General features: G+C 41.7%; 1 protein-coding gene across 1 annotated transcript; it reads left to right on the top strand.

Moving 5' to 3' along the window:
- The first annotated feature begins 39,829 nt into the window (after positions 1–39,829).
- BDNF (brain derived neurotrophic factor) lies at positions 39,830–52,843 on the top strand. Its single transcript, XM_032358760.1, is given in 4 exon segments — positions 39,830–39,847; positions 39,849–39,993; positions 39,996–40,039; positions 51,722–52,843. Coding segments are annotated over 4 exon segments (972 nt in total). The 3' UTR covers positions 52,487–52,843.
- The last annotated feature ends 19,246 nt before the right edge of the window (positions 52,844–72,089 follow it).

Raw genomic sequence — 72,089 nt, 5'->3', positions numbered from 1 at the left:
ACTCTGCTCAGGTGGAAGGGACGGATTCATAGGCAACGCGAGGATATTGTGGAGATTTAGAAGGGGAAAAAAAAAAAAAAAAAAAAAAAAAAAAACCAGGCACTAGGATCAGATGACGGTGATAGGCTGCTCCGCACACAAAGGGAGCGTAGGGCAGGGTTTACGGAGCAAGTCTGCAGCAGCGAATGGGGCACAGATTGTTCCGAGATCCAGTCGTTTTCTCAGTCAGATCTACGCGAAAGGAGGAGAGGGGAGGGGCAGGGAGGGGAGCTAGGCGGGAGGGGCTGGTCTTGGGGGCGGGGGGATTTCTGATCAGTCTGATGCAATTCCAAGCGTGCTGCAAAGGAACTCCAAGGAGTCCGCATCACCATCGCCACCCACCCTTCCCAGATGGTGCTGTTTTAAATACGGATCTGCAGGGCTGAACGCAGAACTGGGAGATTTATTGCAAAATCCCGAGAAGGGAGGGGGGGGCACAGGGAATGGTAGGGCAGAATTTAAAGGTGCAACGCTTGCTTTTCCCCAGTCAAGCGGCAACGGGTCGGATTTTTTTTTTTTTTTCTCCCCTGTCTGCCTGTCTGGATTCTAATTCACCAAGGAAGAGGTGTAAATATTGTGACATTTCGAGGCGGCTTGATGGATGAGAAAAAAATCATCTGTCACTCTAAATTGCAGAGTTCCCTCTCCTCGAGATGTCTTTCTAGCGAATACTCACTGCTGCCTAATACAGTTGCTAGGGCTTCAGATGAATGCATCGTTAAGGGAATATTATCCTTTTAGTCAACTTGCCAATTTATCTGACAGTCGAACCGAGAAAATTGTAGATTTCGCGGCTCTGGGAGGCAAGGAGGGAAAATGCTTAACAGTCTAATTCTTGTAACCTCGACATCATTAACCACTTAAACCTGCAAAGTATCGCGTCATCTTCTCTTACATACACACACACACATCCTCGATTTATGAGATAAAATGGTTTCGCCTAAAGTACCGTGGAAATGAATGTCACTTTAAGAATGTGCGCCTGATATTCACTGTTTATGTGTATTTACATAGAACTGCTCAGCACGGAGGCAAGAAATTTCAATTCTCCTGTTTGAAATCAGACGGAAGATTAGAAGGTGATAGGGGAAGAAAGGGAGGGGGGGTGTTTTTACCCTAAAAATTAACCGTATTCTAGCCTACTTCTATACCCCTGGTCTTGCATATTAATATTTCCGTGTGTGAGATTTTAGCTTGGTCTAGCTCCCCCAATGGAATATATCAGTATTGATTCAGATGAAAATATATTCATCCTGCCTGTAGCTTTTTCAGTGTCATTGATAGTAAGACCTACAACACAGCAATTTTTGAGGATTGAAAAAAACAAAGTCTGAAAGGGTTTTGCAAACTGGGAAGCAGACACTCTATAAATGGGAGGTATCACTATGACATTCTTTTTACATGACACATTTTCATTTAATGGAACCAGGGTACTAATTATTTTTAGATAACCATTTGATTTGTATGGTTAAGGTAAAAAAGTGGGGATTTTAAAAGCAAGTTTTTTCCTGGCTTACAAAATATTATTTGTTAATTGCCTATCAGTGTAAATTGGAAAGAAGGCCTTTGAAAGATCTAAAATCAACCTACATAAACTTCATTTATTTGCCAGACTCTTTTTCTAACAAGTCTCTCATCTAAATTCTTAATAAGAGGAGAAGCTAGTGAATTTAGTTTTTCTTTTCTTTTCCTGGCCTGTCCTCTAGGGGAAACATTAGTAAGAAACAACATCCCTAAATCAGGCAATGTGAGAGGCAAGGCCTAGATGACACAAAACAGATAATCAGCCACAAAAACCAACAAAGAGAAATAAAGAAAAATCAGCACTGAGGCATGACTGAAAAGGGATTTTTGTTTTTAATTCTATGATTTGGGGACCAGGCTCCAACTTGCTGAAATAACATTCACAGGATCAAATTGCTTACAATCTGTCAGTTAAAATGATGTCTAACTGAACATATTTTTTATTAAATATTCTTCTACCAAGGGCCAGTAAAGTTATTCTTTGCTTTTAATTAGGACAAGCTAACCATTTAAATGATTCTAATGAATATGAACTGATACCTGGTTTTAAAATTCTGCTTAAAACTAATTTTTTTTTCTGAAAAGCACTGACTTGCCAGGAAAATATCTATTTTTGTAGCTTTCTTTTCACTCTATGGATAATTTAATGAGTTGCCTATTTTAATTTTACAACTGCTACCTCAGAAGTAACTCAAATTATCTTTCTTTGGCTCGTGTCTTTCTCTGCTGATCTACTACTGCTGTGTGTGTGTATGTGTGTGTATGGGCATGTTTGTCTCTCTATGTTTTCTGGTGAATTTCACAAGCAGAGATCTCTTAAGTTTACATGCCATAATCCATGTAAAGAACAGAGTGTGGTACTTAATGAAAATAAATATTAACACTTAGAGCTTACTTACCATTATTAAACCCAGTGGAAATAGGGGGAATGCCTTTAAGGGGAGAAAGATTAAATTCTTAACCAATAAAAAGAAAATTTCCTCCCCCCTTTGACTTAAGAGTGATCATACTTTCAAAAATAGGAACTCTTCCTTTTTTTACTTAGGAAATTAAAGCTACTGCTTTAGTAAGTGTGTCTTGAGGAAGATATACATGTTGCATGAAAACTAATACCCCAAAATAGCATGCTGAAAAGATCAGAATGTTAAATTCTTTATCCCTGCCTCCATTTTCATTTGGCTATTTTTGAGAGCATTCATTCTGAGTTTTGTTTTTTTTTTAATTTAGGCAGACTTTTAAATGCTTTTTCTTTTTTCTTAACATTCTAAAGGAGTCCTACAAATAATTCTGCGATTATGCAGACTTTATTTGTATTTCCTAATAATGGTGTTTTGTAGGCATGTAGTGCTGTGATAGCTTTTAATAAGTTTCCTTGTTTGTTCTCTTCAGCAATTGTGTGAGGTAGGAATTAGCAGTCACCTTTTTACAGATGAGGCAATTCAAATTCAGAGTTGTCCAAGACCATGTTGCTGGTAAGCAGTGAAGACTGACAGAGTCTGTTTCTTCAAATTTCAAGGATTGTGCTTGTTCCTCTCCAGACTATGTTGCCTCAAATCCCACTTAGGCATCTGACGGGACTTTATATGTTATTTCTCCTATTTTGATTTCTTTGATTAAAAAAAAAAATTATCTACAAATAGTTCCCAGAATTCTGCTATGACCTTCCCTTCCTAAACCATTTCAATCTCCAACAATTGGAGGCTCAAAGAAGGCAAGAGCCTTCCTGTAGCTGACATACCTTCTGGAAACGGGCAGCGCGCCCGTTTCACTAAGTCCCCCAAAACCAACACAGAAAATAGGAAGAGCCAAAGCCGAGAATCATTTTGCTTTTACTTGTGAGTCATAGAATCTGAGGGCTGGGAAGGTCCTCAGAGGTCACTTAGCCCAGCCCATATCTGATGCATGAATTCAGGCTGGCTTGTTTCCTTCTAAGCCTCTGGAATTTCACCCCAGTTTTAGATTCCTGGAATCTTGCTTGTCTTGGTAGATATTCTGATACTTATGGGGATTGTGAGCTTGACTGGCCATTTCCTACTTCAGGCCCAAAAGGTATATTTTCTATGGACCCACTAAAATTCATAATTTTATACGGTAAGCGTTACCTGACAACCTGGAGATTCAGCAATAAGGAAGACTCAATGGTTCTTATCTTGGTGGAGCTTATAATTTAGAAACTTGACTAGTTCTTTAATTTGCTCTAATCCCTAGAAGGGGACAAACTGCTAGAATCTTTCAAGAGAACACAGTGAACAGCCTGAGTTAAAGCTTTACTCCCAACTAGTCAGTACCTGAGAAAAAATCAGTTGTCTCCCTCGATCTCTATTTCTTCACACATACGACAAGAAGATGTTCTCAGGATAAACTCTCAATTCCACTTTAGCTCCAAGTTTGAGTGATAGAATGGATAACTCTTTCTTGGTAGAAGGTAAGTACTAAGTCACCCTAACATTTGATGATTTATAATTTGGGGTGCTGCTGGGTCTTTAACTTGTTAAGAAGCACATTATGAGAAGTGAAGGCAACTTATTTAAACCCAGCATAGAAGAAGTCTAGATATTGAGCCTATCGTTTTCTGAGAAATGATGACTTGGAGAGTTTTAATTTGAACAATGATCCTGAACTCCTACAGATTATTTTTTAAAGGTATGGGATGATGAGATTGACTCACTATCAAATTAATTGCTTATTTTCTTTGGGCAAGCATAAATTTTAATATTTCAGGTCATTTCTTATTAAAATCAGAGATATTATATCTTGAAATTGTCTGGGCCTCATGAATAATGCATCATATACATATGATAATAGATAATTAGATGGACCAACCAGGAAAAAACATGAAAGGGATCTGGTAGCTCAAGGATTGCAGAAGGTGTGTGGGCATTTTGACATCCAGGAAATGCTATAGATCTGTCCTTAGCTAACTCAGCCTGGTAGAGATAATTAAGAAAAAATGTGGGTGTAGGAAGGCTGCAAGCCATTCCCTGGGATTGGCTAGCTTGCTGCAGTAGTTCAAAAACAATTGGCACAGCCACCCACACTGGACATGATTGCCCTTTGATGAGGCAGCTATTGACTTTTATAAAGATGCCATATTTAAAATAACTTCTGATGCACTAGGGATGACAGATATCATTCTTGAATTCTATTTTAGACAAATGGCAAAATATATTCCAAAGTATTAATTTTAAAAATTAAAAAAAAAAACTTTAAAATCTATTTTCTAAAAACCAGAAGTTGAGCAACATGTCACCTGACTTTAAGAGTTCAGTCTGAAGCTGGGAGAAATGTGCTCTACATTAGACATTTTGTCACATTGCAAGCATTTTCTGGACCACCACAGGAGTTTGAAAGTACTCTGCTGATGCTTTTAACCCCTGAGTAAACATTAAATGCACTAAAAAAACTGACGCTGGGAAAGAGAAATCCAATCAATTGCCCCAAAAAGCAAAAAAAAAAAAAAAAAAAAAAAAAAATACTCAGATCTTTGTGCTCAGAGTGCATGTTATAATGTATGGAATTCTAGAAATTCCTTCAGAATATGCTAGGTCCCATACTTATCAGGACTAGAAGGAATTGGAATTGACTTATCCCGAGCTTCAGGGAACTGGAATTGACTTATCTCCAGCTTCAACGAAAATACCAACTACCTACTACCCTACCCCCAGAGGACTGTAGGAGGAAATACCCAACCTGGGTGATTATGCAAAGGTTCCACACGTATCTAAAGCCTTTGGGATAGGACTTTATAGGGTGAGTGAATAGAAAAGAGAAACATGACAGTGAAGAAAATTAAGCAGAGAAAATAAAAAGCCAAAATGGGATCAGTATTAAACAGGAATTCTGTAAGTATCCCCTCTGAGTTTTCCTTGAGGCCATTCGTCCATTGAGACAGATCTGCACAATCCGTGCTCCTTATTCTGGTTACTTTGGCAGGAAATTGTTCTGCTTTTACCATCCTCCTCCACTAAGGGCTACTTTTTCCCCTAACAACTTCCATAATGAATATTTTTAAATGAGCTTGTTAATGTTTCTCCTTGAAATCTGTTAGATTAGCATGAGCTTTGTAACCACTCTGTGCCATGGACTCCACTCTTGGCAGTCTGGTCAAGCCTATGTAAACCCTTCTCAAAATAATGTTTCTAAATAAGTAAAATAAAAAATTATAAGGCTACAAAGGAAGCCAGTTATATTTAATACAGTCATAAAAATATTTTAAAATAGTATATTATGTGATGCAGGAATATGCTTTTTTAATGCATGAAATAAGGTCTAACAATATGTAAATACTAAAATTTTGAACTAGTGATAAGCATCAACATATTTTGAGATGTCTGTAACAACGGGCAAGTGATATGAAGGTGTGTGTGATTACTACAAATACTATGATGCAGCATTTCACAAGCATTTAACAGCATACCTGTTGGGGGGTGCTTATGAACATGGTATAGATTCAGAAATTCTTATCTCTTGATGTCTTCCAGAATTAGCCATTGAGTTTTTCTCTCTGGCAGAAGGAAACTGGCATTTCGGGAAAACTTTTAAAATATACTTTTACCATTAGACAATTTGTTAAGTGGAGAAAGAACCAACTGATAATGTGGTTAGGGTATAGTGAGTGACATGTTTCTACTGGCTGACCTTGCTGTAACTCTGAGGTTTATCCTTAGTACCACCCACACTAACCCACTGCCCTAGAAATCCACTACTGTATTGAAAAAGGGAAAAAGTTGGGCCACTGGGTGGCTCAGTGGGTTAAGCTTCTGCCTTTGGCTCAGGTCATGATCTCAGGGTCCTGGGATCGAGTCCTTCATCATCTCTGTTGATCAGAGAGCCTGCTTCCCCTTCTCTCTGCCTGCCTCTCTGCCTACTTGTGATTTCTCTCTCTGTGTGTCAAATAAATAAATAAAATCTTTAAAAAAAAAAAGGGAGAGAGAGAGAGAAAGTTCAGATTCAGCATTGTCTGGGACACCTTGTGTGACTTCACCAACCTCAATAAACTACAGAGACTTCGTAGTGATACATAGTATCATAGATAGTGATACATAGTATCACTACAATACTATGGGAAACTATATGCAAATTTCATGGGAAGGGATAACATGTATTTTGTACTTCTCAGTGCTAAATTCTTTGCTTTGCATTTGAATATACTGTTTAACCCTCAAAGCAACTCCCTGAGACCTGAGATAGATTATATTCTAATGGTACCAATAAGGAGAGTGGTGCTCAGAGAGTTTAAGTGATGTACCCAAAATTACACAGCAAATCTTAAGTGGAAAAGCTAAAATTCAAACCTAAAGTTCTCTGGTTCTAAAGCCCATTATAAAATCATGACTCCCTATGTAGTAGCTACCACCCAGATTGGATTTGCATCTCCCATTTTCAGGTTTGCACATATATTTTGTTAAGAGATCTTTAACCTGCCCTTTGAGATGGCTGGGAATCTCAAAATTGGTAGCCACAAGTGCTAGTCCAGAATTATAATGAATCTCTCTGCTAACTAATGAAAGACATTCAAACCACTCATTGTCATCTATCTTTTCTGGAGCCCCATTTTCACAATCACCAAAAGGAGACAGTGATAATACTTAGAGTTTTGTGGGGATGAAATAAATTAATAATAAAATCAAATGTTACTGAGTTCACTGTGGTGAGCATTCTATACTTCCAGTTAATTGAATCCTCACAACAATCTTTCTAGGCAGAGATGATTATTATTCCCATTTTAAAGATAAGGAAACTGAGGCATCAGTTAATTAATTAACTGTCCTAAATTAGCAGAGCCAATAAGTGATAAAGCTTGACTCAAACTCAGGTCAGTCTCATCCCAAAGCCCTTTCTTTTACTCAGTAAACTAATCTGTAAATCCCTTAGCTGTTTATTACAATTGATGTCGTGTTTGAAACACTAGCAAGAAAGAGAATTTCCAGAAATAAGTATATCACCACCGAAGAGCAAGATGAGTATCTGAAACTCTTCACCTGCCTGTTTTTCCTTCCACTTACTTTAACACATGATGTCTAATTCCTTTCTCAACTTGTTCAGGGCAGTTCAAGTTAGCTGATTCTGAGAGTTATTGAGTTACTGAGTAAGAAACGTTATAAATTGTTTAGATTAGGACTTAGTGTGTTTTGAAGCCATTTCATAAGTTTGCCTTTTCAAACTGTTAGTGGCTGTAGCACGGCAGATGCTGAAATGAGGCACACCCTTTCCAAAAACACAGTGGATGACAAACCTCCAAATCTAACATATTGTTTACAGATATGGAGAAGAGAAGGATGGACAAGCCCAATCCTGAATGTAATTATAGGGCTTTACAGCCCATGTAAGCAACTAAAATGTTTATTGGCTTTCCTTGTGCAATTCACTGTTCTTCTTCCAAAGGCTCCACTCCAAACTTGGGATTTCTCTGGAAGTCACATTTCATTTGGGAGGATGCAGAACTTGGTGTCTGGGTCCTTGGGGTCTTTGCACCAACTCAGAATTCAGAACACCAGCTCTAGAAATAAGCTGGGAGGTAGTCCAGGTAAGAGAGTGATACTTGTACATGAGCATCTTCCTGATAAAATGCATCCATCGTCCTCCTGAAAAGCAACTCCGAGAAAGATGTAGCTTTAAATGAGGAACTGGAGGCATACTAGTAAGTCTTAGCATGAGTCAATGGTGTTTGCAGAGCTGCCAAAGTTACGTAAGGAATCAAAGATGGGGAGACATCATCCTGCCTCCCCTCTGATTTATGCAAGAAAGGATGGTCTGAACTTATAATATATTTGTTACATCCTGGAGCTCAGAAACCATTTCCACCAGGAAAGGATGATATTACAGGACATTTTAATGTATGAAAAAGACCACCAAAATCCTTGTCAGAACTGCATTCTCTAAAAGACAGAAGAGTACGAATTCTTACCTTGGCTCAGGGCTCTAACTTCAGGAGAAAGAGTTACATGAGTTTCAAGTTTAGTTTACCAAGTGATAGACAATTCCTGAAAGGAGTCTGAATGTAGATGGGCAACAGTATCTTAAAGATGATTTAGTTCACAGGTACCTCTAGTGCATTGAAATCACGTGAATCATTTGTTCTTTCTGAGCTAAGGTCTGAATGTGCTGCCTGTTTAAAGCCCACTGCCCTCCTTCTATTGATCAGGCACCTGGGGTACACACCAGTGAAGATCTCTCAACCTATTCAACAAACATTTCTAGGAAACTTCTAGTATCCATGAGGGCTAGTGGAGTGACTTACCCAGGTCATATGGCCAGAAAGTGATGAAGTTTAACCTAGGACCTAAACTCCCTTGACTACTATATGGGCCTTAAAATCACATCATGTGACAATGGTAGTTCTTCTATTTTCCAATAATAAGAAGATAAAACAACGAATGCCTAAATTTATATATAATTTATATTAATTACTAAAATAGAAACATAATTAACAAGATAATGATAGTATTCTTTTTTTTTAAATCCACGTGTAATTTTTTTTTATAGATTTTATTTGTTTATTTGACAGACAGAGATCATAGTAGACAGAGGCAGGCAGAGAGAGAGAGAGGGAAGCAGGCTTCCTGCTGAGCAGAGAGCCCGATGTGGGACTCAATCCCAGGACCCTGAGATCATGACCTGAGCCGCAGCGGCTTAACCCACTGAGCCACCCAGGCGCCCTATTGATAGTATTCTAATAAGACTTTGTTAACTTTAAACTGATGGGACAAAACTAATTATATTTTAAATTTCTTCAGCACTCCACCGTTACTTTAGGATTATTGAGATACTAGCTAAAACAAGATGAATTGAAACCTCAAATTTTCATTGATTCCTATATTATTCCCTGAGTTTTCAGTTACTTCGTTTGGTTCTCAGTTCTTATCTGAGATTTGAAAACAGTTTTGTTTGGTTTACAGTGACAATTTTTGTAGCTTCCTCCCCACTCCCTCTATGAAAACAAAAATGAAACAAAAAATTGATTTTTTTTCCCTTAAAATGATCAAAAATAAGAGGGGAATTATAATATTAATTATACTTCTTAAATTCCCTAGTTAGGGAAATGTTTGCTAATTTAAACTTTATATTTTTTTAACCCACATCATTTTTCAAAGTAGTACTCTTTTTCTTTTTTTTGAGGCATGGGTAAGCTCTACACCCTACATTGGGCTTGAACTCATGATGCCAAGATCAAGATATGCAAGCTCCACTAACTAAGCCAGCCAGGCGCCCCTAAGTAATACTCTTTAAGGCTGTTTCTTTGTTCTTCATATGACACCCATACACATCATTCCACTTTTGTGATTAATTTCTATTATTAAGTACTGTTCTGAAGTTGTGCATTTGTAAAAACCAATTAATTGATGGGTAAATTAGATATTTATAAATTCTTCCTAAAAATGAAGAATGCAGTTTATATAAATAAATAACAACAATATGAGTTATCAAAAATACAATAACAAAAAGTAATATTAAAAATGTTAATTAGCCAAGAAAATAGTCAAGAATATGTCAAACTTCTATATATTTTTTGAGACAAATTGGCATCATGTAGGTTAGCATGATTCTCTTTTATGGAATTCAACTTATTTTTACTCACTTTAATTAGTTTTTGTGTGCAGATAAAATGGAAGGCAATGGAAATTTGGCTTGCAAAGTAGTTCTAAGATGATCTACATCCACAATCTGGTTGTAATGCCATAAGAATATGTTTATTATGTGAGAATGGTAATTCAAATTAGCATTCAGTATAGACATAAAGCAATGAGCAATGCAAGCTAACTTCAGTTATTTATCCTGGGAACTTTTTCTTTTTTTAAATTAAAAAGGTCAGAATATATAATAGTATTGGCTCATTCTTCCCAAGTACTCCAGGAAAGCATGTCTATGAAATAAAGGATCCTCAGTCCTAAACATTGTAGTGCATTTGGGGGAGGCATGAAATTTGGTACTAATGTGTTGGGTCTTCATTTTTCTAATTCGGCATAGAGGCTGTCTCAAGGAAAACTGACTGTGGTCTGAATTTGCATCCCAGAAACATATTTAATTTGTATCATGGAATCAACGTCTGACTTCCAAAATTGGATATCTAACCACATACCCCACTACCTCACACACATCATCCACCTTTCCCAGATCATAACTGCTGTCCAAGCAGAGAAAAATAGTTTTCTTTGAGTGTATATATAGCAATGACCGGCAAAAAAAAAAAAAAAAAAATCAATTTAGGGGTCTTGGAATGTGTTTCCCCCATTCATTCCTCATTCTGTTCCATCTCTCTGTCCTCAACATTTATGAAACATTATATTTGTCCTATCCATCTGCATCAACATCACCCTTTCTTAGATCCAACTAGACTTACCACTCTTGGTGCCCTACATTGATAGACAGAGGTTTCAGAAGTGCCTACTTAGAGCAAATACTCCTAGCCCAGTAGTCTTCTTTTGGTCACAGAGTCCCTTGACAACTTCTCAAAATTATATTATGAAGGGGAAATAAATGTGCTCATGTCCTATTCAGTTTCTTTTTAAAGTGTTGATTTCATTCCATGACTGCCTAATTTCTTCTTGGGACTACTAGATTGAGTTTGTAGTCACCATTGAATACTCTAAACATAAACTCTAAAGAGACAACCATGAGTAGTGGAAATGGTATTTCTGCTGATCCTATGTTCTTCATCTGGGCTATAAAGAATGAAAAGGCCCAAAATATTTGGTCACACTGGGTTGTGAGGTCATAACAGAGATATAAATGACAAGTGAAATAATCAGTTAAACTTGCTTCTAGATATCATGTAGGTTAACCTGATTCTTTTGTATGGATTTCAGTTTAGTTTTACTCTATTCTAAGTAGGCTTTTTTATGCAGACAAAAATGAAAAGATAGGAGAACTCTCTCAAATTAGGAGAAAGTAGAAGCTTAAAAAGTAGTGTAGTGTTTTGTAGTCCTTACCTTCTGAGAGAAGTTACATCGAAATAAACACTGAGAATATATAAGCACTATCCCACTTTTAACAGATAAAGGTTCCCAACTTAGGATATTATGTGGACTACAGAAAAATCACTTGCTCTTAAACAATTTTATTGAGAAGAAAAGAAATAAAAGCTAAATATCCTGTTTAAGATCTGTTTCTTTTGCAAAGTGCTTCATCTAAAAACTAAGGATAGAAGATCCAGCTTTGACATGAAGGCTCATCTTTTCATGGAACAAACCACTTCTGTCTCTAAGCTGCAAGGGAAGGATTTGTCAATCTGACTGAATCTCCCCTTTAGTTTTTCCCAACAGCTGTGTTCAGATAATTCGTGACCCCTGTGTTTCCTGAGCCCTGGATAATTTCACACACATGTCTAGTATGGGGCTCCACATTTTCAGAAGAATATGGAGATCTTGGAGGAGGTCCAGGGTAGACCAAGGGAAATGATTAATGGATTGGAAGTTGGAGTTTATGAAGAAAGGTTGTGAGATCTGATTTCTTGTTATGAGAAAAGTCCGAGTAGTGACTTAATAACACAAGGAGGTTAGTAAGCAGCTGTTCTTCATCTTCACTAAGGTTGGATGAAATGAAATAAGATATAAATTGCAACAAGAACAAAAATGTATTGTAAGTGGGAACTTCCAAGCACTAGAATTGCTGGGTCCTTAGAAAGGTCTTCAGAAGAAGAATGTGGAATCTGCTTTACTGGTCTGAAATAAGCCTATGAGGGGAGAAAAGGATGAGATAATCTCTTAAGATCCCTTCTGGATCTCTTTTTACCTAACCACCTAGAAAAATTATTTGCCTGAACAGTGCCTCATTTCCTTCCTACCACTGCTTACATCATGATCCCTTATCCTTTGTCTACCTTCTGTAAAACGCTGCTAACTAAGGGCAGCGAAGGCACTGTTCAATCATGATGGGCCCTAACCAGATTCTAGGTGCCCTTCCAGCTTTGGGAACAAGTTTCTTATTCATTACTACTATCTCTGACCACTGCCAGCATGTTGAAGATCATCTTCTCATACACCAAACCCATGACAAGGGAAAACAAAACCAAATATAATTTCCAACCTTTAATTCACAAATGACCCAAAGCGTTAAAAGACAATTCTTATGTTCTAAAATTTGAGTATCTAAAGAGCTGAAATATGTTTTATTCATCTGCCTTTAACATAGCCCAGAGTGAGGGCGCCTGGTTGACTCTGTTCCTGGAGCATGGGACTCTTAAATCCAGGGTTGCAAGTTCAAGCCCTACGTTAGATGTAGAGATTACTTAAAAAATAGAATCAAAACAAAATGTAGACCAATGTTTGGTAGTAGGTATTCAGCAAGTTTTCATCAACTGATCGAATGTAACCATGACATGAAGGTAGTAAATTGAAGATTAACTGAAGTTGAGAAAATGGAGAGTTTGAGATGTTTCCAATGATGCTGTATGCTAGAGAAATGTAATGCTCAACCCTAGTTGCCACACGTATAGCTTTGAGGATTTTATTCCTACCATGGTAGACTTAGACAAGAGAGCCAGCTGCACGTCCTGCTCAGGTCCTTCATCAGAGACCATTCAAGATAGACACTGTATAGATTCAGAATCATATAAAAAGGGCCAAATTCCTAGTGTGATTTTGTTTTTTATACAGCTTTATGAAGTTCAATGGCTTTTTCTAAATTCTCTTTTTGCACGTTTCTAACTTCTCCATGAAGAATATGAAATTTAATAGTAGAAAATCTCTTACTGCCATCATCAAACAGCCTAAATAGTTAAGTCACAAAAATAAGGTAATCTGTTCTTAAAATTTGTTTCAATGTCCTGAAACCCCCTGGTTTAAACTTGCTAATTCTTCTCATGACTTTCTCCTAATAAAACCAACAACATACCACAGGCAGCTCTCACTGTCAGTTCTAACTTTTGGTCTCAGTCTACAATCACAGCCCTTTGACCATGCTTACAGAAACATTACAATGAGTAAACCAATTTATTCTTCACTATTAATTTTTGAATGTTCTCAGGGAAAATCTGGTAACTCTGAGGGTTCCAAGTTGATGACTCTCATATGTTTGGGGGTTAGTCTCAGTTGTTTTATAATGGTTTCGATGCTGTTTCTCTTGATCCAACAAAATATTATTCCCAGGTGGGATCGGTTTTTGACCTTCTTGTTCTATTTCCTAATCTTGGCCCTTCTAACATTTTCATATTGTAGCTCCTTTCTTTGTTTGTTTGTTTGTTTGCCACTAATGGTCATGCCTACTTACATAATTCTCCTGTAACAGGTGTTGGCCAATTTGGACACAATTGATTATGGCTTAAAAGCTATTTTTTTTTAAAGATTTTATTTATTTACTTGACAGAGAGAGAGATCACAAGCAGGCAGAGAGAGGGGGTAAGAGAGCTCCCTGCCGAGCAGAGAGCCTGATGCGGGGCTCAATGCCAGAACCCTGGGACCATGACCTGAGCCGAAGGCAGAGGCTTAACCCACTGAGCCACCCAGGTGCCCTTTAGAAGCTTTTCTTATGGTTCAAGAAATGTTGACAGAGAAGAAATACACCCCATATTAAAGTACCATTTAATAAACAGGAATATTATTTCTCTTTTAAGATTTTTCTCAGGACAGACCTTATTCAATAATTTGTAGGATTAGAAGTAATGTAGTTCAGGCTGGATTGGGCCTTTGAAATCATTCAGCATGACTATGAAAATACCTTTGACACTACGCTAACCAGGAGAGTTTTCTGTTTATTTATTATTTTCACTATGCTAATTACTAAGATTTTCAACAGTTTTTGAGGTCAATTCATTTGATTCTAGATGACTATTTTTCTTTTTTTTTGCAAGGACGATTGAAGGCAGAAGTAACTAGGAAACTTAAGTAAACATAATTAAACATAAAATGCCTATAACGATAATAGAATTGACCTCAGCCAATTAAAATTATTAATAGAAAAAAATATGTCAGTGTCAAATCTGAGTCTACTGCCTCTGTTCCCACGTGGGTAATGAGGATTAGCTTATGTTTCCTGAAAGAATAGATGGGAATTCACATTTCTTCCTGACCTTTGTCCTTCTAGAACATTGGGTTAGGATAGAAGTAACCCATAACCAAAAATAAATAAATATTTTAATGAATTTAAAATCAATTTTTAAGCCCCCCAAAAGTGAAATAGGGAGCATTTTCTTTTCAAGCAGTCAAGTTTTTCCAACTTTGGGTGATTGAAAAAATGTTCAGATCATGAATTTTGGAACTTTGTTCTTAACATATCAAACATGCAAGAGACTAATCTTTAAGGAGAATCAGAAATGTTTGCTCTGTATTCTCAGCATCACTCTTGATCATAATAGGAAAATAATTTTGTAAAAAGTTTGACCTTTGGCTTTTAGCACTATCTCCATACGCTACCTGAACTAAACAAAGAAAAAGAATTATTCAGAATTCCGTGCAACACACCGGTACAACTTCAGTTTATCATAGCTTCATTGTTTTTGAATGTAAGATGTACTTTTAAGGCAAATAAAGTAATTTAAGTCAGGTCTTTTATTGTTTTGGTAACACTGTAATCACAAATCATAAAGTTTCAAAATGCTCAGAAATGTCAAGAGGTCTGATTCATCAAAGCGTTTATCTGAATTGGCATTTTGTCTTCTTTTATTTCTAAATATTCCTGCCATTTCTGACTCTGTCTTTTCCTCAGTAAAACTGCACCACACACTGGAAAGTAGAGATACAAACATTTATTTGTACAACATCAAGGGAGTAAGAATAAGAAGATTGGCCGTAGACACAATCAGAGTCTCGGAAATGAGAACACTTTTTCCTTCTGCAAAAATGCTGATGTGGCAATGTGGATTTAGCAGGTAGAAGATTTGTTGTAACTTCTAACTGAGCAGCACTGAGAATGCGAAGATCTTGACTTTAACTTGGTAGGTATTTTTCCTGAAGAAAGTGAATTATAATTGAGCTTAAAAACTTGGGAAATAACTAATTTTCAAGCAAATTTAAAGTTGGAAAGCATGGGTTTGAAGTTAGCATAAAGTTATTTTAAAAAGTTTAGGTAAGGCTCCTCTAGTACTTTATATAGTACAAGATGTGTGTGTGTGTGTGTGTGTGTGTGTGTGTGTGTGTGTGTGTAATTTGTAAATCTAGTCTCTTAAATTGTTTTGCAGTATTAAAAGAAATTGTGTCTGCATTCAGCCTACACCCCTGGGAATCAATGCAGAGGTTCTCTTGGGCGGCCAAGCCCAGCTTCAATGCCCACTGTCCTTTATTGCTTCTGGCTAGCCTGCAGATTTCATATGCATTAAATAGCCCACAATAAACCTCATCATCTGTGCTGTAGGGTAGTTTGTATTGGTCATGTGTCCTGTCACGTTGATAGAGGTGCAAAGTTACATGTCTGACACTCTAAGACTATGCATATTTTTGAACGATTTGACTACTCAGTGCACCAATTTGCAAAATCCTTCTGATAACACTTCCAAAGAACAGATAGCTTTGTTTATTTTGATGTGGGGAGAAGCAGGGATATTTCTAGCTGGAGTTCCTGAGTTCATTGAAATCTTGTCCCTGGCATTTAGCTGCGCGAATTTGGGCAGAATATTTCATGGCATTGAGCCTCAACGTCTTCATTTATAAAGTAATTGTTTCTGTCACTAGTCTTAAGAAGCTTTAAAACAGCTAATATAAGTGAATACATTTTGTTGACTGTAAACCCTTAGATATAATATTATATACTCAGCTCACCAGCACATTCTTGATAACCACAGGAGGGTCCAAGAAAGGAAACTTTATAAATCTTTCCCTTTCCCCAAATTAATGTTGGAATGTTTAGGAAAATTCTTACAGCAATGAGTCTTAGCAATTATTGGGTCAAACCCCTCTGAGATAAGAGAAAAATGCATATACACATAAAACTGCCTACCAAATTTGGGGGATTGGATGGGGGGTTCCTCTGACACCCTTAAAAAAGCGTTTCTCAGAGTGTGACCTCATTTTCTGCATCCGAATTGCCTGAGGTGCTTGTTAAAACGTTAATTCCTAGACACGGCCCCACCCTTACTAAATCACAAATTCAGGAGAAGAAATCTGGGGTTTTGCAGGCACCCAGATGATTTGTATGCTTGCGGAAGGTCCAAGGACTACAATTAAGTACTGCCCTCTTGTTCCTTATTCTGTATTTTAAGGTTTTTCCCCGGTAGCGTACGAACCGGTTGAACTAATGGGAAGAAAATTCAGCTTCAACACAGGACCTAGGTAGACGGTTGACAGTGTCCATCCAATGGCAAATTGAAAATAGTCCTCTCGACCCTAGCTGTTTAAGTTCTCTCCGAGGGTCTTGGCTACCTGCACTCTACAGACTGCTCTTCGCTGGGTGGGGGAGGGGCGCAAGGGGAGGATTAACTGAGCCAACTGCTTCTCCCCCTCCCCCCTCCTCCCTCACACCACACACACACACACACACACACACACACACACACACACAGGTAAGAACAGAAGTCTCTTTATCTTTGCTGCCCAGGTTCATTATTAAAAGGATTGGTTTATGTGTGTAAGTTTGCAGGGAGGGAAGGGAAAACATCTGCAAAACCATGCAATGCCCTGGAACGGAACTCTTCTAATAAAAGATGTATCATTTTAAATGCGCTGAATTTTGATTCTGGTAATTCGTGCACTAGAGTGTCTATTTCGAGGCAGCGGAGGTATCATATGACACCGCACGTCAAGGCACCGTGGAGCCCTCTCGTGGACTCCCACCCACTTTCCCATTCACCGCGGAGAGGGCTGCTCGCGCTGCCGCTCCCCCTGGCGAGCTAGCATGAAATCTCCCTGCCCCTGCCGAGATCAAATGGAGCTCCTCGCTCAGGGGGTGCGAGTATTACCTCCGCCATGCAATTTCCACTATCAATAATTTAACTTCTTTGCTGCGGAACAGAAGGAGTACATACCGGGCACCAAAGACTCACACCCCCGACTTCTTTTTAACGAAAGGGAACGTGAGAAAAAGAAGAAGGAAAAAAAAAAAAAAAATAGAGTCTGGGAGTTTTGGGGCTGAAGTCTTCCCCAGAGCAGCTGCCTTGATGTTTACTTTGACAAGTAGTGACTGAAAAGGTGGGTTCCTTTTCTTTCTTTCTCTTTCCGTTTTTCTCTTTGGTCAGCTAGAATGCGTTTGGCTTTGGTGAGGTCTGTCATTTGCCTCGGCTTCCTAGCTGGAGCAAGTAACTTGGTGTAATGTTATCTGGGGGCATTCATTAATAAAAAATGCCGTTATTATCTTGATTGAATTCCTATTAGGCAAACTCTGGAGAGGTCAGTGCACGAACTCTGTTTAAGCCGGCGTGTTTAAGGCAGCGGAGTAAACCAAGAGCCCCCATGCTCCGTGAGATTTCATTGTGTGCTCGCGTTTGCAGCTCCGTGGTGCGGGAAGGTGCGGGAAGGTGTGTCTCGTGGCCCGGTTAACGCACGCCCTCTCCCGCAGAACTTGGGTGCTGGGATGGGGCGGAGGGAGTTGCCAGGGAGGGGAGCAAGACCCCGGGGACGCGGGATTCGCACCAGCTCCTGCCCGCCCCAGCGCGCCCAGCCGGGGTTTCCGCGAAGGGCGCGGATGCGGGGTTCCCCCGGGCGGGGGGTAGGTTGCCCTTCGAGGCGGCGGGTGCGGCGCTTACGTCCTGCCCAGACACCCCCGGCTGGCGCGGGGCTTGCGGGACCACGTCGTGGGGTCCCAGGGACGGGCGGAGTGCGATGCGCGGACCCGGGGAGCCCCGGGAGTCCCAGGAGCTGAGCGGGAGCGAGGAAAAGGCGCGGCGTTCCCTTTAAGCGGCCGCCCCGCACGGGTATCGGTGGCGCGGGCGAGCCGGGGGAGGGGGGCGGGGGGCGGCGCGGTTTGACCAATCGAAGCTCAACCGAAGAGCTAAATAATGTCTGACCCGAGCTCGAGGCGCAGGCTGGAGCTCCTGGTCCTCGCCGCCGCCGCGCCCGGGCGCACCCGCCCGCTCGCTGTCCCGCGCCCCCCGTCGCGCCGCGGGCTCCCGGGCGGGGCCGAGGAGCCGGCCCGGCGCGCCCCCCGCCTCCTCTTCGGGAAGCTTTGATGAGACACTTGAACTGCAGTTGCCACCGCTGCTGTGGGGCCGGCGGCCAGCGGCTCCGCGACGGGGATCGGGGCTGGGCGCAGGGGCTAGGAGCGAGATAACGATGTGACTCCTCCGCCGGGGACCCGTGAGCTTTGTGTGGACTCCGAGGTAGGCAAGTAGCAGGCGTGGGGCTTGGCGCGGGAGCCGCCCGTCCGCAGGGGAAAGTTGGCTGGGAGACCCCAAAGTTGTAGGAAGAGGTTGGAACTCCCTTCCTCCCCTCCAGGAGAAAGGGGACTTGATGTTGCTCTGGCGGAGCTTTCTCCTCGGCATCCCGCGGCCCAGAAGGCAGCCTGGACCCCCCGAGGGAGAGGGACCCCAGGCAGCCCTGAAGTTGGGGGAGAAAAAGCCTAGAGGAGACGCGGAGCTGCGCAGCGGGAGCGGAGACGGAGCCCCGGGGATCCCCCGAAACCCTCCCCTAGCACAGCCGGGGTCGTGAGAGAGATTTAGGGCGCCAGCTGTCGGGGGCCCTGACTGCGGTGACTGTGTCGGAGCTGGGGTATGAATCTTTTCTATGGGCTGGGCGGTCCCCGCGCAGATTTTAGGGGGTCCCTGGCTCCCTCAGCCCACAACACCGCCCCCCGGGGCTCCAGCCGGGCTGCACACCGTCACCTGCGCCTCAGGAGTTGAGACCAAAGCGGACTTAACACAGGTCCAGTGCAGTGTATCTCGGAAAACTTGAGACACTTCTGCAGCTCGGACCTGAAAGGGGCTGCAGGACCCCGGGGCTGGCTGCGCCCACTTCTCCCCATCCCGCGCCTCTCCCTTGGAACACCTACCAGGGAATTACAAGTTTTGACTTTCGGGAGCAGGATGGGCTGTCTTGACTCGGGTGGGTCTCTGGGGATGCAAAGCCGGGAAGAAGGAATGGGTGAGCCGTGCCGGGAAAGAAAGAGCTGAGCGTTGGGGGCTTTACGCCCGACGGGCTGAGAATGGAAATTGCAGTCATGGGGCACCCCCAGGAGAGAAAAGTCTTGGGGTTGCTAGAATGAACTGAAGTCGCGGTGGAAGGATACAGCGTTTATGTGTTGGGGGTGGAGCGGCTTGGAGGGAGTCAGGGGTTGGGGGGCGAGGAGGAGGGGGCAGGGAGCTTGGTGCTAGGGAAGGTAGAGGGTGCCCTCTGCCGGCGAAGCTACCCAGAGCAGCTGCTGGGGCCCGGGAGGCTGGGGGTGGGGAAGTGGTTAAAGGATGACTTCGGGATCCCTTCGGGAGCTGGTAGGAGGGACTTGTTGAATGATGCTTCTGACACTCGACTCGGGTGTAGTTGACCCGTGGCTCCTCTTTGGCTCCAGTGCAAAAAGTTTTCCTCGCCCGGGGGGAGTTATGATGGACTACGATTGGTGGTGTGTTAGGGCTCCCTGGATCTTGTTTTTGGATGCTTCAGGTATCTTACACTTACTCCTCAATGTCAGTAGTAGCCAGTGAACATTTTTTGACAGGAATGCAGGAATGTTCTTGGCCAGAAGCAAAGGAAATCATATTTCTAAGTGTTTATTAATTCTAGTATAGTGATTTCTTAAAGCAAACCAGTGTCTAATTGAGGACGTTTTTGTTTTTAAACTGCATATGAAATGTGTTACGCTGTTAAATAAGAGCTTCAGACTGGCTCTACTTCTTGGAAAATACCCCTTCTCTATTTTTATACAAAAATTTATTTGTATATGTGTTTATTATAAGGTCAAAAGACATATTGGTCTTAAAATTATATACTTTTAAAAAAAATTTTTATTTATTGAGGTATAATTACAGGTTTATTTTGTCTGAACGTGGGAATCCTCAGTGTTTACCTCCTGCAAAACATTATCATTTTTAAGTTGGAGTTTCTGAGATTATGATGACACGTAGTGCGCCGTGTTGATCACATCCCACATTGCACAGAGAGATTGCCTAGTCTTGGCCCTGGGACCAGCACCCCTTTAAAACACTCACTAACTCCTCTTCCCTTATTCTGCAAACATCTTGTTTAAGATTTTTCTTTTATGAGTTTACCCCTGGACTAGCAGCAGAGGTAAGAGAAAGGAAAGAGACACTTGTTGAAATGTAACCATAACTTCTACTGGAATTTAAAACATGTTGGTCACCATTGCTGGAATTCCAGGGCCATAAAATCGTCTTTTTTTTTTCTACATTATTTTGCAATATATGATAAATGTTGGTAAATACAGACTGGTAATAAGTATTTTGATAGGAGAATTGTTATGTAGGTAGGGCTATTTTAAGTTATTACCGAACGTATTCTATTTATAAATGATGTAAGCAGAAAGAAATGATTTCCAGATAAACAAGACTTACGTACATGTTTTTGAAGCATTAGAACACTTAGACATCACATTTTTTAAAAATCGAAATAACAACGTAATTTTTCACATACATTTGGAGCCATTCATAGCCCATTCAGAACTGAATTAGTAACTGGAAATCATGTTATTTTAAGGTGATATTCAAGGTCATTTAAGGTATAAAGTAGGTCAACATTCAGAATAAAGCATTAAGGAAATCTGTTTTAGTATGTCTTCTCATTAAGTGTCACTTTTACTTTCAAACAAGAGGAACTGAGAAAATGAAGCAAATGGTTCATTTATACTAAGTGAATTAATTGTCTAATGCTCATAATGGCCAAAGTGGGGTGGGAAGGTGCTGGAATATTGCTGGTTCATTGTGATTTGAATATTGAAGATGTACACAATAGAAAGGTCACATACACGCATTTTGTAAATGCAAATTTATAAAATCCTGCAGTAAAATCCTTTGGTTTCCTGTTTAATAGGGACACCATTAGAATGTAAACTATTCCTTTCTTCCTGGAATCTCACTTTTCTGTAGTCAAAATGCAGATAAGTGATAATCTCATTTCTTTGAAACACAAATAGCTCTAGTTTGTAGCTCAGAACACACTGCATACAGGGCACGCCCACCTGATAATAGCAAAAAGCTCTGTTACATGTTTTTACATTTCTGTTTAAACTCTCTGTAAATAAATATCCCTTAAACCACCACCACCACCACCACCACCACCCCCCTTCAAACAGAGCACACAGCTCTGTATTCTACATCCAGTAGTAGTAGTGAACTTGTGGAATTTAACAGCCAGCAGCTTTGGGTCTCAATCATGGACTTAACTCTTCTACTAAGCTTCAAGAATATTGAAGATGTACACAATAGAAAGGTCACATACACGCAGTTCATTAACATTTTGAGATCTAGGAAGCGAGTCCCAGAGTGGAGGGAATAATTCTCCGTTTCGTGAATGAAAACAGAGAGCATAGAAATTGTATGAGAGCTAAACTCTGAAGATCTTTTAAAATGAAGGGCACTCCCATTTTGATGTCGATAATAGCGAATTTATTTTAATGGTTGAAACAATTTTCATCTGCCATCTCCCTGTATGGATGATTGCAATTTGTGTGAGGGGGCCAGCTCAGCCAAATGCGAGTGAATATGTCCCTTTAATAGGGTAATTGCTAACTTTTCTCAACTTGTTTTCAAACGATTGTTATGGAGCACTCAGTTTCCACTAATTGCAAAATTGCTGCTTAATTGAAGGACTCTCAGCCGTCTAGAGCTGCCATTCAGCCACTGGCAGGCTCTGTAATCTCAAGCTGTGAATTGCATTTTAAAGAGGAATGGAGGAGAGAATTCAGGGGAATTCTAGGTAAATGCTGGCTGTTTGGTAGAGGAAGAAATCATTTGAACAAGAATCACATTAAGTTGCGTTCTGATACATTGTCTTTACTAGGATGAATAACATACCCAGATGGGCTTCAAAAGTGAATAACCAAACTTATTGGTTACTCTCTGCATCCATTTACTGTGTTTAGTATGGAGTAATGTTAAGCAATAAATGATGTTGGCAAATGAAATCCGTATGTCATTTGTATATGGGGTTTAACCCTAGGAAACAGAAGGCGGCTTTGGTGTTTTTAAGCTCAGGCATATGTGTCCTCAAAGTCCCCTTAAACTTCCACTGAAGCATAGAATTGTTGAGTCCTAAATAATTTTTCACTTAAACGCATCTCTGGCTTTCCAGAACACTTACAGTAAACCCTTAGAATAAGTGATGGACCCAGTTATTAAATATATGGGATCATTCATGGCAGACATGAAACAATGAAGCTCGCTAATATATTGATTTTGAAAGCTTGGCGGTGGAGGGGGGGGGGGTCGGTAAAGGATGGTAAATGTGTGTGTTCCCGAAGTGGAATAGAAAGGTAGAAAGAAACATTCTACTGAAACATTCTTGTTTCAGTAGAAAGACACGAGAATGTGATCAGATAAGTAGGGAAGCTTTCATTTAAATGCAGATACTCAAATTCAGGTTCAGACTCTGGGACTGGTAGGCTCTTGGGGAAACAAATCTGACCAAATATGCTGGATGCAAAGAAGTGGTTCATTGTCCTGATGTCTCATTTGCACATGGTCTGGAGCTTGAGGATGGGTTCCTTTAAATGAATCGGAAGGGGCGGGTGCCGGACCAGGAAGAGTGACGAGTTGGAAGCAGAGTAAATTTACAAGCTTCAGTGACAACCATAATATAGCACAAGTTTATTTCCAAAGATCCCAGAGAGTAAAGAACATTATGCAGTTTTCCCCAAAGGTTCACTTGAAAGAACTTTTCATTGGTTGTCATGGTAGTAATGTCCTGATTTTGAAAGCTCACAGAACCTAGTAGCTCTTAAATGTGCTTTCATCTTGATTCCTTTGGTCTGACTGAAGCTTTATGACCACCTTCTGTGTTTTTGACATGCCTCTGCATATTTAGAGGGAGGTGGGCGGGCAAAGGAAGATGCCTTAATTCTAAGACACTATAACTAGGAAATGTAAAATTTTATGATAAGAAATCACTTAACTTCAAACTGGCTTATTAAAATAAAGCTAGAAGACAGCCCGTCATTTAATTACAACTAGCGTGTGTAAAATTAAGATTTATACAATGGAAATTCAAATAAAGAAAATAAAGCGGCATTTTCAAGAAATTTAAGGAAGTCATCAAAAGTTGAAGTAATAGTGCCACCTAGAGAACAAAATCACCAGCTTTACCAAGCCACATGGCTCATTTGCCATATGAACCCTTTCTCTTCAGGCAATAGTTACATTAAAGGCTAGTCACTAGGATTTGCTTGCTACCCTTCGGATTTGGTGAGTGTGGGGCCGGTGGGGCGTGAAGGTTTACTATGCATTTGGGATTGTAGATGAGATTTTAAAACTGGCAGATCCACAGCTCAATGCATACACGAAGTCATTTTTGCATGTTAGTATAGTAGCCAAATGTAGATTAGCCTGCCAGGAATAAAAGCTGGCCTTTTTTTTTTTTTTTTTAAATATTTATTATTTTTATTTATGTATATTGAAGCATTGAGTACAAAGGTTCTGATTTTATTCACTTGCTACAGGCAGTTCACTGCTCTTTCTGAGATACAATAACACCAAATAAATTGAGTAGAGAGCCCTTAAGAAGTCTTTGATCTGAGATCCAATTTTAACTTTAATGATTTGAGGGGGATTAAGAATAAAATAAAGGGTCATATATGTAGCATGGCTTTAAACACCAAAAAAGTAAGAGGGGAAAAATAGACAAGGAGAAGGAAATTATAAGGGCTGCCTCAGCCTTAGCATAGATAAAGATAGACAAATGAGCCAGCACCAAAAGATAGTAGGGGAGCCAAGGCACCAATAATTACAAATTAGCTTAAAATTCTTTGATGACAAACATCTGTGTTTAATTCATTTTTGCATGCTCCCACAGTAGCATCCAAAACAGTGCTGGTAGCAAAAGAGACACTTGGGCAAATACTGTTGAATGAACAAATAGATTGATTAATAGTTGCTTCAGAGTCTATTGTCTAGCAATGTAGACAATGAAGAAACTTCATAATTGCAGAAAAGTGTTTTGCTGGCAGAGAAGCAGAAGCTGGAAGAACTTGAGTGTAGTGCTACTTTGTTTCTGGTACTGGTGGTTGATGTCCTGTAGTTGGCTTAGTTCTGAAATTTCTTATGCACAGTTTTATTCTTTTATAAAATCAATCATGTTTGGAACATAGGAAATGTTAGTGTTGATTTATGCAGTAGCAGCTCTACACTTCCTGGTTGATGTTCATTTCATCCTTTTCAAAGTTTTGGATGTCAGCTGCTGTGCTTCAGGGAGTGGAAGAGTGTGTTTATGTGTCTTAAAAGTATATGTTAAGTTAGTGCCCGTTTTTTCTGGTAAGCAGATAACCAAAGGAAGTCATTATATTGTCTGTATTTTGTGTCATGCATAGGTGCGGAAAACTTTCGGGGAAGGGGGAACACTAGAAAAAGAGAGAAGGAAGGAGGAAACTCATTGAGTGTAATTTTTGCCACATGAGATGGAGTCTAGTCAGCCTTGGTTTGCCAGCTGCTAGCATCAGCATTTGCTGCATTTTCTGATGTTCCTTCTGCCTTCCTGTGTTTCTGAAAACTGAAACTATGCCCAAATCAAAACAAGTTTCTCTATCTTCTCACATGTTTGTTTATTTCTTGAGTTACGGGAAGTGTTTTTAAAACAGATAAATTTCTTTTACATCATAAAGAATCTGAAGGTCAAGCAGTTCGCTTCACGCCGCTGGAAGGGATGCTGGGCAGAGTCCCAGGCCTCGTTCCTAGACCAAACTGTCAAAGGTGCTGTCTGTTCTGCAACACTGGGAAAGTACATCTAGCATTAACATGTTGGCTGATAGTGTATCTAAAGCGCAGATGATATGTTTATCGTATTGAAACGTAAAGCCAGGAGACAGTCTGTTGAATCATAGAATCTGGATCATTTACACTTACTTAGATGTAAAATAGGATGATTCGGTTAAAATCAATTGTATAAATACAGGATAGAATAGGGAGTTGGGAAAAGGTTTGGGGAGATGACTTACCAGACTACACAAAGGAATCCTAGGTGTTTTAAATAATCACAGGTTCACTGTGAGCGGGAGGTGTTACTACAGGCAGTGCACATAGCTACTGAAAATTTTGGTCTGCACTAGTAGAAGCATAACCCTCAAATGGGGAAGCTGATAATTCTCCTCCACTTTTTAGATAGACTATATATAGGATACTATCTTCAAGGAACTGAAATTGCTTTCATCTGCTGAGATCTTGGTGACACAGAGGCACAGGGCATTTGAAATCATGTGAGGCATGTGAGGGCATGTGAGGAATGGTTGAGGGAATTCGGTAGGGGTGGCTGGGGACAGAAAAGCTTAGGCTGGACTGGCAAATGGGTTGGGGTTTGGGGATTTTGTTTTGGTGGTTTTTTTGTTTTGTTTTGTTTTGTTTTGTTTTGTTTGGGGGGGGCGGTTGGTCTCTCTTAGCAACTCCCATCACATGATTCTAGCTACCTGGAATGCTGGCTTAAGAATTTTGAAGCTGTCCAGGCTCAAAGAAAAAGAATGTTCTGACTGCTAATGGACGCCATGGCGGAGGGATTAGTCGCAGCCTGTGTGATCATGTTTTTGACATCCTTATTTACAGGACAGTCTTCACATGTGGAGGAGGGAGTAGGTTCATTTTGTGTCACCCCAGAGAGCAAATCTAGGACCAGACATACAAATGTAGGGAACCATACGTAGTGTCTAGAGGTATTTTAAGTTCCATTTAATTTCAGCAAATATTGAATGCTTACTGCATACAAAGCACTTCATTGGGGGGTGATTTATAATCTAACAAAAAAAGAGGCTTTTTTAGGATATGGCCCATTCCTGTTGTAGATGTTTAAGCAGAGGTTGCAAACCATACAGAAAGGGTGCTAATGTGGGAGGCTGGAGCTAGCTAGGTATATGGGATCTGAAGTACCTTTGTCCTCCTAAGTTTTTCATACACGTTGATCATATCCTGAAGTGTCCTCCCTATTTTTAGTTAACATATAATTCCAATAATGATAATCACATATCTTTGGTGGTTTTTTAAGATTTTTTTTTTTAATTTATTTACTTGACAGAGATCACAAGTAGGCAGAGAGACAGGCAGAGAGAGAGAGGAGGAAACAGGCTCCCTCCTGAGCAGAGAGCCCGATGTGGGGCTCGATCTCAGGACCCTGAATCATGACCTGAGCCGAAAGCAGAGGCTTTTAACCCACTGAGCCACCCAGGCACCCCATACCTTTGTTTTTTAATCCTCTACTTTTGCAGCTTCCTGAATTGAGTATCAGGAAATGCTTTCTGTTTGTTGTTTGTTTTTGCAAAGTGCTGCACTTTTATTTTTCCCATACTTTCATCAGGATTCTCAAAAGTAGTTCTTTTTTCCTTTGGATCAAACTAACCAGAATGTTTCTAAAAAGAGGCCTGATCAGATTCAGATGCCCAAATGGCTTAAGAAATTAACTTTCGACATTAGATTTTCTAGAGAGTTCAGGGGCTGAACTGAAAAAACCTTCTCAATGTTCACCTTCCCCTTCTGGGAACCATGAGATCTTCAGATAAGACAGTTTGTTCTACAGTTTCTCTTTTTAAATATAAAGTCAAAGAAATGGACCCCTTTCCCAACCCATCAAGTTTCAACGTAAATTTCTTTTTTATAACTTACTTTGCTCTTGGGTAGAATGGTTGGAGATTAATCCACATGGGTGTGTCATTAAAATGCACATTGGGAGTGTGGGGTGTAGAGTCCACTCCAGGACTCATGAATATTTATTCTTTATGATTGATCTCTCAGACTGCTTTCAAGTATTCATATTGTCAGCTTATCAGTTTACTATTTACATCCCATTTAGGACATCACATATTTTGTGTTGCTACACGTATCTTTTCTCCTGTTTCAAAGCTTTTCTTTTAAAATAGTAAGAGTGTTATACACAGGGGATGCTTATGTTACTCATGAATTCATCAAGCATAAATTGAGTGCCTAGGGGGTGCCAGGCACTAGGCTACATGGGGTTTCTTTTCTCTGTATGGATCCATTCATCTTTCGGTGCTACCTGTTAGTGAACTCCATTGATTTTCCCATATAAGGCTTCCATTACCTCTTCATATACTCACTTCAAAAGAGGTCTGGTCTTTAGAAGGAAAAAAATCTGTTGAGCAAATTCTCAACTTCCTGTCCATACTATATTTTCAGCGATGGGCTGTGACATTTTAAAATAACTTATTTCTCTTTTAAGAGTTGATTCTTCTTATCCCTTGATTTTCAGGTGTCATTTCATATTCAGATAACCAAAAATATGCTTGTTAGACGTTGCCTTAAACATTTTGCTTCTAGAAGATATTTCCTGAGGAGCTCTTTGTGCTAGATGCTGGAAAAAGCACAGCAGAACTTCTGAACCAAAGATGCTGGTTCATTTCCACTGACTTGATGATGGATTTTTTCCCTTACATACGAGGACATGCTTGGGCCTCTTTGTATTTAGGAATGTGTCTTTCATTTGACAGTGTTTATAAATGCTGTATGTATGTAAATTTAAATTGTGAGAATGCTTCCATTTCCTGGAAGCTGGTTTCATGATTATGCTGAGTAAGGAAAAGATGGAAAAGTCATTTTCGTGAATACTGTCTTGCCTTTAAAGATTAGTCAGTAACATGTTTAAGTTTAGTAATGCATGTCTTTAGAGTTTACTAAAAACCGCTTTTTAATCCGTAGGACCTCTATTCGTGGTGAAGTCAGGAGATATTTTTGCTCAAATGTGTGGTAGAAGTAAGAGTCTGTATGTGGTGTTCATGGGTCATGTAAATATGCCAGTGTAACCATGAGCAGTTTGGCACTGTCAACTCCGAAAGGAATGTTTAACCTCTTGATACATAACAAGGAAGCAAATTTTCATGTAGTTCTGTGAATTTCAGAAAAATCAGGAAGTGGATTAGGAAGGGGTAATAGGTCCCACTTTCCTTCTCCTATACCAGATTTACAGCCATGCTCCCAACTTCCGTTTCACTCCTGAGCAGGGCAGCTAAGAGTAAATAGTGCCAGAGAACACTCGATGCTTTGCGTTTTGAGACAAACGCAGAGAGATAGACCCATGTGCACTAACCTCAAAACTAGTGGTATAAATATAAATAAGTGAATTATAGGACTCCCCCACCGCTAACAAAATCATATATGGAACTTGAGTATGTAAAACAAAAATAAGCAGGGCTGTTCTAGTTGAAGTAGAGGCGGGAGCATCAGGGTCCTGCCCCTTTGACCTTGATCAGTTTTGTCCCTTGCAAGAGGCACCTTGACTCTGCTGGACACATCTATGAAACCCAGATGGAAAACTGTTTCTCTAGGTAAAAGTCATCACACAGAAATCCCAAAGTCCTAAATCTTCCTTCCTTTTTTTTTTGTGAGAAAGACTGTCCTCCTGCCCATTCCTTGGCCAGTCCCCTTGCGTTGAGAGTTGTGTTCTTCTGCTTGTTCAGGGTAGTCACAAGTGGAACTTGATAAAGGAAATGCTCCTACATGAAATGTTTCCCATGCATGAGTTTTTAGAAATAATCGTAGGTGGGTAACGGTTGAGAAGCAATGAGGGATGACCTTAATGTAAAGATTTTGTTAATCATTAAAATGGATCATCATTAATAAAATATATTTTAAATTGCTTTTCCTAAAATATCAGTATATTTTCCTGGTTTTCACAATCCCGAGAATGACTTTCTTAAAAGTTTCTTATTCCAGAGCCTCTGATTGTTCTTCAGGGTCACTCTCATGTAAAAATCTCAGGGAACTCTCACCATCGCTATTCCAAGCATTATTAAAGGATGTGAAAACTCGCCTTAATGCAGTAAGCATTGGTACTAGAACAAAAATTTGGTTGGTTTGTCATCACTAACATTCCTACATGATTTTCTTGGCTGACATCATACGTAGACAAGGCTGCACACTTCAATAGGCATTTTGTCCAAAATCTTGATTCATATTTTAAAAATGAGTTCTCAAGTTTCATTCCATTTGATCCTACAAATAATCCTCTGAAAAAGATCGGGCAGACATGATTCCCACGTAATAGATGGGGAAACAGAAGTTCAGAGTCCTGAAATAACTTGATCCAAGACGTACAACTCTAGAACCCGAGCAAGGATTGCAACTCAGTGACTTCTACCTTAGCCCTCATGCCATCGCTGACTGTTGCCAACCATAATGTACAGTATTCACATAAGAAACCATATTTTTTATGGTTTCATATTTCAAACCCTTGGTACATTAATGTGAATCTGGCACAGGTATAGGCTGATATTGTTAACCCTCTATAGAGCAGAGATTGGCGACCTTCTGTGTGCCAAGGAGGAAAATAATGATGGGAAGATAACAAAAATGTTTATTAGAGTTTTTAAATGTAGTTCCTCCCCCACCCCTTTTTTAAGGGGGAAAAAAAATAACTCTTGAAGAGAGAGGACTAGAATATATGATTTTTTGATGTCTTGTTCCTTGAGTTTCTTTGTTAAAATTTTACTTAAAGCTGAGAATCCTGGTATGTGAGCCATAGAAGAACAGAACAGAGGGGGAGGTTCCCCAACATGGTGAACATCAGAATTGCCTTTGAAACTGTAAAAAAAAAAATCAGATAACAGGTACTAGTCCTTGATACTCATAGGTTTGGGACAGAGCCTGGACATAGATTATGGTTAGAAATGTCCATAGGTGGTTTAGATAAGCAGGAAAGTTTAAGAATTGCTGAATGAAAAGCCAAATAAATTTACTATCCTGTGATGTAGAAAGACATCATTCACTTCATTGTTCAAATATGTGGGTTAGGGCATGGTGAGAAGGGATTTGGGGCCTTGTAAATAATCAGAAGTTCAGAGGCTTTGAGATGGGAAGCCTGTTGAAGATCTTTTGACTCAAAAGATACTTCCTCAGAAAAAATCTTGAGAGCAGAAAACCTGGGACGATATTCCCCAGCCCAGTGATCAAGTTAGATTGTAGATCCATCACTTACTAGAATTGTGACCTTATACTTACACTTAAACTCTCTGTGCCTCAGCCTCTCAACGGGGTAGTGGTAGGGATTAAATGTGTTAATATTAGTAAAGTGCTTGGAACACTGCTTGGCGTAATAAGGGCTTAATCAATTTCAGTCACTGTTGTTGCTGTTGGCACTTTCCAGCCCAAAATAGCACCATTTGTGACTTATTATCAAGACAATTAAAAACTTTATTAACATGCTTCCTGCATAAATTTGTTTCACTTTTTACCAAAGTTGACGAGACCGAGACTCTGTTTTACTGTAATCTTTGGAGTCTAATTTGTTTATTAATGACTTTCTTCCCCCTTCATCCATTTAAATCCTACTCATTCTTCAAGACCCAGTTGGAGTGATAGAGTTGGATTCCAGGTCCGCCACTTAGTAGACCTGTGATCTTGGGCAAGTTGCCTAAATTCTCCATGGCTTGAGCAATGCTCAGGGAAATACTTTCCCCCCCATCCTGTGGTTCCACAAGGGCACCTACTTCCTAAAATGCACAAGAAGTCTTTTCTCATCCCTGTTACTTGTTCCTTTCTGTGAGAAGTGGTGATCAATCTGATTGGTGGTACCTTACTAAACCTGTCCTCTCCTGGAGTGTATACTACGTAAGTCAAAGCAATGGACTGCTGCTGCTGAAATTGAGCCCACCGCTCTCTTGCTCTGTGGAAGCACCATGTCCAATTGTGTAGGTTCTTGGCATTCTAGCCATGATGCCTTAAGCAGTAAATGCTGGGCTGGCTTCTTCAGGCCCTGCCGACACCTGTGCCCACCATGTTTTCTAACCCAGCTTTGCTAACATGAGGCCAACTCTATATTTTGATTCCCTCTTGGCAGTGTGTTCCTATTCTGTTCTCAATTCAGGCTTCCAAAGGGAGGAGGTATGGTTACCCCAAATATGTACTATTAAGTAAAAAGTTGAATAAATGGTAATTTTTTCTAAAGATTTTATTTATTTGACAGAGAGCACAAGTAGGCAGAGAGGCAGGCAGAGAGAGAGAGGAGGAAGCAGGCTCCCTGCTAAGCAGAGAGCCCGATGTGGGGCTCCATCCCAAGACCCTGGGATCATGACCCAAGCCGAAGGCAAAGGCTTTAACCCACTGAGCCACCCAGGTGCCCTAAATGGTAATTTTTTTCAAAGTTATAGGAGTTATGGTCCTTGTCCCCAAATACCTATCTTGTAAGTTAACTTTATTTGTCTTTTTGTTAGCTATATTTGTCTTTTTAAGTTTTTATTTTAATTCCAATTAATTAACATACAGTGTTACATACAGTTATATAACATACAGTGTTCTATACAGTTACAGGTATACAATATAGTGATTCAGCAACAATGCATTTTTGTCTCAGTTCTGCAGTTGAAATTGTAAACCCTTTGAAAGCAAAACCTATGTGTCATACATTGTCTTAGTTCCCATAGCATATAGCTGATTGTGGTGCCCGTGGTACTTGCTCAATAAGTCAGCATCTCCTTCAGGCATGGAAAAGACTTCAGCATTGTCATGGTCAGCTAGGAAAGCACTGTGAATGGGAAACCATGTCTAGGTAAATGGCCGTAAATGAGTCTTGATTTCCAGCTTCCATGGCCCAGAAGCTCACCAACATTGAACTCTTTATGGGCACTTTTCATGCTTTATGGCTTGGTAGGTGCTAAGAGGTTAAACAGATCAGATAATGTAATCTTCTGCTCTACAGAATATGACTGACACTGAACAAAAACCTAGGTCAGAGTCTCCTGTTCTCTGTTACCCCTCCTCCCTTTCATTCCCTCTTTTGGGACTGTTCTTGGGGACGTGCCAATGACAGCATGTTCCATAATGAACAGTAGTTGTTGATTTAATCTGTATCTAACCCCATCCCGTCTCTCTAAAAGTGAAGCTCCCAAAGGCAGGGATTCTGCCTCATTCATCATGGTGTCCCTGGCCTCTGTGCTCAGAGATTGTTAAAGCACAGATGTTAGGAATAGGCTAAGTCACAGTCCTCTTAAGCTGTGAGTTTAACACGTTGACCCCAATGAAAGGCTTTCAAGGATAACCCAGCCACAGAAGGATGGATGACCTTCATGTCTCTGAAAGGAGAAAAGGCAGAAATGGAGCTTTAAAAATCTTTGTGGGTTTTTTTCCCTCATGGAATACTCATGATCTGCCTCTGAGTTTCTTCACATGAGAGAATGACAGAAACACAGCTGACCAGAACTCTGCTGATTAAATATGTGCTTGAGTCCATGACTCTGATGTATACCTCAGAGGTGTCACCTCATTGTCCCTGTGTTCCCATAAATAACTTTTTATTTGTGGGCCTCTAGCTGATTGACTGTATAAAATTAACCACTTGGGGTAATACTGAAACACTTCCTTGAAAGCTACCAGCAGCTGGAAGTGCACCCACCTCTGTAAGTCTTAGATTTTCTTGTCATACTTAAAAGTCAGTGACAATTTCAGGAAACAACAGATGTTGGTGAAGATGTGGAGAAAGGAGAACCCTCCTACTGTTGGTGGGAACGCAAGCTGGTGCAGCCACTCTGGAAAACAGTATGGCGATTCCTCAAAAAGTTGAAAATAGGGCTGCCCTATGACCTAGTAATTGCACTACTGAGTATTTACCCCGAAGATACAAATGTAGTGGTCTGAAGTGGGGGGAAGTGACCTGCACCCCAGTGTTTGTAGTGGCAACGTCCACCATAGCCAAACTCTGGAAAGAGCCCAGATGTCCATGAATGAATAAGGAAGACATGGTGTGTGTGTATACACACACACACACATATACATACAGTGGGGATCCTGTTCAGCCATCAAAAATGAAATAATTGCTATTTGCAATGGTATGGAAGAAACCAGAGGGTATTATGCTAAGTGAAGTCAATCAGAGAAAGACAATTATATGATCTCACTGATAGGTGGAATTTAAGAAACAAAGCATCATAGGGGAAGAGAGCTAAAATAAAATGAGACAAACCACAAGAGACTCTAAATCATAGGAAAAAAACTCAGGATTGCTGGAGGGGAGGGAGGTGGGGGGATTGGGTAACTGGGTGATGGACATTAAGGAAGGTATGTGATGTAATGAGTACTGGATTTTATATAAGACTGATGAATCACTAACCTCTGATTCTGAAAACAATAATATATTATACGTTATCTAATTGAATTTAAATTTAAAAATAGAAAAAAATAAATATTGCTGCCTGTTTAAAAAAAAAAAAAAAAAAAGGTCAGTAACAGTTTATACTCAGGATTCAGTCACTTGAAGACTTCATTAAGAGTTAACCAGTCAAGGGGTACCTAACTGGCTCAGTCAGGAGAGCATTTGACTCTTGATCTTGGGGTTGTGAGTTCAAGCCCTATGTTGGGCATAGAGCTTACTTTAAAAAAAAAAAAAAAAGAGTTGCCAAATTGATTATTCCCACTTTACATGAAGCAGTCTTGAAAACTATTTTCCTTAAACAAATACATCTAAACTCTAAGTTTTAATAACATTTGCTAAAGAAATAAATGAATCATTAACTAACAGGTATATAATACTTTCTTTTTTTTTTTAAGATTTTTATTTATTGGACAGAGATCACAAGTAGGCAGAGAGGCAGGCAGAGAGAGAGGAGGATGCAGGCTCCCTGCTGAGCAGAGAGCCTGACCTGGGTTCATGACCTGAGCCGAAGGCAGAGGCTTAACCCACTGAGCCACCCAGGCGCCTCTACTTTCTTAATCAGAGATAGTTTACCACTCTTAAGGAAGAGACTCTGACTTGAAATACTATAGGTTAGTAGTCCCCTAGATAAATTGTAAGGAAACATGGGCTTCTCTGAGACATGAAGGTGGAGGTGAGGGCATTGTACTTCGATCCAAAGAGGCATTGGAATTTCTCAGAGTGGCCCAAAGTCAAGATTGATTTCATTAAGAGGTGATCGCAGAATGTGCTGCACCATTTAGACTACCTAAGACCAGCTGGAACCAGCAACCTTGCACAGGGCCTTCTTTAATCAGAATAGAAAGGTGTTCTTTGCTTTCTTTTTCTGAGTTCCATACAGTCTTCTGGCTTCTCTCCAGCCATCCAGGGAGCAGTACCAAGTAGAGCGCCTCCTGTGAACTTAGTCCTGTAGTTGTTTCCTGCCTTTGGGAATGTTGCACCTCTGGTGTGGAAAGCCACACTTGGGTTTTCCTGATTAGTTTAACATCATGGTGGGGCCTTGACCATTCCTTTAGTGAGAGATCTGCTTTCCAGATGAGGATATATACGGAGAGTAGATTTTTTTTTTTCCGGTCTCTAAATTTGAGGTAAGGTCCCCTAGGGAGTATTTTCAGAAGTGTTTGAAGTTTACATCTGATTTTGGATGAAAGTTGGGAGCCCACGTGGGTGGAACAGGCACCTGTCTCCAACAGTGTCTACTGATCACAAGGGATAAGGACCATCATTTTGGATTTGGATTTGGGATTTGACATTGATTTTGCATTTGTGTATTAAAGTCTGTATTCTTGAAGTTCTCTCACATATATGTCATGTCTCCCTAGGCTTATGGAATTTCCAGTATATCCATTTGTAGATGACTACATATGGAGTCATTTAACCGCATGTCTTCTTCAAGTCTGTTTTTGTCAGCCCACTCTTGTTTTCTGTTGACATTGCAAGATTATTTTGGAGATTTCCTTTCCATTCCCACTCCCCCCACACACACAGCATCTCAGTGTCTCAGAAACTTTTGGGAATGGGTCTTGTTCCCCTCCTGTGTTTGGCTATGGTCACCCCTCTGGCTGGTGGTGTGGTTAACAACAGTTGTTTGTACAGTTGCCCTTTACAGTTTATAAAGCCCCTTTCCATGTGTTGATGACCCTTGGCATGATGCTGTGATTCAGGCAAGGTGGGATTTCTTATCCTCCTATCACAGAGCTGAGGCAGCAGGTCCTTCCATTGGCTCATCCATGATGATTCATCTGTGATTTTCCCCAGTTTCTTAGTTAAGAAATGGCCGATTATCAGCCACTTCATAGGATCAACTTAAAAACAAGTGGGAAAGGTAGACCCAGAACTTAAATCTTCATTCCCCAGTCCCAGGGACTACCCTCTATACCCAACTGCCCGATCTTGTGCTGGTCTCTTCCAGGAAACGTCCCAGAAATTGAGATGGCACTCAACAGACTTCTTGATTTTAGTCACTACTGGGACATAGCAAAGGAACTGGCAAACATTTCTTGAGTGTCTGTTGCACCAGAGCAGTGTGGGAGAGTCATTGGTGTCAAAGGTGAAGTCAGTAGGTTCAACTTTTTTAAAAAATTGGTTAGTTTTAATTTAATTTCTTGATAGTTAATTTACTTCCATGATTCAAAATCAAACAAGTGTTTAAAAGCCTATGTTGAGGCATCTTGCCTGCCTCCACTTCCCCACCCAGCACATACCATCTATAGGAGATCATTTGTACTAATCTCACGTGAATCCTTCATAGTGTTTTATGAAAACATAAGTAAATATGAATATATTGTTATTTTCCCCCACTTTCAAAAATTTATTTTAAAAATTTATTTTAAGGTTCCCTCCCAAGTGTTGAAGCCATTTTTTTAAAGTAATCTCTACCTACAACGTGGAGATCAAACTCATGACCCTGAGATCAAGTCACGTGCTTTTCTGACTAAACCATCCAGGTGTCTGTAATTTCCCCCATTTTTTAAACAAAAGGTAATATACTCTACGTACACTGTTCTGCACCTTGCTTTTATTACCTGCCAGTATATTTCAGAGAGCTTATATTTCAGTATATAAGCAGCCAATTGTTCTTTATAGTTGCATGGATTCTACTGCATATGTGCTGTATAGTTTATCTGTTTTCTTGCAACTGGAAATTGGGCAATCTAGTCTTTTTGATGTTATATGCCTGTTGCAATTACGAATGTTGGGTATACATCATTTTGTACGTGTGTACCTACCTATATAGGTACATTCTCAGAAGTGGAATTGCTGGGTCAGCAGGAAAATTCATTTATAATTTATTTTTTATTTTTTTCATTTATAATTTTGATTGATGTTGCCTAAGGGCCCTGCAGAGGGTTTGGACCCTGGGGTGCCTGGGTGGCTCTGTTGGTTAAGCGTCTGCCTTCTGCTCAGGTCATGATCCTGGGACCGTGGGATCGAGCCCTGCACTGGGCTCCCTGCTGAGTGGGGAGCCTGCTTCTTCCTCTCCCCTTGCTCACAGTAACATCTCTCTTTCTCTCAACTAAATAAGTACAGTTTTTAAGAAAAAAACAAAACAAAACAGAGAGCTCGAACCCTTTGTGTTCCCACCCTCAACGTACGAGAATGGCTGTTTCTTCACAGCATTGCCAGCAGAGTAGATGTCAATCTGAACAATGAAAAGTGGAAAGCAAACTTCTTTGTGAGATCTCCGTCTCCCACCTTGCCTCTAGTTTGCAGTGGGAATATTGTACAGTCCCAGACTTGGTGAAGACACCAATTCCAGTGGAAATAGTGCTTCACCATGGCCATGGGTTTATGCCAGCTCCGGTGACACACACAGAATGGACCCAGTTGCCACTTGTAGAAGCTCGTGCAATGGAAATTTGAGCATGCACTCATTATTCACCTAACTAGCAGTCATAAATCTAAAGACCACAACAGGGTTGAGTAGAACAGAAAAGGAAAGTGTCCCACCACAACGCTCTGTGTATCAGGCTTTCAGTGCTCATTTCGCAGCTGTTAGCCTTATTTCTAGGTACTGAGTTCAGAAGATATCTCCCAAATCACAGACGAGGTCTTGCCGAGTTTAGAACTTTCACACCCAAGGGGAAGCACTTTTGAGGAATGATTTTGCACTTTCCTAAAGATGTGTAATTCAATAATTAGTACTTTGTAAGATGAATTAAAGCTGGTGGAAGTACAATGTAAACACAAAACTGTGACACAGTATGGTCACACTTTTTCCTCAAAGTTGGCAGGCGGTCTCCTGCATCATACAAATAGGGAATCCTATAAAAACACAGGATTTGTAGCCGAACTAGCATCTCCATGTTTCAAAAAAGCACATATTCCAGGTCACGTTCACCTGACTCTCATTCTCGCTGGTAAGATCGATTCTTAGTCTTACTTTCCTCTGCAGACAAAATGCTCCATGGAGGAAAAAAAAAATTTCCTTTAGCTCTACTGCCTAGAAAAGTGTGGTTAAAAAGAGCCTGGCAGAATGGTTATTCCATTCAAACAAGTGTTCTTTTTCACTGAATTTTTGAGGGGGCCCCTTTAAAAGGGAAAACCTGTCCTCTTCCTCTATATGGCCTGGTTGCAGTTGGGGAGTTGCAGTGATGACTGTATGTAGCTACACAAAAAAATAATTCCTCGGCATATGGGTGGACGGCCAGAAGCTAGCTGACACACCCCTGACAAAGACCCATTTTCTTTTGTTGATACCTGCGAAGGCTTTCACAACAGGCATTTCCAGTTCTGTTCTCAGGCTCTTTGCAGCTACTTCTCTAGAAGTCTGCTATCATCCAAGGGTTGACTGTGGCCAGAAGCCAGGTATCCTGTGTTTTGTGCCATTGTGCCTCCAACCTGCCACACACATTCAGGAGGTCATCTTGGGTACGTGTTCTGTATCCACTCAGTGTGGCTCTTGGGTTGGCTTTCCCTTTGCTGTTCATGCCAACAGCCTCTGGGCACCCGTTTGGAGGCAGGGAACCCCTGTGAAGTCTTCCACCCTATGACCTTTGTTCCTTGGGCTGTTTCAGCTTGGTTGCCCTTGTGGGCACACTGAGAGTCTGCTTCTCTGTCCATTTTGGATCCTCTGTTCTGTGGTCTTCGTGGTCCTACCTAGTTGTAGGAACTACTTCTTGAGAATAAATTTGAGACTGTCCCGCCATACCTATTTTGCCACTCTTGTCTCAGCCCCTCAGCTCTGTTCTTGAGTAACAGGACCATGGCACAAGTCAAGTGGGGTGGCCTAGGGAACCAGTCCTCTAGATTTTGAGGGGATTAGGTTGGGGTACTAAATAGAAAGACTTTACATCCTAAGTTGGTTTTGTTGTTGTTGTTGTTGTTGTTGATTCCTGAAGGCACATTGGCACTTGGGTCTTGATTGAGATCATTCTTACTCAAGTAGAGTTGACACAGGATTATTTGGCAGTTGTGGTTAATGATCTAAAAACCATGGGGTTCTGTTCGAGACCCAGTGAGATCTTCTCAGGGGAAGATGTTCTGACATTTCAAGCAAAATTTCCTCTGTGCATTGTTCTGACACCACTATGCCCACGTATGCATGTATGATTGATACCTTGAGGGAATGCTTCAGTATGGGGAAGACACAGTAAAGCAGAAACATTAGAGTGGTAGTCAATGTTTGTGAAATTAGTGTGTAAATAAACTGCTTACCAGGAATGATCGTAGAGGGCTTTGCTTAAATAAATAAGAAATTGATACATAGGGTTTGTGGGCTGTCTCTGCCAAGGAGACCTCCCTCAAAATGTAAGACCACATCCACATCTGACCCCGTATGGAAAGAAGCATGCAAGCCATCTCTGGTGCAAATTCCATTTCTACCACGTGCTGGGTGTATGTTTTTTTTTGGGGGGGGGGGCAGGCGGCATGTGATTTTAGGCAATTTATTGAACCTCTCTGAGCCTCAGTTTTCTTAGCTATAAGCTGCGGATAACTCGGTTACCTACTGTGCCACTCAGAAATGTTAGCTATTATTTTTAATCATTTTTAATACGAAGAGAAGATTGATATTACTTATTTATCCAATTGTACAGCTTCTCCCCAAATCCACCCCCACCCCGGACACACACCATTACCTCCAGTACTATGTTTATTTAAAAATACTGTGTAGATAGAAACGTCCCTCATCCCACTGCTTGGATTAAATATGCTGGTGTTTCCGTTTGCATGTATTTTGTAGGAATCAATGTTTAGTGAAAAGGGATGGAGACACGCAGATGTTCCCACAGTCCTGATGCTCATGAGACAGAATCAAATGTTTCCATATAGGTACATCTATTGGCTTAAACGCTGTGGATATTTCCTGACCGGCCATATGGATCTTTTGTCGTCTGAGATGTTAATATTTTCCTTGTATTTTATAATAGCTCTGGAACACGGCCAGTTTCTGGAACAGGGTCCACATGGCTCATTATGCGCAGGGCCCAGAAACTGGCTTGCTTGTGCTTCTCACATGAACAGGGACACGTACAAGAGTTGGGGGCTGTGGTAGGGCCGTAGGCAGGGGCACATACTCCCTTATTCTTGCCTCTGCATTAAGCTACAAATAATGAGCACTTTCCTGTGCTGTACAATAAGTCATTAAAAGAAATTATAGAGTCAGATGCAAAAATAACCCGAAGGACAACTGGATGTGTGGAACCACCAGTTTTCCCCCACATGCGCAGGAGGTTAATCCTCGTTAACGCTCGGAACACTGAGTTTCTATAGAGAGGGCTGCGTGTCCGCACACGTCTTGGCATCTGCCCACACGCTTCAGTACGGTGTGACTGTGCATCCCAGAAGAAGGGCTGCGGCATGTGGAATTTAACAAACCGATTCCTGAAAATGGTCTCATCAAGGTGAGCAACGGAGAGCTAATGGCATTCTCTTGCTAATTTCATCTTTCCCTTGGGATTTCCATAGTGCTTTTAAAAGGATCGCTAGTCTTTTGTCCTAGGGGCACTGTCTCTGTCCAGTTTCTTCTCCCACCTATTTTTCACCTCTTGCTTTGTAAAAATTAATGTTCTCTGTTGTAGTTCAGAGGATGGGATCTAAACTAGACAGAGGTCTCTTCATCAGCTGAGAATCATCTGTCCCATTTCTCATTTTACCCCTTCTGAAGTAATGACATTGAAGGCTTCCAGTTTGGACCTAAGATGGCTCTAATTACGAACAGATAGTTTTGTGATGGAATTCACTCAGATAACTAATTAACCGCAGGAATACATGGGCTGTGGAAAATTTCAGGAGCACCATCTGTGGAAAAACTGGGAAGGGCATGCCGTTACCACAGCTCCGGGGTCCATTAAGAGTGTGTTTGTGTGGGGACCGTGTCTCGTGGGCGGTGACTCACAGCTGTCGAAATTCCCATAGCATCTCACCACAGGAACTCCAGGGTATCCGCAACACCTTACAAGCAACCTGTTGATTTGAAGTTTCCAATTCTGAGGGAAGACTGAAATATAGTCTCTTTTGTTTGTTTTTGGTTTTTGTTTTTAATTGTCATGGTTCTGGCTTGTTCTCAATGTCCGCATTATGGCAAACTTCTTGAGGGGGGATTCCTTTTATCCTCTGGCTTGAGAGAGTTACTGCATGTTCTCTCCCCTTAGGGACAAAGGGCACAGTTACGTCACCCTTGCACTTTTTGAAAGTACAGAGCATGCTTATTCCTCAATCCCAGAACCTGGAAGACCGTGCTCTGCTGCGCTTTCACAGCATCCCCGATAGTAGGTGTGCTGTGTTCGTCATTTGGAGGAGGCACCCCTTTAGCTGTGTTCACATCTGTACCATGTGGGGCTCAAAGTGGAACCCAGTAATACTTAGGATTCCGCCTGGGAAAAGGTGGTTCTGTGTCATCTCAGCCCCACCCGTTTGCAGGTGATCTAACAGCAACACCATCAGGGTTCCCAGTGTGAGTCATTTGTGTACGTATTGGTGACTTGGTGACTCGGTGTTTGGGAACTAGCTGTCTCTGCAATCCTTCGCAAAAAAACCTAAACAGTGAAGCAATCTCCAGTTCTGTTGATGAAACTACCCCATCAACTCCCTGAGGATGTCCCTGTAACTCAAGAAGTTTTGGACTTTTCTTTAGAAAACTTTTTTTTTTTTTTTTTTTTTTAACCATGTTTCCTCCTTCGGTCTTGAAGCAAATGATCCTAGTTGTTGGAACCCAACTGAGAAATTGGGTTGCCTGCTGGGTACCTTACTGAGATAAAGACGAATTTGGGTTGGATAGGGGATTTGGATACTTGATATATGGATATGTTTTAGGGTTTTGTTGTTGCTGCCATTGCTGTTGTTTCGTGGGTTTTATTTAGGTATTAGAGCTGTTAGTTTTAGGGCAGACTTAGAAATAAATCTTCATTGAGTGAGTGAGTCAGTTTTCCCTGCCTTTGTCTTGGTTTCACCATCAGAGACATCTGGCTGAAAGGAATATTCATGTGTGTGGAAATCTATCACCTGCCAATGCCATTGGTGTCATTTCCAGTCTGATTCTGATCGAGGGAGAAATGTTAGGCCTTCTAAGTCTTCAGGGAGGCCAATTTTGCCTGCACATGGCTCATGACATTGAGATTAAAAATTAGTGATTGAGTGGAAGTCCAGATTTAGGTCAGTAGTACAATATAAATTCTCAATGAATCACATTTATGGGTACCCTGTGCTTTATTGTATAAACACAATAGTGGGAAAGCCAGGTGACATATAAAGGGAACCCAGATTTATTTATTACCATTACAAAAGCAAAATTATTTTCCTACATAATAAATGTCCTAATAAAACAAGTGGAACCAATGAAGAGATGGCAGGTAAGCCCAGGACATGGCTCAGAATGCACGACAAATACGTAAGTTGACAGCCCTTTCATTTTCCTGAGCCTAAGTAGCTTCCTTCCTCTTTATCATTTACAGTCCAATGTTTCCCAACTTTAATAAGTATATAAATCACCTTGAAGTACATGAATCTTGTCAAAGTACAGATGCTGTTTTAGTGGACAGGGTGGATGGAATAGAGGAAGGGAAGCTGAGCTGCCTTTTTTTTTTTTTTTTAAGATTTTATTTATTTATTTGAGAGAGAGAGAGAGGAAAGCACAGAGGACAAGTGAGAGGGAGAAGCAGAATCTCCATTGAGTAAGAAGCCTGAGACAGGACTCAATCCCAAGACCCCGGGATCAAGGCCTGAGCTGAAGGCAGATGCTTAACCGACTAAGCCACCCAGGCACCCTGAGAGTCTTCATGTCTTGTGAGCTCTTAGGCGATGGTAATGCTGCTGGTCCATGGATATCCCTTTGAGAGGCAAGGTTTCATTTAATTTTTTTCAGGTCCTTGGAAAGTAGGTTATTAAAACTTAATGGAACCTGGTAGATCATATCACAATTAACATTACTATCTGCCATGTTAGGGGAATTTAATAATGCTTTTTTTTTTGCAATTTAATAGAACATTGTTCAGACAATGACAAATACCATACGATTTCACGTGGAATTTAAGAAACAAAACAAACAAGCCAAGGGGAGAAAAGAGAGAGAGAGATAAATCAAGAAACAGACTCTTAACCACAGAGAACAGACTGGATGGTTACTAGCGGGGAGAGTCATGGGGGGATGGGTTAAACAGATGATGGGGATTAAGGAGTGCACTTAACCATGATGAGCATGGGGTCATGTATGGAATTATTGAATCAGTGTGTTGCACACTTGAAACTAACATAGCACGGTGTGTTAATTAACTGTACTTAAAGTAAGAGGCTTAACAAGTTGAGAACAATAGTAACAGAACAGTATTAAGTCTGAACTTAATTATAACCAAATCTCACCTAAAATTCTAAAGAAAACAGAATCCTAATTAAAGAGGTTAAGCTTTTAATTGGATGTTAACTGCCATTTTGTTCCGTAATCTAAAAAACAGCAGTTTAAGGGATACCTGGATGGTGAGTTGGTTAAGTGTCCATCTCTGGCCATGATCTCAGGGTGATGAGAGCCAGCCTGGTGTTGGGCTCCACACTCAGCACAAGTCTGACTGCAATTCTCTCCCTTTTCCCTTCCCCTGTGCATGTGAGCACTCACATTCTCTCTCTCTCTCTCTCAAATAAGTATACAAAATCTTTTTTAAAAATAGTTTAGGGGCAAGGGGGTTGGTGTTATGGACATTGGGGAGGGTGTGTGCTATGGTGAATGCTGTGAAGTGTGTAAAGCTGGCAATTCACAGACCTGTACCCCTGGGGATAAAAATATATTATGTTTATAAAAAAACTTAAAAATTAAAAAAAAAATAGTTTAGGGGCACCTGGGTGGCTGAGTTGGTTAAGCAACTGCCTTTGGGTCAGGTCATGATCCTGGAGTCCTGGGATGGAGTCCCGCATCGGGATCCCTGCCCAACGGGCAGTTGGTTTCTCCCTCTGACGCTCCGCACTCTCATGCTCTCCCTTTCTCAGTCTGTGTCTCTCAAATAAATAAAATCTTTAAGAAAAAAGTTTCAAAATTAGTTTAAAACTGTGTTTTAAAAAGCAAAATTTTGGTTGTCTGTTCATTTGATGGGCAATTGACTTGTGCATGCTTGACTTTACCACAGAGGTGTTCCCTCTTTGGGCAGTATTACTCTTTGACAAGGAGGTGAACATGGATAGGACCGTTAGCTGTGGGTGGCTCTGGTTTCCAGGGATTCTTCCTTGGTTACCACAGACCAGTAGGTTTCTTGGGGCAGTTGGGTTAAAAAGGCCCTTGAAGACCTTTGGATGGTGGCAGCTGTGCCTGGGATTGGGATGCTTGGTAGGGTGTTCTCTCCCTTGGGCCAGGTGCGTTGTACTAGGTACTGTACAAATTGTAATTTAGAGGAGAAGACCCCTCCCCATCCTAATGGGGAATATGGTCTAGTGTTACTCCTCAATAAGCTGGGTGTCTGACCAGTAGAAAAATATTTGCTTTTTTCAAGGACGGAGTATGGGATAGAAGGTGTTACTAAAAGACCAGAGCTGTTGTGCTTTCTATCAAAGATGTATGTAAGTTTATCAAATTAATAATTCAGTGCAATATATTTTTTTATGCAATAATTACATGTATGTATTATTCTGGGTCTTAAGAACCAGCAATTTCTCTGTCATTCTTAAGCTAAGTAATGTCCGTGTGTGTCACAATACCGTGCACCCACTGGGGATCAGAGAGTCCCCTGGTGTGAAGGACTGTGCTGTGTAGAATGCACAGTTGGATACCCATGAACATAAACTACATTATGATTGAAAACTACATTTTTAAAGGCACTTCCTTCAAAGCTTTGGAACATCTGCCTCATCCGATTTCATTTACTAAAATAATGTATTAGTTTCAGTTGATCGGTCATTCAGGGAAGTAACTAAATATCTGTCGTGATCATTAGGCCCACACTGCCATTTTACTCAGGGATTCCAACTGCCAATTGTTTTCCCTCAGGAGTGTGAAGCTATTTGTTTGTTTGTTGTTGTTTTTGTTTGTTTTTTAAATTCTCAGCTAAGCAGTATATACCTAGTGGGAAAAATGCAGAGAAATGAAGAAAAAAAAAACTGGTTTCTGTAGTTGAAGGCCTAGTTTTCCTTTGGAATCTGAGGTTCTGACCTTGTTCTATCAGGGGAACCACAGCAAATGGATGAGTTGATTAAAAACTCTGGTCCCCTTTCCGCCTGTACGAAAGGGGGGTAATTATAGTTACCTGCACCTCTAGGGCCCTGTGAGTCTTAATTAGTTAATATTTGCAAAGTATTTGGAGATCTTTGAATTAAAAGTGCTGAGCAGTGGAATCCAAGTTCAGTGTAATTATAATTGGAATGAGAATCTCGATTGCTGCCTTCCCTCATCCACCCTCCATGATGTTCTTTTAGCCAACCCGGACATGACCTGTGGTTCACACTCATCTCTGCACACTTCTCTCTAACCCCTTCTCTTTTGCAACCCACTTCAGCCTAAAAATAAATAAATAGAACTAAATTAAGTTAAATAGAAATAGAAAAGAAATAGAAAAAGAAAAAGAATAGAAAAGAAAAGAAAGTCAAAATAAATAGAAATAAATGAAGTTAAAACTTGACTCTAATCTTACTTAAGTAACTACTCAGAATTTATCTATTTGTTTGTTTGTTTAGCAAATGTGTGTGTGCACACACAGGGCTGGGGAAAGGAAGGGCTGAAGTAGAGGGAGAGAAAGAGCAAGAATCTTTTTTTTTTTTTTTAAGATTTTTTTTTTTTTTAAATTTATGTATTTGACAGACAGAAATCACAAATAGGCAGAGAGGCAGGTAGAGAGAGAGGAGGAATCAGGCTGCCCACTGAGCAGGGAGCCCGATGCGGGGCTCGATCCCAGGACCCTGAGACCATGACCTGAGCTGAAGGCAGAGGTTTAACCCACTGAGCCACCCAGGCGCCCCAAGAAAGAGCAAGAATCTTACACAAGTTCCATGCGTACTGTGGAGCCGGTCTCAACGACCCTGAGATCATGACCTGAGCCGAAATCAGGAGTCAGCTACTTAACCAACTAAGCCACCCAAGGCACCCCTCACTATTTATTTCTGAAGTTCAACAGGCACCAAGAAGAAATTCAGTGAATTAACTGGTCTTTCCCACTCGATCATTCTTTCAGGCCCTCCTGTACCTGCTGATAAACTGGGCTTCTGGAAGCGTTTTCCTGCTCAAAAACTCTTCACTGGCTCTTCCATGTCTGCAAAGCAGGGTCAGAGTTCATTAGAATCCTCCTGAGAGCCTTTCCGAATCTGACAGTCACTCACTGTTACTTCTCACTATTCCCTTAAAGAGTTCTTCTCTCTCTAAACGTGCTCTTTGACTCCAGCCAAGCCTCCACCCATCCAGTGGTGTCTTTTCTGGACACATCTAAACCCTCCCTATCCTCCCCTTCCTCTTCACAGAGCACTCTTCATTCTCTAACTGGAAGTAACCTCTTTCTCTTTACACAATTTTTTCTTTACTTTTCCTGGGTCTTTTCTACCTTTTTGTTTTCGTTACTTAAATATATGTCCTGCTTCCCTCCTAGACCGTAAGATTTGAAGGTAGATTCTTTGGGTGATGAATGAACAAACAAAGGCTAATATATGCATAGAGTGAAACTGGATACAGATTCAAGATTATTTACATTGATTTGCAAGATTGCATTGAGGTGGTCTCTTCATAGGCTTGCATCATGTATGTTAGGAATTAAATATTAATCGATAATTTCTTCAACGTTACAGTTATCCTTGTTACTTATAGGACTAAGATGAGCAGCCATATCTTTAAACTTTTGATTACATGCTCATAGACAAAATGCTAAGGGATTAGCAACAAGGAACACTTTGTGTGTTTTCTCCTGTTTGCCTGAATGACCCCTATTACTGTTTGCTTTCCCTTCTTAGCTTTGGACATGGAAATGTTGTTCTAGGGTGCCTAAGTTTTTGCAGAGCTTTCCTTTAGAAGAAGGCCATGTTGTCTGAAATTCCATCCACTGGAATGGCATTAAAGTCAAAGGGTCTTACGGGTCACAATTATCCAGTACTACAAAGCAGCGTCTCAGTGGTGCTGCCTTTACAAAGTCGGGCTCCAGGATACACACACCTGCCGAGAGCTCTGGCTACATTTTAGAAGCTCCTTCTCTGACCACCCTCTGTAGCAGAGCCTCTCTTCTCCCTGTAAACCCAGCAGCCTGTCCTGATGGTTAAAAACCTGGACGAAGAGCTAACCTGTAAACCTCTCTGAACCATAATTGTCTCATCTTTTTAATGTGGATAATAATACCTGCCTTATCTCCTTTTAACAGGCAAATTAGATCATACTTGTGAGTGTTCTACAGTCTTTAAGAGAAATGTTAAGTTATTACTATAGCATGCTGTCATGGATATTCATCTGGTTGAATGTTTAAGACTTGTGAGTCATGCTTAAAACTAACTTTCCTTCTATTTTGTAGATTTTCTTTTTAGCCTGGTGTACTATATTTAATTTTTTGAGAATGAGGCTAAAAAAGAAATCCTCTCTAGCATTTTATAGATGTGGTTGAGTTGATTGTTGTAAGCCTTGGAGCAGAATTAGACAGCCCCAGTGAATTTATTACGTATAAAGAGATATATAGACTGTCTACTTAGCAGTATCACACCGCCTCTCATCTTTGGCGTAACCAAGTCTCATCTGAAGGGCCTAAAATGTTTGGAATTGCCATGGAAGCTTTTACTTACGTTTAGGATTTCCTGAGACAGTGTATAAAATCACTCACTGAAGAGGTTAACAGCGAAAAAGGCAGTTAGTTACAAGACTTAAAAGTTCAAGTTTTGCTATGAGTATTGTCACTGGCTGCTTTTTCAAAGTCTTTTATTAGAAACAGAGCTACACAAATGATAGGGGCTGTTCATATGATGTCATGCTATTTGCTTGTTAGAAATCATCCAAGTAAAGCGTTGAGCTCTGAGAGAAGCTGAAGAGATTCCTCATGGCTGATCATTGACATCTATAAGATCTCCTCGAGCTTATAATTTGGGTTTAGCATGGCCTGTACTTGACCAAATAATTCCCTGGGTTCACTGGTGCTTTTCCAATGGAAAGGCTTCCCCTGAAAATTAGGTCAAAACTGTCTTCTCATGGTTTAATCAACTCATCAGTAGGTTTTTACTGAGAATTATTCTATTACTCTGTGTTAAGCATTAATTGGGTCAGACATGATCCATTCCCTCAGAGAGCTTCTCATCTAACTGAAGACTGCCGGTGGTTGGCAGACGCCATCAACAATTAACAAGCGAGCAGGGAATGAAGTGCTAAATGAGATGTAACACGCAAATTTTGGAAGAGAAGGAGGACAGTGTGTGCGCGAGTAATTAGGGAAGGTGGCACGTCTGATTTGATGTTTGAACTGGGCCATGAAGGATGAACAAGACTTCGTCAGGGAGAAAAGAATGTGCCGGGAATGGAGCAAGTCACTTCCAGGCAATAATGTTTCCGGGGCTCCAGGGACTCTGGCCTGATCAGGGTAGATAGAGGTAAGGGAAGACCGTATTTTCAGGGGTGTGAATACCAGTTCAAAGAGGTTAGATGGGACCTAGTGGAACAAAAATGCCATTGCAAGTTTTTGTGAGAGAATGGTGAGCTAAGCGTGGTTAGTCAGGCCGTGGTCATCGTGGCTGAATGGCGCAGAAAGGATGTGAAAGACGCCAGGGGGACATTGTAGTCCCCAGATGAGATGGTGACAGCTGAGCCAAGATGGCGGCAGCGGGATGGAAGGGAAAAGGGATGGACAAGAAAAATGACTCAGAGGAAAAATGAGCAGGACTTTTTGCTGATTGTACTTGAAGACCATACCTAAAAGGTACAGTCAAACTTGATTCCAAGACTCCTCACCTTCGGCCTGGGTGGTCCAAAGCATTTAGAAATCACTGTCAGAAACAGAAAAGTTAGGGAGTACCATTGTCCCCTCAAAAAGAACTGAGTTGGGGGCGCCTGGGTGGCTCGGTGGGTTAAAGCCTCTGCCTTCGGCTCAGGTCGTGGTCCCAGGGTCCTGGGATCGAGCCCCGCATCGGGCCCTCTGCTCGGCGGGGAGCCTGCTTCCTCCTCTCTCTCTGCCTGCCTCTCTGCCTACTTGTGATCTCTGTCTGTCAAATAAATAAATAAAATCTTAAAAAAAAAAAAAAAAGTACTGAGTTGGGTGTTGGATGCATTACTGGGCCTTGTGAGTGAATAGGCAGTGAGCATCCCAGAAGTGTCCCTCTGGGCAGGGCTGGAGATGGGGGCTGGACTTCAGCACTAGAAAGTTCATTACTGACTCTCTGCAGATGTTCAGCTTTGAGAGGTGCGCCCAGTGTGGGCTTCAGGATGTAAGTCAAGTTCTATTGACTTAGATAGCCTTTGTTCCTCTGAAAGAGTTACTTTTGGAACTGCTAAGAAGAATATACAAAGGACTCACTACTTATGTACCAAAAAGTTACTAAGAAAAAGATGAGAACAGTGAAAGGCAGGGTAAATAAACGTCTTTAAACCAAGTGTAGAAAAAGGTGTCATTAAGAGACTCATCACTGTGGTCGAGGTAAAAAAGCAATGTCTCACCTCTGTAGTTGAAGATGCCTGAGGAACTTGGCCCATTTTAAGCAGTTTGTGTGGGCACTTAGTAAATATTTACAAGACTTACTCTCTTTGATTAATTCCAAAATGAACATTTTCTGATTCATATTTTTAACATCTTCGAAATGGCTTGTGTCCTACAGTTGATGTCCTTTTGTTGTTCTGGTTGGCCAGGCAGGAAGGAGTCCCAGCACAGCTGTCATCACCTTAACCTACTTACTTTGCTTGGTTTTCTTTTGTTACATTTGCAGAAAAATTATATATGATAAAATGTGTCCTAATAAGTCTAAAAGAGCTCTTCGGTAAGTATACAGTAACAGTTTGGGATGATAAAGAAGGCACTTTTGGCTGCATTTTTAATTTCTTAGTGGTACACAAAATGGTGTGTTTTGTAATGCCAATATCTTAGATTTAGTGAAATAATAGTATTGAAAGATGACTGATCACAGCAGGTCTGTACCCGAGCGATATAGATGGCTGGGGTAGAATATTCTAGATTCGCATTCTTTCCTCAACCTCCATCTGAGGTGGAGGTTTTAATTTGAACAGGGAACATTAGGAAAAAGGGTTTTCCTTCAGTGGTAATACCACCTGCCAGGAGTACAAAGCTCCTCAGAGGATGCATTTCTTCGATGGTGAAAAATCCGGGACATTCACAAAAAGTTCAGGTGTGGTTCATTCAAACCAGGGTGCTCTTCCTACTCACAGACCCTTGTGTGTCCAGACAGCCCTGAGAATGCTTGCTCTTTGTGCAAAGTGAGAATGAATCCACAAGGAAATTTGTGGGTGTTTGGGGATGGTAATAGCTCTCTCTTATAAAAGCGGAGAACAGAAGCATTGTTTCTCCGTACCAGCATTTGCAGCCATTTCTGCAGTGTGACCTATTGACTGGAGGAGGTAGGTTGTTGCCTTCCCGTACGGTGACACTTCATGGACAGGAAGTCCATGGGTAGCAGGTAGCACAGCATAACAACTAGGGCATGTGTGTGTCTCTTTGTAAACCCTTGCTCTGGGACTGAGAGCTAGGAGTAGTTAGAGTGTCGGACCTGGGGGATGCTTCTGTCTCTTGCTAAGGGACCCAGAGCTTCAGGTAAGTGACATTGAAGTCCTTCACCATCTGATGGTAACCTTGGGTTGGCCCGTAGGTATGTTTTCATGTTGTTTGTTCTCCCATTCTAATTGGCTTCCCAGAGCCTGCCTGTAGATATGCAGCCAAATTTACACTGGAAAACCCTCTGGCAAACAGGAAAAGATTAATTTTGTGGTGTGCTGTTAAGGGACTTCCCAGAAAACTTCAAAAGCACAGAAAGAAGCACTAGCTGCCTATTCCAAAATGTGCAAAATGCCACTCAGCTTTTTAAAGGTGTGATAAACTCGGAGCCCTCTCATACGCATATATACACCAGACCACATTTTCAGTGGAAGGAGAAGCTGAGCTTTCTGAGATGGGGCTGTCTGTACGTGAGCCAGGAAAGCCAAGGGCTGAGGAGCTCAGAGAGTTGCTGGAGATAACTGTGGATCTGCATCTGGGAGGCATTTGAAATTGACTTCAGTGCCTTTTTAATGCAGACTTTTCCAGTTCTCTCTTAAGCAGACACATTGTTTTCATATCAGCCCCAGGCATAGACACACCATTAAAATCAACGGGTAGAAAATGATTTGTGTTTGGAAATAAGCAAAACATTTTCAGTTGTGACCACCCAGGTGTAGTAGGGAAACTCTGGAGCTGATGCTGGGAGCCCCAGGCTCTAATATAAACTTTCTTCAGGACAGGAAACAAATCCTTTGGTTTCCTTATCTGTAAAGCAGGATGGCTTGTTGGAATTATCTTTCTGCTTTATTCTGATAGATTATCTCTAGTGGGGGGTGGGGGGGAGTCAATGTAAAGGCTCTTTACAGCTCCCTGACTTCTTTTTTATGATGCTTCCCAAGCCTAGATATCACAAGGCTAGGAAGGCCCCCACAGACCCCTCGGGCCACGACCATTCCCGTCACATGTTCCCTCAATAGGACCATGTTGCCAACTCAGGGTGAAAAAAAAAATGACTATTACAGTTGCAGTTGTTGCTTAGTAACATTTCTGATTTTGTGTTTCTTGTGACAGCCTGAGCAGAGATCATTAAAAATTAAACTTACAAAGCTGCTAAAGTGGGAGGAAGGAGGAGACCTTGAAGGCACCTTTTTTTTTTTTTCACTTGCTTAGAAGCCATCTAACCTCGGGTTTCAGTGCCTCGTCTTGGGGCAAACACAGCACGGTCTCTGGTTTATATTAAACCACATAGAGAGCACACTCCTGACATTTAACTTGTGTCCTACTGCAGCTGGAGTTTATCACCAGTACATAAAACCCTTGACCCTGCAGAATGGCCTGGAATTACAATCCCCTGTTTCGCACTGCGTAGTGCAGTCGCAGTGCATTCCCCGCCCCCCCCCACCGCCCGTCGGAAGCAAGCGCTAACGAGCTCTGTGTCTCCTTTCTGCTCTCTCCCTGCAGTTCCACCAGGTGAGAAGAGTGATGACCATCCTTTTCCTTACTATGGTTATTTCATACTTCAGTTGCATGAAGGCTGCCCCTATGAAGGAAGCAGACGTCCGAGGACAAGGCAGCTTGACCTACCCAGGTGTGCGGACCCATGGGACTCTGGAGAGCATGAATGGGCCCAAGGCAGGCTCGAGAGGCCTGACTTCCTTGGCTGACACTTTTGAACACGTGATAGAAGAGCTGTTGGACGAGGACCAGAAAGGGCGGCCCAACGAAGAGAACAATAAGGACGCGGACTTGTACACTTCCAGGGTAATGCTTAGTAGTCAAGTGCCTTTGGAGCCGCCTCTCCTGTTTCTGCTCGAGGAATACAAAAATTACCTGGATGCTGCAAACATGTCTATGAGGGTCCGGCGCCACTCTGACCCCGCCCGCCGTGGGGAGCTGAGCGTGTGCGACAGCATTAGCGAGTGGGTGACAGCGGCGGATAAAAAGACTGCAGTGGACATGTCGGGCGGGACGGTCACGGTCCTTGAAAAAGTCCCCGTATCAAAAGGCCAGCTGAAGCAGTACTTCTATGAGACCAAGTGCAATCCCATGGGTTACACAAAGGAGGGCTGCAGGGGCATAGACAAAAGGCATTGGAACTCCCAGTGCCGAACTACCCAGTCGTACGTGCGGGCCCTTACCATGGATAGCAAAAAGAGAATTGGCTGGCGATTCATAAGGATAGACACTTCCTGTGTATGTACATTGACCATTAAAAGGGGAAGATAGTTGATTTATGTTGTATAGATTATATTGAGACAAAAATTATCTATTTGTATATATACATAACAGGGTAAATTATTCAGTTAAGAAAAATAATTTTATGAACTGCATGTATAAATGAAGTTTATACAGTACAGTGGTTCTACAGTCTATTTATTGGACCTATCCATGACCAGAAGGGAAACAGTCATTTTGCGCACAACTTTAAAAAGTCTGCATTACATTCCTCGATAATGTTGTGGTTTGTTGCCGTTGCCAAGAATTGAAAACGTAAAAAGTTAAAAAAAATAATAATAAATTGCATGCTGCTTTAATTGTGAATTGATAATAAACTGTCCTCTTTCAGAAAACAGACAAAAAAAACAACAAAAATTTGAACCAAAACATTCCGTTTACATTTTAGACAGTAAGTATCTTCGTTCTTGTTAGTACTATTATCTGTTTTACTGCTTTTAACTTCTGATAGCGTTGGAATTAAAACAATGTCAAGGTGCTGTTGTCATCGCTTTACTGGCTTAGGGAATGGGGGATGGGAGGGCTATATTTTTGTTTGTTTTGTGTTTTTTTTTTTCGTTTGTTTTGTTGTTTTGTTTTGTTTTGTTTTTTAGTTCCCATAGGGAGTAGGGATGGGGAAAGAATTCTTTAACTATATATTCTGGTTGATAAGGGATTTATTTGTATGTTGTAAAGATGTTTGCAATATCAATCAGATGACTGGAAAATGAATAAAAATTAAGGCAACTGAACAAAGTGCTCACTCCCACTTCCCACAGTGCACCTCCTAGGCTCCCACTCGCCCTTTGGGCCTTGGTCAGGGGAGGCTCCTTTTATCAGAAAGACCTACATTTTCATAGAGCACATTCTTTCCCTCCCTCCCCCTTTGGTCCCCTCTTTGTTTTGTTTTCTCTTAAAAGAAGAAAAATCAGTTGCGCGCTCTGAAATATTTTACCACTGCTATGAACAAGTGAACCAATTTTGTCCTTGTGGCATTCCTATAAGCATGGAGAATAGTGATTTCTTTCTTTTCTTTTCTTTTCTTTTTCTTTTCTTTTCCTTTTTTTTTTAAGAGAAAAAAACAACAAAATATAAAAACGAAGATTCTTTTTTACGAGGGGTAAACATTCAGTCAATCATTGTAAGGCTTCACAAAATCATGGTAAGGCTTAAAAATTGTCTTGCAAGCAAAAGGTGGAGTTCTGTAAGGACCCAGAAATGCCTAGATCAGGGTAGGCGTCCACACTGCCAGTGAAATGAGACTGAACAGCCCTATGGAGGCTGTGTGGAGCTGACATGTCATTTCTGGGTGGTGCAGGAGGAATTTCTGAGTGGCCATCCTGAGGTCTAGGTGAGGGTGGGGAATGGTACTTGAGACATTCCAGAAGGGAGGCCTCTGAAGGACCTTTCAGAGGTGGCTCTGGAATGACTATTTCAAGTTGCTTGGACCTCACGCTTTAAGTGCCTACATTATCTAACTGTGCTAAGAGGTTCTCGCTGGAGGACCCCACTCAGGCTGATTTATGCTCTCCACCCCTGGGTAATTTGTCCTAAAGCTGGATAAGCCTGGAGCAGGCTCAGAACCAAATGTGGCATTGTGATCTTGAGACTAATGCAAAGCAAGAGAATATCCTTGTGACCTGAACACTTACTTAAGCTTTGAAATTAGACTTGAGGAAACCAGGGTTTTGTCTTCTGAGAACTTTTGGTAAGGGGGAAGGGACAGGAAAAAGCCCCAAAACTCAGGTTGGATGACCAAGGCTACTGACAGAAAACCTTGTCCAGAGACAAGACTTCAACAAGGTGTCTGCACATCTAGGACACCACAGGCTTGGAAAGGTGCCTTGCTCGATGGAAGAGGCCAGGACAGAGCTGACAAAGTGTTGCTCCCCAGTGAAGACCTCAGCAACCTCCTACCCATTCTCTCTGTCCATGGAGAGGGTCCCTGCCTCACCTCTGCCGTCTTGGGTTTGGAGAAGTAAAGTTGGGGTCTGCAGTAGTGGTCCTGGGAGAAATAGTGCTAAACCCACTCACCCATTCAGTCCACTATCCAAATCTGAAAATGTCCTAGACCAGTGTCCTTGAATAACATAAAACCTCCAGAAGTTGCTGCTCTTAGTTGGGTGAGGGGTCAGCAAAAGCGGACATCCACCATGACCCAGGGAATAAAGATGCCATCAGCAAATAATTTTGATTTGTTCAGCCTTTCATTTAGAACAAGCCGAACCTATCCTTTACGATACCATCTGAACACCTGCCTTTAAAAGAGGGAAGATGTTAGTTGAGGTTTGTTTTGTGCTGTTTGAAAATACTGTCTTTGTAATTATTTTTGACATGTAACACATATTTGCTGTATGTTAACTTTCTGCAGCTTGCTTCTGAGGGACAAAATTATAAAACAGGAAGTCCCTGTCTCAAAATCTCAAAAGTCCTGCAAAGTCCTGGCAAAGGCCAGATCTGTTACGTGGTTGATAGGAGACACTGAGCAATTGTGTGGTCACTGGCTCTCTCCTTACCCCATAGGATATATCACAGTCACATGCTTGGTGGCTTATGTTGACCTAAGATTTATTTTGTTAAACTCTCTCTCTGTTGCCGTTCATTTTTGTTCTGTTCAGTTCTGTTTTTTTGTTTTGTTTTTGTTTTTTTAAGTCTTGCTGTGGTCTCTTTGTGGCAGAAGTGTTTCATGCATGCGAGCAGGCCTGTTGCTTTTTTATGGTGATTCCCATTGAAAATGTAAGTAAATGTCTGTGGCCTTGTTTTCTCTATGGTAAAGATATTATTCACCATGTAAAACAAAACAAAAAAATATTTATTGTATTTTAGTATATTTATATAATTATGTTATTGAAAAAAATTGGCATTAAAACTTAACCGCATCAGAAGCCTATTGTAAATATAAGTTCTATTTAAGTGTACTAATTAACATATAATATATGTTTTAAATATAGAATTTTTAATGTTTTTAAATATATTTTCAAAGTACATAAAATCTGGGGGTTCTGGGTTTTTTCTCTTCACTGTAAAACCAAACATGAAAACGTGTTTTATTATAAATACGTGTGTTCCTTGCTTGAAGACCAACCTGACTAGTTTTAGCAATTGCACAGCCCCCCAGAGAGGATGCTTATTTCAAAGCAGGGGAGGCCAGTCCTACAGCCTGTGAGCTTCCAAGAAGCTCTAGGATTGGGCCTGTCTTCCACAGTGGAAGACGGGCGTGTCATATTCTAGGACACTTGAAAGTTTTCTCCTTTGAAGTGATACACTTTCATCGAGTACGAAACCATGTATCCTAGCAACCTCAGGATCCATGAATCAGGGCTGGCTGGCTCTATTTGATTATAAAATAACTGTTAAAAAAAAATCAAAGTAGGTTTACTTAGGAATAATGAGAATAAATTGGCCCAAATTTAGAAAGTCAATGACGGAAAGAAAACATAGAAATTCAATATTTGGAAGCAGGTCATGTACCCTCAGTTTGGAAATGGTGCCATTTGCATTATGTATTTGTATCCATTGCACTGATTTAATTTTTGTATGTGAAGCATGCAGATTTTGTATCATAGTACCCATGATCTAACAGATTGCTAGGATTTCTAAAAAGATTTGCCTCTGTGATGGCTGCCAAGCCGCTGGGTAATTTAGTTAAAGTGTTTAAAGTTATCACTAAATCTTAGGGAAATAAATGGAAGGATTTTAAATTAGAGAAAGAGCCATTAAGGAAAAAAAGCATCTGTTCCTACTCTTCAGACTCCCCATTTGAACACTGACAACGCATCCCAGAACGTGGTGAACTATATCTGTGCAATGTATCATTTCTATTTCAAACATACACACATGGTTTCCTCTTGTATTGTCTTATAAATAAGGATCAAGAAAGTCATAACAAACATTGACTTGTGTTGTGTATATGGAAGAACAGATCCAATGAGATGAATTACTGGATCCTAATCTGTCCAGGGAGCTTGCAAAGTACTCCAAACTCTAAGGGAAGACCCTGCCTGGCTGCCAGGGCATGAGCCCAGCAGTGGAATGAGATCTTGGGTAAACCTCAGGCTTCACCAATTTTCATAGTGGAGGAAGACTAAGATATTTTTTGTAAAAAGAAAAGGAAGTATGGCTTTCAGAGTGCTCGAAGTTAAAGGGGTGTGGTAAACAGTACAGGAAGTTTTCATAAGACGATGAGGCCAGAGAAGCAAACAAAAAGTGGAGGATAGACCAAATTAACCAAGTTGGAGTTAACAGGACTAGCCCATTTGTACTCTGTGCATTGGGTACAAGCAGTTAAATCTGTTCAGTCATTGGGAGGCCTACAAATAACCCAGAATCTTTGCTTTCTCGGATCCATTGTTTTTCACCGTATTGAGAGCCCTCTGTGGTTATCGGAAGCGTCTATGATCGTTTCTTACCAGCGGTACTAATTCCGTGAATGCTACCTCAGTTGGGACATTCTGAACGGAGGACTAGAGTGGGTCCATGCCACATCTTCTCTTACTCATTCACGTGATTACTAGACTCTGGATAAGATGCCTAACACCTTATTAACTGCAACCAAAGGGTTTCCAGTATGGGGTCAGCTCAGCCACTACAGAGGCAGCGTTGGGGTATATGTTGGGGTCTCCTGCAAAACATACGTACCTTCTCTGCATTCTCTCATCAAGCCTGTTCTAGGAGTCCGTCCGAGTTGAAGCGGCTGCATATTTTGAGAAGCTGCTGTGAAGCAAGACATAATCTATGTACATACATGTAGATAGACAAAGTATTTAGCCTGGAGAAAATTCGTCCATGGATTTGACCCAACATCAAATGGTTGGACAGCAAAATTAGTGATGGAATCTTGGCCCTTTTAGAAAAATTTTTGGTTTTCAGTTTTTGGTTTTTTGTTTTGGTTTTTGGTTTTTGGTTTTTTGGGGTTTTTTTAGCTGTGGGTTAACTCTTGGTTTAAAGGTTAGTTGGTTGGCAATTTGGGGGCAAGGAGGGTTGGGAATCTGACTCTTGTTGGTTACATTAAGCCAACTGGTGATGGGTTCGTGAATCCTCACCTAAGAGCCAAGCTGAGCGACTAGAGCAGGTGCAGCCTCTCCGAACCAGCCAGCCTCTGTACGTTGCAACTAATAAATGCCTCCCTTCCCTCACCTCTGTTCCCAGGCCAGAGTATCTTCATCCACTCCCCCAATTCCAGACACCACTTTAATTCTTTATAGAAAAGCAGAAAGACCACCTCCTCATCTTTTGATGAGTGACTAAATGCAGTAAATTGCCTGAAGAATGTCTAAATATTAACAAGAAAAAAATTATCATCTTACACATCATTATATTCCTCATTAAGAAAGAGCTCTTTCTGCAACACTGTAGGCTTTGCATAGGCCCTCACCTCAACCCCTCTAATTATTAGCTAGGCACAAAACCCTGGATCAGGGGCTCCCCAACCGGGCATTTGCTTGTCTGAATAAGGATAGTGTATTCTCGGTATTCTCAGTATCATGGAATTGTAAATGCTGGTCTTCTAATTATCACGCGCGCGCGCGCGCGCACACACACACACACACACACACACACGACCTTTACATTCATTATATATTTGTGTGAGTCACTAATTTCTTCTATCTGGAAAAGCAAATGTGTTTTCCCTTTGGAAAAATAAGCCCTTCCTTCTGTCCTAAAATATCCCGCACAAAACACTGCAGCTTAATGACGGGGCATGTCTTAGGCCAGTAAATGACCAAAAAATGTTGATGGGAAGACTGAGCTGGAAGTGCATGTTCTACATTTAGAAATCATCATAAGGATGCGTCTGCAGCACAGCACTTTGGGATTGTATTCTGTTCAGACGGTTCCTTAGAAACCAGGAGCTGGTCTGCATAGAATGGCTGAACCCAGGGGAAATATTTTTGTCTCGCTTAAGTGCTCACATTTTGGAAAAATCCATATCAAGTATTGCAGTACATACTCAAATTAATTTAGTTGAGCTACATTCTCCACTGAGCCCTACCTAACATTAAAAAAAATTTTTTTCTAGACTGGAATTTGGTGTATGTCTAGCGGGGAAAGAGGAAAAGTCATAAAGCGAAGTTGAAACTCTAAACGGGAGACCTCCAACAGCGTTCACACAGGACCACCACTTGGAGATAGGGGGTCCATGCTGTGGTCTACTTGGACTAATTGCCATGGTTCTCAGGCTCTGCAATCAGCAGCGTTCTCTGGGAATGTGTTAGGAATGCACATTCCCAGGCCCCACCCTAGACTTGCTAGACTCATAAGCTCTGGGGGTGGAGATAGCAAATCTGTGTTTTTAACAGACCCTCCAGGAGCAGCTCAGGCCCACACGTTTAGGAATCACTGGACTAAAGGATGTAAGCAATCAGCTTCCGGCCCACCACCCCCCACCTCCCACCCCGCCCTATATTCTAAATCAAAGGAAGATAGCACAGCCCGAGACACTGGAACTGTGAGTTCAAATCCCAGGCATGCTACTACCTCTTTCTAGGACCCCGAAAACATCCTTCAAACCATCGAGCTTTTCATTTCCTCACAAGAGCAGTGGGTGCTCCCAGGCAGAGCCTCGCTCTGCGCTGGAAGAAGACACTAATGATTTCAAAGCAAGCACGTAAATGTGTGCCGGGAAAGCTCAGCACAGTTTACAGTCAACAATTTTTTTCTTTCCTTTCAAAGCTACAGCAGTCGTGGATTAAGGACCCAGAGCATGTAGTCGTTTGTAACACATTTGGAACGACTGCGAGAAATGAGAAGCAACACGCAGCAAATTAATAAGGAAGAGATTATTCCATCTGGGGAGCTGGGCTCTGCACCTGCCAACACAGCCCTCTCTCTGGGAAACAGAGCTATATTGGTCACAAATTAAATAAGCTTCCTGAATTAATCAGCTATTAACACCCAGCTGAGGAGTCCAAGGTTCACCCCTCCAGAATGACCAGATTGTAAACAAAAAGGGCTTCTCCAGGCTTTGTGGCCAGCCTTTTCCTGATTGTAGGAACTGTTTTCTGGAAACAAGGACTGGAGAGTCATGTATTCCCAGGCCCTCCCTGTTGCTGTGTGCACGTGTATGTCTTGTGTGTGCGCCCATTCCTGCACATTTCAGACACCACCAAGAGCATTAGAAGGTTTTTGGTTTGTGGGCTGTGGTGGAGGTGTCCAGATATGTTACCCATTGACTGGGCGATGTGGAAACCTGAATTCCGGCAAGCCTGCGGGAGGGACCAAGAGTCCCAGCAGCTCCAGTTAACCAAGTCAGCCACGCCATGTCTGGTCTCTGAACCTTCAAGCCTTCCCTCAATCTGTCCTAGGAACAGACTCGACTGCGTCGGAGGTAAATTTCAGCTCCAAGAGTCTGCCATCCTGTTCTCCCTACTTCATTACTTGTGGTAAAAAGAGATTAAAGAGGAAGCACTTAAAGGTGGGGAACAAGATGAGAATTCACCACCCATCTCCTGTGTCCGTCACTGAGGCCCTTGCTGCTGGCCACTTGCCACAAAGTGGAAATCAAGAGGCATTTGGGTATGCGCGGGAGTTGAGGAAGTGACGACAGGCCCCGGGGAAGGTTTTTGTGACTAAGAAAATGTTACCAGCTGTTTGACCATCAGACAGAAAATTCCTTGGGGAAGGTGCCCAAATATCATTCAAGGTACAAACTTCTTCTAAACTTCACTTCAAAGCCAGACGAGTCATAGTTGCTGGTTTTATGCCACTTCCTATTCTACGCTGGCTGTCAGGAAACCCTGGGGCCAGCGTCAGGGTCAGCTTCCCGTAGTCCCTGTGTATGGAACCCCGAAACAAACAGGGCTTGCATCTCCTTTCTGCTGGGCTTGTCACTTCAACAGTGACATGCAGCGATCAACTTGCCTCACAGCCGCACCAGCACTCTGGATATATCCTCTTTCTTGAGTCAATGGCCTTGAAGACAAGGGTGTCAAGTGATAAACCAGGGCAATGCTAAACCCAAGAGCACACTTCTGCAGAGCCAACCTTGAGGGATGGTGGTTCCGAGTTGAGTCTAGGAGACAAATCTCCTGGGCACAGGAGAGTCTGGAAGTCCTCATGCCGGCCACCTAACTTTGGCTTTTTCCTGGCCTAGAGTCCTTTAGGCCTCAATCTCTGAGAAACCTATATTTTCTTTCTGGTTCAATCTGCTTCTGCTCCCGGTGTATGCCCATCCTCCATTCCGAGCAACCCAAGGGGTTGTTTCTTCCAGAATCCAACTTCTCACCTCTCAGAGCATAGTAGGGTAGTTAAGACTATAGATTCTGGAGCCTGACTGCTGGGGTCTGAATCCCAGCTCTGCTAATAGGGCTGTGTTTCTGTGGGCAAGTTCCTTAACTTCTCTGTGCCCCAAACTCCTTCTAAAGGACAGGCGAAAATACTACCACCTACCTCACGGGACTTTTGTGACAAATAAGTTAATACACACAAAACACTTAGAAAAATGATGGGCCCATGCAAAAGTCTCAAGAAGCTTTTACAAACTCTTATTCTATTGATCGGCAATGACCTGGGCTCACCTACCCCAGACATGAGAGATTCTTCTCTGATATTCTCCGACTCTTAGAGGGGATCCCATTCCATCTGTGTTTCATTAGCAGCCGGAGCACTTTGTCTTTTCTGGAAAACTCAGAGGCAGCTCTTGTGTACCCACTAACAGTACTCCTTGGCCGTTAAGCTGTGGCCAATACACACACTTAGGCAAATGGAGGAGATATGCTACAATAAAAGGCATTTTTCTAGACTGTACAATCCAAATGAAGCCCATTATCCTTAAGTGTCCATTGCAGCTGAACGGGACGGACTGAAGCCAGGGCAAAGTGGATGAACTCACGGAGTCGGCAGGAGAGACAAGGAGCCACAGCCACTTTTCTAAAAATAGCCATGGCACGTCAGGAGGATCCTATCTTGTCCTTCAGCCGCTGGTCACCCAGACCATGACACAGTGATAAGGACTCATGCTGTCCTTAAGCAAGCACGGTTCCAGGCACCGTGTGCAGATCTAGGTGGCAATATTTGTACTCACGTTTTAGAGGTGAGGAGGGGATGGTGCAGAGAGTTCCACGGAGTTGCCCAAGATCACAGCACTAGGGAAAAGCAGAGCAGGACCTGGAATCCACGCGGTCTCAATCCAGAGCTACTCGCCTAATAGCTGCAACATTGGAAGAGTGTAAAGAACACTGGGGGAAAACAGAAACAAAAGAAATGGAAAGTAGCTGTGTGTCTTCAAAGATTTGGGTTTCCATGGAAAAGGAAGAGCCCTAGTGGTGCTTTTAGTTTCTAGCTCTCAAGAGATCACTGGCTGGCTCTTTTAAGGGTTAATGTGCACAGAGTCTCGGGTTGCACATAGGCCCTTTCACGAGTGGACGGGCCACTGCTCTGTGCTAAACAATCTGAGGGCAGGGTTACTAGAGCTTTGGGCCAGCTGTTTCTGATACCTGGAAATGGGGCAGCTGTCGCCCCCTTCAACCTCATAGCACATCGGAAGGGTTTCCTGTGAGCTGCCTGGCGTGGGTGGACAGAGTTTTCTGGAACCACTTGCTAAACTCAGGAACGCCCCCATTCTCCCTCAGGTGAAACACTTATGAAGTTACTGTGTTTGAGATGGGTGGAGGAGAACAAGGGCCCGGCCCAGACCCTGCGGGGTCTGCAACAGTCTTGGACAACACGATGCAGGCGTAACCCAGACACCCCCTCCCCATCACCCTGCCCCTTCTGAGTACGGCAGACACCACTAATAAGTCCTCGCTGAGCTTCGTTGGAGCCTCAGAATCCTCAAAATGGGGCTTTGTGTGGTCACTGCCAATTGAATGTAACTGACCCAAAAGACGAACTCCGTTGGCTGTCCTGGTTTCCCCAGTGTCACAAGAATAGATCCCATAGGTACTGGGATAGATCAAGCAACAAAGTCAAGTGCCAAGGTCTGAATGTGCCCAGCAGGCTGGAGCAGAATTGGGGTGTGAAAGGGTCAAGAATGTTCTCCAGGTAAGTATGTAAAGAGTGGTATCCATGGATTTTGGGCAGATGATCCAAAGGTGAGAAGCCCAGGAAAGGGTGATGACATGAAGAAGTGGCTGAACACAAGGAAAAAAGTCTGGCAATAGGCAGTAATATTATATCCCTCAAGTATTTTGTACAAGATACCGTGGTAGATGATTTGCATGCTATCTAAAATGCATGTCAACCATGATATGGGAGTGATTAAGGAGATAAGGAAACTAACAACACACAATTCTGGATAAGTTGCCCCAAGGTCACACAGTAATAAATGTCATATTCAGATTTGAACCCACATCTGTATGATCCCAAGGTCCCCGATTTTTTAAACATCAGCATTTTTCATTTTCTTCCATTGTTTATGTCCTATCTAAAAATTCTTGGTAAATTTACAGTTGCCTTTATATTAATAATCTCTTAGCATTTGCAGTGTAACCCCATGTTTTCTGGCATATCCCCCCAAACCTCCCAGCTTTACTGAGATGTAATTGACCCATACATTGCGAAAGTTTAAGATGCACAAGGCGATGATTTGATACACTTACATTGCAAAATGATTACCACCATAGTGTTGGTTAATACCTACTCCCCCTCTCATAATTACCATCTCGTCCTCATGCTAAGAACATTAAAGATCTGTTCTCTTAGCAGCTTTGAGGTAGACAATGCAGTGTTGTTAATGGCAGTCGCCAAGCTGTACATTTGATTTCCCAGAGCTTACTCATCTTAGAGCTGGAAGTCTGCGCTCTTTAACCAACATTTGTTCTCTCCCCCCACCACCCCAGCCCCTTGTAGCCACCAGTCTAGTCTAGTTCTAGGAGTTCAGATTTCCTAGATTCCACATATAAGTAAGAGCATCCAGTCTAAGTGTTTCTCTGTCTGACTTATTTCACTTGGCATGATACTCTCAAGGTCACGGCACAAAGCCAATGCCCCTAATCTTAACCACCAGACCAGTGGTTCTAGATCTTGATCTATACATATTTGAATTAGGGAATTAAAACAAACAAACAAAAACAAAAACAACAACAACAAAAAAAACTATGCCCAGACCATACCCTGGGTAAGTTAAATCAGTATCTCGAAATTGGCAAATGCTCTGCGTCAGCAGGCACCAGGGTGCTAAAGCCCCAGGTCAGCTGGTTAGAAGGTAAGTGGGCAAGTGCCTGGCTTTTTCCCCATGTTTTCAGAACAGGGATCAGAGTCCCAGTAACCACCAGGCTGTGGGACCAGAGGCTATTTTGGGCATCCTTTATCCAGTGGAAAGTCAGGGGTGTCATCTGAAACTGCCAGGGAGCATCCGGTTTCACCCTTATCCAGGACACATACCTAGAAGAAATGGAAGCGATCTCAAGGAGACCAAAACACGGGTGTCACAGCTTCCCTTTGTTTTTATTTCTGCGTCATTTCTTTTCATCTGTTCCTTTCATTTTCAGTTTACCTTCCCACCACTCCGGTTCAGGCCTTCATTCGCTCTCTCCTGGACCCTCACAGCACCCTCTGGAGGCTTCTCTACCTCCAGTCTGTGCCCCCTACCCCAGTCTACCCTCTCCTGATAACACGTTTCAATGGGAATAACGAATGTGAAAACGCTTTGCAACACACAATGCAAATAGCAACACCCACCTACATACAAATTTGCTGACTTGGCAGGAGACTGGGATGCAGTTCTTCCTCGGGGGTGAAGACATAGGGATAAAGTCCAGGGCTTTTGCAAAAAAAACGAAATAGACAGACTGAGAGGTATAACTGAGAGGGTAACAAGGCAATGAATTTGTGCACACAGTATTGGAAAATTCAAACAAATCTTCCAAAGGCATTCAAGGTGGGCTTGTCTGCTCTGCAATTGTATGTCATTATGATGATCCTGGTAAGAATTGTAGGGTAGAGATCTAATCAGGCCCATTTCTTAAAGAACTGAGGACACGAGTGGCTAGTTGACTTGCCAAACATCACTCAGTGAGTGCACAGCATAAACACGTATTTAAAGGACACATGCTTTCCAGTGCACCATACTGATACATTGATGGATGGACCCATGGATGCGTGGGGTGATGAATGGATAGAGCATATTTCCCTCCCTTTTACACAGTGAAGGGCTCTCCATTGCTGACAAAGCAGAAATCCATCACACTGACCTCCATAGCCTTCTAGGATGTAGTTTTACATTATTTTCCTCCTTCATTGTCCAGACAATTCCCAACAGTCCCTACACTGTCCCTCCCAATCCTCCCATGCACATTGTACTCTTGCTCTTCTGTGCCTTTGTGCACTTCCGGTTTTCCTCTCTAATTGTAGAAAGTCCACCTAACCGTAACCTGTTGTGGGATTGCCAGATACAGTACAGGATGCCCAGTTAAATTTGAATTTCAAGTAAATAATGAGTAATTGTTTAATATAGGTATGTCCAGATACTGCATGGGACATATATAAATTAAAAAATCATTTGTGTTTATTTCAATTCAAATTTAACTCTGTGCCTCACAATTTTATTTGACCAATCTAGCAAAACTACCCCTAAGATGTTACCATATATGTATCCTCTGATTTTACTCTGCCCATCTCAAAGTGGGGTTCAGTGCTCTTTTGTATTTTCCATACAGAATTCACTCTCACCAAATCATGGTAAACAATGTGTATTTTACTGAGGGTTTCTTAGTAAATATGGAAGATGGGGTTTACATTCCATAATACCTCACATTTTGTCTCAAAAATTCTTACTAAAAATGGCCTCAGGATACTCTGTTCTTGGTCAAAAAGTCACCAAATATTCTTCTGACCTCTTTCTTACGTAGCATTCAGCTCTGTTCCCATTCTTTATTATGCAGAGAAGCTTCCATTTTCCAGACCCAAGCTATGGTCCAAGACTGTTTTGCACACGATGGTGAATTTACCAAAGCAACTTTTCAATTAAGCATGCCCCTCCATACAAAGGAACCATCTACTAAGAAGATAAAAAGTCTTCCCATGTTTATAGAATCTTTAAAGTTCAATTCCATGAGGCCTTTAGGGTTTTCCTAGGAAAAGGGAATTTCTCCTTTCCCAGGCAGTAGTTACTTGTATAGGTGATTAAGCCTCTTGTCATACCCCATGCTTCTCTAGGGCCATGGATATTTCATTCATGTGTGTACCCACCACAGTGTGCCTAGCTATACCCAAGAAAGTATTCAATAAGCATCAATTAAATTGAATGACACAATGTGACACACATTTTAAATGCATTTAGCTCTATGTAGCTACAAAAAAAGGAGCATAAGGAACCAATCCCAGCAGCCAGGTAAAGCTACTGGACAGTCCAATTGAGTGATTCTTCTTCCCATTTGCATGTCAGACATCTGGAGAGTTTCTTTTAAAAATCACCATGTCTAGACAACAACCAAGGTCAAGCGAATTAAAATCTTTGGGATTCAGGCATCCATATTATTTTCAAAGCTCCCAGATGATTTTATTGGGTAGCAAGGTTGAAAATTATGGTTGGTTTCTAGAGAATTGGACTGACACAGTTCTCTAGGTCTAATGGAAGACACAGAAGAGATAATGGGAGAAGATGAGGGAGAGATATAGCTTTCTGTTTTACTTTGTTTTCCTTTTGTATGTGTTTTACAGTTTACAAAGAGCTTTCACACACATATAGACACATGCCACACCTACAGCACAGTCTGGCCATTGAGCCTTTGCTAGGTGTTCACCTTGTGAGTATGAAGAACAAGGGGACTACAGAAGTGCTATGCAAACATGCAGTCTTGGGTTTGGTTGGGCCGGGCATTGCTCCACCAGTTCCCAACTCTTTTGGTTTCGGGTTTCACCAAGAAGTCAATCATGGTGATACATTTTGGGTTTGAAAGGATTAAAAACCTCACTAAAGTAGAACTGGCCAGCTTTCCACACCTCCATCCCTACCACACACCAACCTGACCTCACCAGAGAATAACCAAGGAAATGGCAACCTTCTGGTTTGGCTACATTCCACTTGAAGCTCTTCCAGCCATTGTGAAGCAGAATTCCTTTCAGTGTATGTGACTGTAAAGAGATGGATTCTTGAAAAGGACACTTCGAAAAGTAAGGATGAGCATGAACAGAGAGAAAACACGGGCCAGGGAGTCAGCAGATTGGAATCCCTGACCTTGTTCTGCCCTTCCTGCTGTGTGATCTGGGATCCCCACCTTACTTCTTTGAGCCTTGGTCATGTCCTCTACAAAAGGAACACACTGAATTCGATGATCTTAAAATTCCTTCAAGCTCCAAATGCTCCATGGATTTTAAGTCTTGGCACAGTATATGAGAGGTCTGTTGAGACCCTGTGAACCACTCTTAAGAAACAAAATTCTTCCCTCAAGTCCTTGCCACACATGTGCTCAAACAGTGCATCTAAATGAGCACTGGATAGGACACAGTTCCATCTTGAACTGGCTCTGTGTTCTGGAAAAAGTTGTACTCCCTCTCTGGATCCTGTTCTTCTTAGCTGTCATCTGATGTTCGAGTACATTCTTTCTACCATCCCTTTCAGCTCGGCCATTTTAGAGACATTGGGTGCCCTAGTGGCTGAGGGTTTATGTCACAATGAATGTAATATTTGAATGTAGGACAACATCCATAATATGAAGGAGTGATAAGAATTAAAGATCAACAAGACACCAGTTGTCCAAGAACCAAGTTGTGGACCAAGCTCAAATGCAAGCTGAAGGAAGGAAGGGAGAGAAGAAAGGAAGAAGGAGGGAGCCAAAGAATTCACAAATTATATTTCAGAGAGAAAGCTCTTCAGATGAACAAGTATGGTGTTTGCAAAGGCAGCCCCCTTTGTGGTTAAAAAGAAAAAGGTTTTATTCTGGTAAACTAAAGTAACTTTTTCTGAAGATAACTGATTAGATAAATATTTTGCCAATTCTTACTAATAACCATTCACCATGTCTCAAAGGCTTAGGTCTTACTTCAAATTTTTATTCTCTTTCCATTTGGTCTTTTCAAGAGCCATTTTAGGGATCTTCATCTTTAGATGTATACTCTTTAGCGCCGTCCTTGAGGCCCCTTGTGATCTGGCTTCACTGAGGGTTTCCAGCCATGTCCCTCTCTGCTCTCCTGCACATACCCAGGATCTACTTTTACTGAAACAGCCATTACCTGCTTCCCACTTCTACATTGCTCTTCCCACCCCTGACCCTTTTCTTGTCCTTTCTCACTCCTGAGTCTGCATAAATAAATCCTTCAAGACTCATCTCCAATGCCACTTCCTCCTTGAAGTTTCTCCTATTTCCTAGACTAGAAACAATCTCTGTCCCACTTGGGTTTGACCTCCCTAGAGGCACTTAGTGCGATAGTGCTCCTAGAACATAATAAGTGCTTTCCTGAGAGCAAGATCTGCTTCTGAGGGTAGCACAGGGCACAGTGGGTATGAAGTCCAGCTATTAGACAGACCTGGGCTTCCATCCTGGCTCTGCCACTGGTTTCTGGGTGACATTGGAAAGGTTACTTGATCTCTCAGCTTCAGTTTGCTCCTCGGTAAAAGGTGGATGGTACCAACTTCGTAAAGTTGCTGGGACACTCAGAAAATACGTGTGAAATCACACCTAATATGGTACTTACTGTGTGCCAGACACAGTAAGCACCTGATATTCTTTAAACTCAGGAACCTCTCAGCAACTACTATTCAGCCCCACTTTACACAAAGGACCTAAGATACCTTGCTCAAAGTCACACAGCTCGTTGAGTAGCTAATCTGGCTCCATGCACTTGGCCACTGTGCTTAATGGTTTCGTTCTGTAAATGTTATCTATTTTTGTGAATAGAATTTATTGCCTGGGACGCCTGGGTGGTGCAGTTGGTTAAGCATCCAACTCTGGAGTGCCTGTGTGGTACAGATGATTAAGCATCCCATTCTTGGTTTCAGCTCGGGTCATAATCTCAGCGTCGTGAGATCGAGCCCCACGTCAGACTCTGCGCTCCACGTGGAGTCTGCAGAAGAATCTCTTCCTCTCCTTTTTGTCCCTCCCCCTCTCATTCTTTCTCTCTCTGTAAAATAAATAAAAACATCTTTTTAAAACATGTATTTCTTTTTATACAGCCTAGCACACTTTGGCATGAAGTAGATGCTCAAAAAATAATTACTTGAAGAAAATGACTCAATATTTAATTTGAAGAAACTGACCTGGTTAGGTGTGTTTTCGCTGTTATGAGATTAGCTACTTGAATGACACATCTGTAGTGAGCTGACACACACCTGGTGAGCCTACACTCCTTTTCTGGTTTCCCTCCACTGCCTCATTTCTACCATCTCCATCAGGAAGTCTAGGATATATGATACTTGGCCGTAGGAGAAAAGATTTCATTTTAAAAATTGTTCTCTTTCCAAGGAAATGTCAATAATACTGAAGACCTCGATATGTTTTTGAGGAAGAATAATGACATAAAAGAATTACTATTTCACTATGTGACCTTAGGCAAGTCATTTCTTGTCTCCTAAATGTAGTCTTCTCATAACAGAGCTGAACATAGTGACCTTTAAGCTCTAACATTTCAGGATTCCATGTTGTTATACATTCCTTTCTTCTTCTGATATCTCAATATGTCGCTTCAGGCAGCCGGGATGCAGAAATGTAGAAATTTGACCTATATAAGCTCTATTTGCCAAATGCAAAAAATAAAACAGAAAATAAAGGCATTTTTTTTCTTATGGAGTTATTATTTCCATTACTACTTATAGATTTGTAAGGCATTCGTAGTAACAGTATCTCCTTTAAATTTAATACCTTTGCATTTACACAGGGCTTTTTGAGATTTTCAAAGGATTTCACCCTCATTATTAAGAGGTCTCCTGACTATTGAAAAGCACAGCAACAAAAACAGGAAAGACAGATGCATAGAAAGCCTGAATCCCATCTCTGTATCTAACATGTATTAGGCATCCATCATTTCTAAGTTCTGTAAAGAAACTTAGAAGACACACCCTAGACTCAAGACTCATGCCCTTTCAAGGGAAGATATGCAAACATGTTTGCAGCCACATATTAAGAGCAAAATGACTGTGCAATGACTGGCTTGCTGAAAACATCCTGGGAACCAGAAAATAGGGCCAAAGTTCATTCTAGGATTTTTCTGCCTTAATAATAATAATCCTTTCCAAGTGTGTGATGCCTTAGAGTTTCTAGAATCTTTCACATGCATTTCTTAATTCAGTCCTTGGGACAGACACACATACCACCACCACCACCACAGCCCCATGTTTGCAATGCTCTATTATTCTTAGTTTACAGATGCGGAAACTGTAGTTCCGAACTACAAAAATTCTTGTCTTAGGTCAAGACATTAGTGCAATGCTGACACAAGAGTCAAATCTTCTGACTCCAAATCCCGTTCTCTTACCACTTTGCAAAACATTTATCTGAGGTTTCATGGAGCTCAGGGGGTAGCTGGAGAAGTCTGGAGGCCTTGATTACAGTCAGGGAGAGTAAGAACAGATGTGCATGCTTGATGAAGCAGAAAAGCCCAGATACATGGAAGAAAAGAATGATGGCCTTTAGGTGCCCTGCTTAAACATTTTGAATTGGAAATGTGTTCTTATCCCCGCTTACAGGTGAGGAAACTCAGACCCAGACGGGTTAGTCTAAAATCACATAGCTAGTGGCAACCTCAAGGTTTGAAACCAAGTGTACCTGACTCTGAATATAATGACGAGAAACATGAGTTTGGCTTTGAGCTCTGCTCTCTACAGAGATCTGGGGCCAGCCGGCTCCATAATCCTTGCATTCTCATTGTGAAATGAGCCTGGTAACAACCATTGCACATATTAGGTGAGATGATTCCTGTGACACTCTCGATACATATCTGGCACCTAGGACATGTTCAAGAACGATTTGCTATGAGATTATTTGCCAGACCTCACTGTGTCTCTTGAGTGTCATCCCTCACTCCTCAATGTCTTTCCAGAAAGGTCCAAGTGCATGTAAGAAGATGGGGGGGGGGATACGACCATGTAGAATAGACATGACTTTAACTATCCAGCTTTCATTGACTTTCTCCGTGGACTCCCTTTGATCCATAGATACTGAAATGAGGGGCCCAACGTATTGGGTCAGAAATTAACACCACTCTAGGTGTTAGGTGTTCTAGAACCTGGAAAGAACCAGGTTCTCCCTCTGGGAGAACTCAGATTGAAACTCAGATTGGGGAAAGACATGATAAGTTGTGTGAATTTCTGGGACTATTGCAAATAAACCTGAGAGGGCTGGGGTGGCCCTATGAACTGGGGAGGCAAAGACGAACAGTCTGCAGAGAGAGACAGGATGAAGCCAGCCTGCTAAGGAAAGCAGTCATAAGAAAGAGTTTACTATTGTAGTTCCTTCCCAAGACCCAGCTCTGAACCTGTCCTGGGGTTCCACTTCCATCAAGCAGGCTCAAGGAGTCTCGTGTATTGCAGTGACCACTGTGGCCCTGTAGCTCTGTTACTCAGCCCATACAGTGCAAGAGTCCAAACCCCCAAATCTCCTTAGAGTCCTGAGGCTTGCTTTTTTAGGAAAGAGAATGGGGAAGCTGCATAGGCAAGCACCCAGAGGAACACTGAAGCCAAACTGTGTCTGGGTTGAGGCTGTGTAATAAGCCTCAATAATGATGTAGGCTTTAAGAACACAAGATAATATAAAATCCTGACACCCCAGATTTCAGGCATCCCAGCTGGACCCGGAGCCCCCTGCATCTTTGAGATCCAGTCATGCCTAGTGTGGGCAACATAGTAAGGGTTTTCACAGAAAACTCAGTCTCAAGGAAGAAGGCAATAGGCGTACCTTCTTGGTGCAAAAACAAAGCCTTAGTCAGGGAAGGAGTGGGGCAAACCCAACTCATTATTTTGCCTCCAGCTCCGTCCCCTGCTGCCCTGGACCCTATGGAGCAGATTAAGGGTAGGTGTGGAGGCAGAGCAGTGCCAGGATAAAAACCAGGCTAAGATTCTCTCAAACAGGAGTTTGATAGCTATGCCAAACACAAAACATGAGACAGATGCATTTATTTTATCTCCTGCTGCATGGGAGCCTGTAAGACCCCGACACTTGGTGTCACGGTAGAGATCATGATGCCCAACCAACATGACTCCCCGGGAGTTTTAATGGAACAAGGCGGATGCCACGTAGAAACCCAGAAGACCAATGTCTGATCCTCATGCAGCCCCTGTGGGCTCTCAGGAATCACAGAGAGTGGGAAGTCTTTTAAAATAACACCGGAAGTACTGCAAGAGAACTAAGGGCAGTGGGGAGCTGGGAGCAGTAAAGCACGGGTTAGAAATGGCAATAACTCCTGGGACATAAATATGCACTCAGGCAACTGCAAAGATTGGGACCAGATGCCCTGAAAGAATTTAATGAGGCTGAAAATTCAGGCCAGTGATGTGAAATGCAGACGGCTGCTGAGTTGTGGGACCAAGAGTCATCCAACTTCTTCACCTTCATGCAAATGGTAACCTCCGTGATCTACAGAGCAGTTTCTCCTCGCCTATTTAAATATCACTGCATACATTCTCATTAGATCTTCAGAGAGCAGAAAGGATGCCAGCTACGGTAGGAGGAAAGCGAGACTTCCCTTGCGTTTCCCTGGTATTCAGTATGCTGATGGGTCTAATATTCACTCTGAGGGGCCTGGC

This window comes from Mustela erminea, chromosome 9 (genome assembly GCF_009829155.1).
Source record: "Mustela erminea isolate mMusErm1 chromosome 9, mMusErm1.Pri, whole genome shotgun sequence".
Lineage (NCBI taxonomy): Eukaryota > Metazoa > Chordata > Mammalia > Carnivora > Mustelidae > Mustela > Mustela erminea.
This window is presented reverse-complemented; position numbering and strand designations above follow the sequence as displayed.